The 71,195-nt window shown below is 44.5% G+C and overlaps 2 protein-coding genes across 4 annotated transcripts in view; both read right to left on the bottom strand.

Annotated features, from left to right (window-relative positions):
• The window catches only part of TMEM54 (transmembrane protein 54), a 6,452-nt gene extending 538 nt beyond the window's left edge, over positions 1 to 5,914 (bottom strand). Inside the window, exons 1-6 of one of the 2 annotated variants that reach the window (XM_066269746.1) lie at positions 5,665 to 5,914; positions 3,295 to 3,488; positions 1,129 to 1,188; positions 800 to 889; positions 536 to 670; positions 1 to 126 (exon numbers count right to left, since the gene is read on the bottom strand). The exon at positions 1 to 126 is cut by the window's left edge and continues 538 nt beyond it. In XM_066269746.1, coding sequence (XP_066125843.1) covers positions 52 to 126; positions 536 to 670; positions 800 to 889; positions 1,129 to 1,188; positions 3,295 to 3,488; positions 5,665 to 5,680 — 570 coding nt within the window. In that variant the 5' untranslated portion in view covers positions 5,681 to 5,914 and the 3' untranslated portion in view covers positions 1 to 51. Of the gene's footprint in view, positions 127 to 535; positions 671 to 799; positions 989 to 1,128; positions 1,189 to 3,294; positions 3,489 to 5,664 lie in introns of both variants that reach the window. The other variant, XM_066269747.1, reaches the window with a different exon arrangement.
• A 25,468-nt stretch (positions 5,915 to 31,382) lies between these two features.
• Positions 31,383 to 59,734, bottom strand: RNF19B (ring finger protein 19B). Of its 2 annotated transcripts, XM_066269741.1 has the most exons (10): positions 58,934 to 59,734; positions 44,788 to 44,993; positions 43,499 to 43,643; positions 41,280 to 41,442; positions 40,712 to 40,826; positions 39,510 to 39,650; positions 38,012 to 38,219; positions 35,285 to 35,416; positions 34,055 to 34,550; positions 31,383 to 32,784 (listed from the first exon to the last, which is right to left on the bottom strand). In XM_066269741.1, exons 1-9 carry the CDS (start codon positions 59,587 to 59,589, stop codon positions 34,091 to 34,093), a joined length of 2,226 nt encoding a protein of 741 aa, XP_066125838.1. In that variant the 5' UTR covers positions 59,590 to 59,734; the 3' UTR covers positions 31,383 to 32,784; positions 34,055 to 34,090. The 2 variants fall into 2 exon arrangements, with proteins under 2 accessions (XP_066125838.1, XP_066125839.1); XM_066269742.1 differs by lacking the exon at positions 31,383 to 32,784 and having other exon boundaries at positions 33,747 to 34,550; positions 43,499 to 43,640.
• Between the last annotated feature and the right edge of the window lie 11,461 nt (positions 59,735 to 71,195).

The raw sequence follows: 71,195 nt of genomic DNA, 5'->3' as shown, positions 1-71,195 counted from the left end.
TCCTGGCCTGGTCACAGTGCAGACTCATGGGTCTCGGTGAGGCAACAGCTGTCAGAGGGTCAGCCGCCCAGAGCTTGGGCAGCTCATCAGGTCATGGCCCTCCATCGGCTCTGGGCTCTCCTGCATCTGTGGGGACACAAGAGGCTGCCAGGATGTGGGGTCTGGGTCTGGGTTTCCTCCTCCAGGACACCCAGGGAAATGGGAGGAGGGGAGAAAGGCTGGGAAGATCTCTGAGGCAATGCAGCATCACTGCATCCTACCCACCAGAAAAGAGCCAGGCCACACCCTTGGAGTGCCCCCAGTTTGAGCCCAGATACCCTCCCTCCTCCCTCAAATCCTGGGCCTTAGGTGAACCAGGTGTCAGCTGTGTGACTTAGCTGGGAGGCCTGACCTCTCCGAGCCTCCAAGCCTCTCCCTATGGTCCTTGGGAGAAACCAATTGCTCCATTTCTCAAGTGGGGGCACCATGTAGGTGAATGGGGGCTTCCCAACAAGGCTCCCAGAGTCAAGGCTGTGGAAGGGGTGGCAGATCTTACCATGTGGTGGCTGCTTTTCCCCCACCAGGGCCTCAGTTCCAGCAGCTGGTGTGCAAGCTGGGCACATCGCACAGCAAACACACTCTCTGCCATGCAGAACACAAGTGAGATGGCCCAGAGGCACAGGCTGGAGCTCTGCAGGGGCACAGGGGGCAGAGATGGCCGCAGGGGTTGGAGGGGGAGGGCGGGACTCCGAGAACCCTTCCCACCTCTGATGAGCACCCCCCGAATGACCCCCATCCCATCCCTGGCCTAAGCACTCACATAAATGCGCGTAGGGTCGAAGGGACAGTCGGTTGCCAGCGCCAGTAGTTTAGGGCTCCCAAAAGTGCAGGCGGCCAGCAGTGCCCGGCCCTGGGTGGCAAAGGTCACGACGATCGAGGCCAAGAGGCCAAGAGCACAAGTCAAAGAGAGAAGGGCACAGGCCACGCTTGAGCTAAACACTACCCAGCGCTAAATAAGAGAGGCCACTGGTCAATGGACGTCAGGCTCAACCCTCATGGGCAGCTCTGGCCCATGGGGTTAGCTCACCCCCATCCAAGCAGGCCAGGCCCTTCCTACCCTTAAGCCCGATCCCAGGAGGTGCCACATACCAGGGGGATGCTGGGGAGGTAGCGTGACAACACGATGGCTGCAATGCCCGAGGTGATGACCTGTGGGGAGGCTCAAGTCAGCCCTGACTCCCCTGCTGTAGGAGAGTGGACAGGGTGGGGGTCAGGGCCACTCTCGGATACAGATTCCACCAATGCCAGCTGGAGCCCCCCAGACCACGTCCTTCTCCCCTGTTGGCCTTAGCCTCATTACCTTGATCTGCAAGGAGGCACTGGTTCCTCATGGTCCAGTCCTGAAGAGATGTTTCTAAAACAGAGCCACTTCCTGCCTACAACCTCTGTGATGCACCACTGCCTATAGCTGTGTATCTCAAACAGGGACCTGTGTAGCCCAGGGCCACGGGGGCATGTACCAATTTATATATGGCTTGCCTCCCTGGAGTGGAAGAGATTTTAGAAGCTAAGTAACTCAGCTGGCAAGGAACTAAAATCAAAGTAAACAAGTCAAGACACTTGATGGAGTTGAATTCAAAATCTTAGGAGTAAACTGTGTCAGGCTCTGGCCTCAGTCCCATCAGCTTCTTACCCCACCCTGGCCAGCCTCTTCCCTCATTGCCCTGGATCTGGACACCCACACTCAGCCTGCTCACGATGCTGCCCACACAGTGCCCTCTCGGTAACACCCCCGCTTCACCTGTCTTGGTTCTTCCTCCTGCAGGCACCCCTAACCACCCTCAGCCCCAACAGACAGGTGTGTAACCCACCAGCAGCCCTTAAATCTTTCGGCCTCCGTTCAGCCTGGCCTCCTCCCTGAGCTCCCTCACTGTATCGGGCGTGGGTTGCACCCACAGGAGGCAGGTGATGTGAGAGGAGCTCAGCAACATCTTTAATTCACTGTGCAGCCACAAGTAGGTGCCTCAACCTCTTTGGGCTAAGTCCTGCTCAAGATGAGCTTATGGAAAAGCCACTGGCTTTGGTGTCAGACACAATCATTTCAAATCAAACTTGGCTTCTCTGTATCAGCAGGAGGCTGAGTGAGTCCCTGAGTCTCCATCTCCCCCTGTAAAGTAGTGATAATAATGACCCCGTGTTGCTGCAGTGAGAATGAGGAAATGAGGGGAGAGCGGAAGCGGTTCAGCCTGGAGCCCGTCCCAGTGGACCTTCTAACCCTGAGCTCTGTCCAGGTTGGTGAGAGGAACAAACAGTAACAGTAACTCCAAGGGACACCACACACATCTGCGTAGCCCTCCCCTGTCCCACTGGCTGAGGCATCCCCTACTTGCTGGGGCCTGTGATCCTTCTTCACCGAAGTGTGGGGCCCAGCAGGCTGCCAAGCTTTGAGCTTCATAATGGAAGGGAGGGAACGGGCTTAGAGAGAGAAATAAGTCTCTTAGCCAGGAGGCGGCAAGGAAGGAACTCAGACACGGATGTGCAGATGTTGCCCAAAGGCTGTGGCCACCTCTGCTACTAGTTGGGAAAGAACTTTATGAACTTGAGAATTCTGAGCCCCTTCAGTTACACACTCATCAAACAAGTACTGACATCCAGCCATAACCATGGCTACCATTTATTCAGTATTTACTGTAGACCAGGCCTAAGGCTAAGCTCCTGATAAATTGTTTTTTTCAGTGTCTCCAGAACAGATGTTAGCCATTCCTACCTGCACACCTCTGCATCTGCCATTCTCTGTATGTGGAATGTTACCCCAGCTTCCTCTACTACCTGTTGGCCCTAGCATGCCACATACCTGGGTTATGCTAATAGAGCTGGTCTTTGAATTCCTACTCATCCATCAATACCCAGCTCAGGGGCCTCTGCCTCTGTGAACCCTCCTGAACTCTCCCAAGCCGAGCTGATGCTCCTTCCTCTGTCGAACGGTGCCTTGCCTACTTCCCTAGTATTATGATAATACTAGTTCACAGTAGTGAGCGCTAAACATGGGCCAGACATGGTACCAAGCACTGCATGTGGATGATTCATTCAATACTCATCAGGACCCTCTGAGGTGGACACTGTTCTGATCCCCACTGTACAGATGAGGAAGCCAAGGCAAAGAGAGGCTGAGTGGCTCGTGCAGTTGGTAAGTGGCAGAGCAGGGGTTAGTGCTCGGGCTCTCTACGGGCCCATCCCAAGCTCTGGGTGGAGACTCATCTAAGACCTTTCAAGCCCCCTCCAGTCCTCACCATCCCCCTGACAGCCTGGTCATACCACAATGGCAGAAGTGACAGAGAAGATGTTGACCACGCAGTACTGCAGAGCCACAGCGTCGTGGGGGGCAGCCACGTAGCGCAGCACGGTGCCATGCAGTAAAGCAGCTGCGATGAAGCTCACGTGGCCCAGTACCACCAGCACCAGCCCTGTCTTCATCAGCACCTTCCGGAAGGCATCCACACTCAGGCCACCTGTGGGGGACAGCTGTGTCAGGGCCATGGGTGGGGCTCATTAACTTATCTTCTCTGAGTCTCAATTTCTTCATCCAGAAAAGTTCACAATGCCTTCCTGAGAGCCCTTGGAATTCTACAGTTGGAAAAGCATACAGCTGGTACATAATAAAGGGTGGTAGCCCTTGTCAGTGCTCAAGGTCGTGAGTGGCAGGACTAGGATTTGAAATAAGGTCTCTAGCTCTAGACCCACAATCTTCCCACTCACTACTTGCTACTGTGAACTAGTGAGCTACTGTGAACTCAGCTCCCATTCATTGGTTTATTTATTCATGTGTTCATTACACATATGCCACTGAGTGCTTGCCCTGTGCAAGGCCCTAAGGTACCACAGTGAGCTTGGCAGTTATTGTCCAGGACTCAAGGAGCCCCTAGGCCATCAGGCAGGGATTAGGTCCAGCTCAGGATTCAGTCTGGCAGATAAGGGCCTGGCACACAGTAGATAGTTAGCTCACAACTGCTGAACTGAACTGCCTAGAACTGAACTGGTTGACTTGAGGCAAGAAGCTCAAGCCTCTGAGTCTCCATTTCCCCATCTGCAAAATGGAAAGAAAAAAACCTTGTTTCCCAGTGGGAAAGGAGGGGCATGCCCTGGGGGGGTGGATAGGGAAGTGGGGGTGGATACCCTGGGAGTGCTGGGAAAAACAAGCTGGTGGTGCAAGGGTACTGGTTAGGGACCCGGCAGGTGGGGTGGGGAGGTGTCAAAAGAACACTAGGAACTCTAGCAAATTCCCAGTGGCCAGGTGCTCCAGCCCCTATCAGCACTCCCCCAGGAGCATGGAATCCTCCCCCATGTGTCCTGGCTCTACCCTCAGACACACACAGCATGCTGGTCCCCTGGCCTTGCTGGCCCTTTTACACCAACCAGCCAGCTCTGTTACACTAGAAAGCCAGGTCCCCAGAACTAAACAGCCCCTTCTTCCTTAGCTGCACCTGGTGGGACGTGACTGAGTCCTAGACCTCAGTCTCCCCATCTGTGGATTATATTTCATGTATGGGAATTCTATAGCTAAAAAAAAAAAAAAAAAAAAATCACTAGATTGAATATTCTTGGGGACCCTGTGCCAAGAGGCAGTTCCTAGGAATCATGGAGAGGTGGGGCCATCCTGTCAGATACTCTGTGTGACCTTATACCAACCAGCCCCTTTCCTTTCTGAGGCCCAGATTCCTCCTCTGTAAAATGGGGCAGGTTTGGTCTGGCGGTTCTGAGAACCTGGAGCCTGCAGGATTCTCTGGGGCTGGAGCTGGACCAGATGTAGGAGAACCCGAGGGCAGACGATAGGCTGGGCAGGCATGTGGAACTGGAATGGCATCGTGAAGACTAACTGCCAGCCAAACAGGATGGGGCATGGCAGCTTCCTCCCAGGGGCCTGACCACCTTATCGCATCCACCCACATACCCACCCACCTCACACTCCAAGCGCCCTGGGCTGGCTCATGAACAACAGCAACATCCTAGATTCCAAACTTTGGTCAAACTGGAGGTATAGTGCCAACTTGGGGCTGTCCCTGGAGCACTGGACACAGAATCTGAGGGCAGGCTCTGGCTTCTCTGTTTCTAAGTCACCATTCTTGGAGCAGTTAGCTGTATGGTTGGCACCATAGTCTAAGTTTATCTTCACTGTATCCCAAGTGTGTGTGTGTGTGGGGGGGGAGCTACCATCCCCATTTTACAGACAAGGAAACTGAGGTTCACGAGGTCTCTTAGTAGAGAGTGGGGACTCCCCAGGTCTGTCCTGTCTGCCAGTGGTCCTCGCTTCCCCTCCCGGTTGGGAGAGTGGAGGATATGGAAATGGGAACCCTTTGCAAGGCCGAGGAAGCTAAGGCAGGCAGCCTCTGGCTCAGAACTCCCTGGGCCCCGGACCCCCTCCCCTGCTCTTTCTTCTGGGAGAAGTGGGGGCTGCTCTCGCCAGTGATTTCCCCAGCCTTGGGGGTCCCACCTCCGCAAGAAAGGAAAGTGGCATGCAGAAGATACCAGCAGCCCACCTCCTTTCAGATTACTGCCGAGGAAACTGAGGCTCAAAGTGGAAAATGACCGGCAGATAAGGCGACCGGGACGGGCTCCCATCACAGTGCTCCGCCCCGCCGGCCGAGTTGGGTGGGCTCCCGCCTCCCGGAGCGAACCCCCGCGGCTCACCCAGGCGCAGACACATCTCGGCTCCCGCGCGGGGTATCCGCGGCCAGCTCAGCAGGGCTCCAGAGGCTGCGGGCGGCCTGGGGGTCCCGCTCCCATCCTGCTGCGGCCGCTGAGCGCCCCGCAGCCGCGCCGCGCCCACTTCCCGCCCGGAGCCCGGGCTCGCCAGCAGCCGGCCGGCCTCCCTTCCCGTCACCCCCCGGGCGGCCCTGCCCCGGGAGGGCCCTGGCAGCTGGCTTGCATCTGGGGCCGGTCAGACCGGCTGGGCAGCCCTTCCTGACCCGCCCGGCTGAGTCACAGGGCTGGCCCCACCCCCGCGCCCGCCTCGGATCCCGGCTGGGACCCGGCCGCCCCTTGCACTCCTAGCCCACACCTCTACTTCAGTGATGCCCATTTTACAGATGGAAACAGCTCAGAGCCGATCGTCCAGGCTAGGAAGTGTGTGTATGTGAGTGGGGAGTGGGGGGTCGTATGCATATTAGCAGTGGTTATTGTGACCTGGAGGGCATCTGGACGGAAATCCCCAGAGTGAAGATTGAGAATCCAAATCGTTCTCAAGGATGGGGAGAGGCAGCAATTGGTAGTGAAAGCACTGGCTGGGGACCAGGGTCTGTCCCTAACTTGCTGTGTGACCTCAGGCAAATTGCTTTCTCCCCTGTTCCTGGCTGGAGCTTTACCTGTCTTGGAGGTCTCTGTTCCCTCATTAGAAAATCAGGAATAATAATTTCTGCCTCGTGAGATCGCTGTGAGATAAAATGAGACAAGAAAATGCTTTGAAAACTCTCTAGAGTATTTTAACGAAGTATAGACCTGGCAGGAGCACATATGTATGCCAGTAGTCGCCGCCGTCGTGGCCATGCAAGTGCAGGTTCCCACTGGTTTTGAGCAGACAGTAAAGAAACAGTGGAGCCAAAGAATGGTGGGCCATCCTTTATTAAAGTCTCGCACCGGCCAGCCAGCCAGCCGACGAGCACCACACAGGGAAACACTTCCCCTCCTGTTCTACAACCAGGAGAATCTTCTCCAGTTCCTTCCAGAATCAAGGCCCCACCAGTCTCAGCGGAGCTCTCAAGAGCCCCTCACCTCTGGTTCCCCATCTGCACACCTTCTCTTTCTCTGCACAAACTCTGCATTCTCTTACTCTGCAAACATGGCATCTCCCTCTTTTTAAAACTTTTTGGCGCAAAAACCTCTCCTCCAGTGAACATTAGCAAGACAGTGGTCCCTCCCAAGCAGGAATGCAATCCGCAATTTCACAGACCACATACCTGGCACTTACCAGCACCATTTTTTAATACTAAAAGTGAGCAAACTCAAAAAATACAAATTTTACAAACTCATTTGCTCAACAACATAGTAAGAGCTTTACTAATCCTGGCTCTTGGTTACCCCTTTCCTGTGCCAGGGCGGATCCGTGCCCCCTCTGTGTTAGATCCTTGGCATCCAGAAGTGGACTTGCCCGAGTGCCCAGCTGGAAGGGGGGGGAGATTCCCACCCAGGTCTAGTGCCTCTGTTCTTCAACGTGTGCCCCTTCACCTCACTGGTCAGTGCCCTGGAGGACAGGGAATGGTTTGATGGTATCTGGGTGCTCAGCCAGAGCCTGGGACACCGGATGTCCATTGAATGTGTGCCTTTCTGTACAACTGCACCCGTGCCTACCATGTGTCTTGTGTGTTGGGCACCTGGGTCAGCACCCACAGAGCCTCTGGAGTGTTAATGGAGCACATTAACACCAAAGGAAGGGGTGGAGCCCTCTGGAAGAGGTCTGGAAACCCCTGTGAAGCAGCAAACCTCCACAGTTAGGCAGATGTGCTTGCCTGTCCTATACTGTCTGAAGGGGGACAGTGCATGACAGGTGCAGGGGTGGGAAGAGAAGCTTGTAAGGTAAAGGGCAAAGGGGGAACAGTTCCTCAAGCCATCCGGCTGGCCTTTGAGTGTTGGTGTCCATGTGGTAGCCTTTTAGTGGGGCAATCGGGCAGGGCTCGTCCATATTGTAAATGGTCACACTTGTATTTGTGACTCAGCAATTCCACATCTAGGTCTTTACCCTGCACACCAAAGAATGCAAAGATACACATGCTTTTAACAATGTTTGTAGAGGAGCTGTGCCTAATAGCAGTAATAGCTTCAAAATGACAACCGAGAGAGGTGTGGGCTGGAGGGGAGCAAGAGGAAGGGTTTTGTTTTTTGTTTTACACATGGCTATATTGTTGAAGTCTTAAAGTGAGCACTTATTTATGTCTTGCTTTTGAAAGAAAGAGAGAGAGAGAGAGAGGAAGGAAGGAAGGAAGGGGAAGGAGGGAAGGAAGGAAGAAAGGGAGAGAGGGAAAGTGGAAGGGAAAGGGAAGGAGGGAGGGAAAGGGAAGGAAGGAAGGGGGGAAGGAGGGAAAAAAAAGATAGGAAAGGCCCCTTTATCACCACTACTGTGCCCCCCTCCACCACCAACTTTATGATGACAAAGGCCACCTACCAGGAGCTGCCCTGGAGAGCACATGTGTTCACTGCAAAGCTGATTTCCAATCTCATGTGTGTATATGCAAGTGGCTTCTCAATCAGCCAGTGTCAGGCAGTCCTCTTGACACTGAGCCCTTCTGGGGCCTTCTAGAATCAGGTTGAGGATCAGACCTTATATTTATTTTTATTTTTAGTTTTTTTTGTTGCTTTTTGAGAGAGAGAGAAAAGAAAAACAGAAAGGGAGAGAGAAGCCTCAGCTTGTTTCTTCACTTTAGTCGTGCATTGATTGCTTCTTATAAGTGCCTTGACGGGGGATTAGACTGGTGACCTCAGACTCCAGTCAAGCCAGTGACCCTTTACTCAAACAAGCGATCTTGGGCTCAAGCCAGGAACGTTGGGCTCAAACTGGTGACTTTGGGATTGTATCGATGATGCTCAAGCTGGCGACCTCAGGTTTTCAGGCAACCTCAGAGTTCCATGTTGACACTCTATCCACTGTGCCACCACCCCTCAGGTGAGGACCAGACCTTTTAAATATTGCTTTAAGATGCATAGATAAGGATTTTTCTCTTTTTATCCTTGGAATAATACTAAGAGTGAAAGATTATCATCTCGTTTTACAGATGAGGAGATTGAGGCAGAAGGTAAAGGGCTCTTCAGAGGCCCCACAGCGAGTATCAGTGGTAGTGCGGAGACTTGAATCAGGCCTGCCTAACTGAGAAGGCTGCCCTTGACTTCTGAGTGTGGTTGGGGACAGTGGGGAGTCATAGCTCCCAGGGAGTGGGCCTGTTTTCTGAAGCCTCTGAGGAGGAAGGTTGTTTCTCCCCAACAGCTTCCTGGCCAGGGCCCAGCCTGAGAATCCTGAAATTATTACTGTTCTCTTCCTTATTGCCAATCGGCCAAAGTCCATTAGTCCAAGCCACCCAGTGTCCCTTGCCTCTGCCCCACCCCTCTGCACACTGGCCTTAGGTTTCAGGAAGAACCTCAGGCCAGAGCTCTAGTCATTTGTCCTCCGCCAACTCACTGTGACACCCTGGCAGCTCACTGTCTTTCCTGGGCCTCAGTTTCCTCACCTGTCAAATAGGGATAATGATTGCTTTCCCTGCTTCCTAGATTTCTGAGGCATAAGTGACTTGAGGGATATGAGAGCGGGTTGAAACCTAGCCAGAGAAATACAAGTAGTAATTCTCTCTCTTCCTGGAACATTTAACAGCCAGGTGTGGCACTGAACTGGAAAGGCTGGGTCTTCCCAGGGCTGCACAGCTGGGGATGGGGCCTCAGGCTGCTGTCCCTATGCAGCCCTCATCACCTAAAAAAGGCTCCCCCCCACAGATTACAAGAATAGTTCCTCCATGTAAATAAAACAATCACATGCAAACCCTATATATTCTAATTTAGGTAGATGTATACACGTACATCTACCTAAATAAGACTAAGGCCAACTGATTATGCTTGTCTGAGGAGGCAGAGGGGACTTTTGTGTGCTTATTTACAATTACAAATTCTAGATCAGGGGTCTCAAACTCGCGGCCCGCGGGCCGCATGCGGCCCGCCGAACAATTTTGTGCGGCCCACAGACTAATCCACGAAGTTCAAAATATTTTGGATAAAATTAAGTAAGCCTAGGGGCCTACTTGTATTTTTCATTTCTCTAGCATCCTAGCTAGATATTAGCTTAGTTAACAGCAGTTGTGATGTGAATTACAGTTTCTGGTCGTTTTGTGACACTGAGTAAACTGCATGTACGATTGTGCTTGTTGTACTGATTTTTTTTTGTTTTCAACTGCAGTGAGAAAAGTGTTGCGTAACAGTTGCCTTTTGTAGACCTAGTGCGGCCCGCGGAACGGCTGTGATCTTGCTCTGCGGCCCACATGCTGAGTTGAGTTTGAGACCCCTGTTCTAGATGGTATGAATGAGGCATTTGCTTTTCTGTCACTTGGCTCTACTCTGCTATCCCATCTCATCACCTCATCTGTCTCCCACCCTGACACCTACCTCCATCCATTAAAGACTGGGGCCAGATGTTCATCAGGCAGTCTGTGCTAAGGTCCTGTTGATCCATGTGAACGACCCTCCCATACTCCTCCTTGTTCTCCTTGGTGACCTTCGTCATGACCCCAGCCATTCTCTGGGGCCATATCTTGAACAACGCCCTCTGACATCCTAACCTCAAACATCCATGAAGGACTCTCCTATAGCATGTCCATCTCCTAACACCCTCTGCCTCATCCTCTGTCTTCACAGAGGCCACTGGCCTCTGTTTTCTCTTGTTCAGTTAGCCCCTGCTGGCCTCTTCACCACCAAACCTACACCACAAAGCTGAGCATCTAAAAGGCCAGTTCAGTTGTTTAGGTGCGAGATAAGTGTAGGGGACTTGGACTTGGACCAAGATAGCAGCTATGGAGCCGGAGAGCAGAGGGGAGATTTGAGATGTGATTTGAATGCACACTAGAATTTGAAAAACACCATTCTACACCCACTCACCTCCTTACTTCTTCTCCTACTTGCTCCTCCAGCCCCACAGGGACACGACTCCACCCCACATCCTCCCCTTTTCTGCTAAGTTCTTCCCCTCAGCCTGCCAGCATGCCCAAGTCTCTTCACCTTACAAAAACACACCCTCCCCTCAACTCCCTTTACATTTTTGTTACCCTCTTTCACCGCCTTTCCATTCCCCTCCCAACTTCCATACTGCCTCCATCTTCCCAACTCCCCCCTGCTCCCCAGTCCACAGCAATGTGGTCCAGCCCTCTGCTGGAAGAGCCCTCATCTAGGTCAACAGTGACGTCTAACTCCTCTGAATCCAACGGAAGCACCTCTTCCCTGGTTTTCTTCCTCCCTCTCTGGTTGCTCCATCTCAGTCTCCTGTATGAGATTTTTGTCATCACTCGACCTTTAAACACTGGCATTCCTCTGCATTCTTTCTGCTTCCTTCATTGTTCCCACTGGTTGGTGCATGCATTGTCACGGTTTCCCTTGTACATAATGACTCTCCAATCACTGTTCCCAGACTGTATACAACTCCCCTAGCATCAGGCTCAAATATCCCATTATCATACCTCTCCACCTGTGTGTCCCACAGTCACCTCAGCTCAACAGGTACCAATTGGTGGCTTTGTCTTTCCTCCCCAAATGCTTCTCATGTATTTTCTGCCTCAGTTGAAGGCATCATGATGTACTCAAGCCAGACTTTGGGACCATTCTTCACTCTTCCCTCTCTTTCTATATAAAGTCAATTATCAAGTCCTACTGATTTACATCATAAGTATTTCTATAACAAGTGTCTTCCTCTTTATCCTTGCTATTTCTGCCCTCTTCTGTGAAGCATCTCTTGCCCCCCAGTCATTTTTCTATGCTATTAACTAATCTTCTTAAAGTATAAATTAGATTGCATTACTTTTCTGCTTAATATCAAAAGTAACACAAAAGAAATTAAAGAAGACAAACAAATAAAAAGGTATCCTGGGTTAATGAGTTGTAAAGCTTAATATTGTTAGGATGAGACCCTGGCCAGTTTGTTCAGTTGGTGAGAGTGTCGTCCCAAAACACCAAGGCTGTAGGTTCAATGCCTGGTCAGGACACATACCAGAATCAACCAATGAATGCATAAATAAGAAAAACAAATCAATGTATTTCCTCTTTCTCTCTCTTTCCTCTTTCCTCCCCCAATCAATAAATTAAAATATTAAAATGATTTAAAAAATATTGTTAGGATGACAATTCTCTCCAAATTCATCTACAAATTCAATGCAAACCCTATCAAATTCCAAGGTGCTTTTTTTTCTGCAGAAACTGACAAACTGATTCTAAAATTCATATGTAAATGTGAAAGATCCAGAATACCCAAAACAACCTTAAAAAGAAACAATCACACATCCCAATTTCAAAATTTACTACAAAGCTACAGTAATCAAGGCAATGTGGTACTGGCATAGGACAGACATACAGATCAATAGAACAGAATGGAGAGTCCAAAAATAAAGAACAGAAATAAAAATACACACATGGTCAATTGATTTTTGACAAGGGTGTCATGATGAGTCAAGGGAGAAAAAGATTCTTTCCCACAAATGTAGCCAGGACAACTGCATATCTGCAAAAGAATGAAATTGGACTCCTACCTTGTATCATACACAAAAATTAACTCAAAATGGATCAAAGACCTAAATGTAAGAATTAAAACATAAGCCCTGGCCAGATAGCTTGGTTGGTTAGAGCATCATCTCAATACACAAAGGTCATAGGTTTGATCCCAAGCAGGGCACATACAGAAACAGATCAATGTTTCTTTCTCTCTAAGATCAATCAGTCCATCCATCCATCCATCCATCAATCAATCAATCAATCAAAAAAGAGCTAAAACTATAGAATTCTTAGAAGAAAACAGGCATAAATCCTTGTGACCTTGGATTAAACAATTGTTTTTAGGTATGACACCAAAAGCAGAAGCAACCACAGATAAATTTGACTTCATCAAAATTAAAAACTCTTTGCCTGACCTGTTGTGGAGCAGTGGATAAAGCGTTGACCTGGAACACTGAGGTTACCAGTTCAAAACCCTGGGCTTGCCTGGTCAAGGCATATATGGGAGTTGATGCTTCCTGCCCCCCCCCATTCTAACTCTCTCTCTTCTCTAAAATGAATAAATAAAAATTAAAAAAAAAACTTTTGTGCTTCAAAGGACAAAACAAAAACATTAAGAGCAGAGGCTTTAAGTGTCTCTCACATATAGTTCACCACTCAATACTCAGCACCTAGGACATTCACATGGTAGGTGTTAATGGATGAAGCAAGCATTAAATTAATGGTTCTCAAAGTGTGGTCTGGGAACCCCTGAGAGTCCTCAACATCTTTTCAGAGGGTCTGTGAAATGAAGACTATTTTCATAATCATATTTAGATGTTATTTTGCCTTTTTGCTGGTGATAAGGCAATGGTGGGTAAAACAGCTAGCCCCTTAGCACAAAAGTAAGGCAGTGGCTCTAGGCTATACTTGTAGTCATTGTATTGCCACCACCATGTGCACACAGAAAGAGAAATAAATATGCCAGTTTCACTTAAGAATGACATGATGGCATGGATGGTGGTGGTACAGTGGATAGAGCATTGAACCGGGACACTGAGGACCCAGGTTCAAAACCCCAAGGTCACCCGCTTGAGCACAGGCTCCTCAGCTTGAGCACGGGGTTGAGGGCTTGAGATGAACATGATCCGATGGTTGGTGGCTTGAGCCTAAAGATTGCTGGCTTGAAGCCCAAGGGTACTGGCTTGAGCCCAAGGTTGCTGTTATGAGCAAGGGGTCACTGGCTCAGCTGGATCCTCCCCCCACTCCCCGGTCACAGCACATATGTGAAAGCAATCAATGAACAACTAAGATACCACAACTACGAGTTGATGCTTCTCATCTCTCCCTTCCTGTGTGTGTCTCTCTTGCTAAAAAATAAAAAAGGAGTGACTTGATGAAACAGTAAAATTATTAACTACTAAGTTACTACCCTTGAGTATACTTCTTTTAAATATTTTAACAGAATGGGAAGCATTCTGCTGGATGCCTAAGTACCATGATTATCTTCAGGAAAAGCACCATAATCACTGCTTGAGTTGCAAGCTGAACTAGCTGTTTCTTTCATTTTTTTTTTTTTTTGAGAGAGACAGGAAGGGAAAGAGATGAGAAGCATCAACTCAGAGTTGCAGCACTTTTTGTTATTCATTGATTGCTTCTCATATGTACTTTGATGGGGGGGTGGGAGTGGGGGCTCAGGCCAAGCCAGTGACTCCTTTCTCAAGCCAGAGACCTTTGGGCTTGATCAAGTGAGCAACCATGGGATCTTGTCCATGATCTCACACTAAAGCTGGCCACCCTGTGGTCAAGCTGGCAAGCCTGCCCTCAAGCCAGATGAGCTGTGCTCAAGCAAGCAACCTCGGGGTTTTGAACCTAGGTTCTCAGCATCCCAGGTTGACATTCCATCCACTGCGCCACCACTGGTCAGGCATAGCTGCTTCTTCTCATGAACACCATTTCCACTGATTGAAAGATGCACTACGGTAATGCAAGTGTGGGTTTTTGCTGACATTTTCTCTAAAATGAAGGAAGTTAGTCTGTCAATTGAAGGGAAAAGATTGCAAATATTTGCTACTAATGATAGAATTTAAGCTTTTGAGTAAAATAGATTTTCGGAAAATTTGACATTTGGAAGATCTCTACAACTCAGTGAAGTTTTGAACCAATATTTTCCAAGCAATCAATAAATGATGTTACAAAATCATGAATGAATAATGGATGCTTTCAAAGTGCAAGATAGACCAATGTGTTTTAATTTAATGAAAAGTTGATTGATATGGTTGCAATTTCCACACTGAAACTAAATTTCACAAAACTATCAACTGTCAAATGTTGGTATAGTATCAAAGAGGAATATTCACAATTATCTGCAAAGGCTTTTAAAATACTCCTCCTTTTCCCAATTATATATTTGTGTGAGGCTGAATTTTCTTCAAATACTTTAGCTAAAAGAACTTATTTCAACATATTAAATAAAGAAGCAGATGAGAATCTAGATGACTTTTATAAAGCCAGACATTAAAGAGATTTGCAAAAATTTCAAACGTCATTCTTCTCACCACTTTGATTTGGAAAATGTAGTTATTTTTCATTGAAAAAGGTTTATTTGTGTTAACATTATTGGGTTTATTAATTTAATTTAGTTTAAAAAAATTATTGATTGATTTTAGAACGAGAGAAAGGGAGAGAGAGAGAGACAGAGAGAGACAGAAACATTGATCTGTTCCTATATGTGCCCTGACTGGGGGTTGAACCAGTGACTTTTGTGTATGGGAACAATGCTCTAACCAACCAAGCCATCCAGAGATGGCAGATTTATTCATTTTAAATACATTAAAAAAAATTTTTTTTTTGTGACAGAGTCAGAGAGAGGGACAGATAGGGACAGACAGGATGGGAGAGAGATGAGAAGCATCAATTCTTCGTTGCAGCACCTTAGTTGTTCATTGATTGCTTTCTCATATGTGCCTTGACTGGGGGACTACAGCAGACTTTGTGACCCTTTGCTTGAGCTAGTGACCTTGGGCTCAAGATAGCGAGCCTTGCTCAAACCAGATGAGCCCACGCTCAAACTGGCAACTTCAGGGTCTTGATTCTGGGTCCTTCGTGTCCTAGTCCAACACTCTATCCACTGCGCCACTGCCTGGTCAGGCCATTTTTTAATTCTTAATTTTAGTTTCTAACATTACAAGTATAATGTAACTTGCATAAAGATAAGGTGTCTCAGGTCTTCAACTTTTCAGAGTGTAAAGATCTCAGGACCAAAAAGGTTAGGAAACACTGCTATAGATCAATAATAAAATTAATCAACCCTGTATATTTTAGTGCATTGGTAGAGGGGAAAACAAGATAATTATAAATAAGCAGCCCCATCTGGAAAAGGAGAGGAGCTGAAATGAAGCCCAGTGGTCTGTAGTGCGGATTGCCACCGAGGGTCAGGAACAGCAGAGTTCCCGCTCTGGTCGAGTAAGGCCAGCCTGGCTGCTCTGCCATGTTGGGGGTCTCCCCTATCCACTCTAGCTTTGGGATCTCAGAAGGATTTTGAGGATTGTCAGTTGGTGTTGTTTGGAGCCAAGACATTTTCTCTTTTGGTCAATGGCAGGCTTCCCTGTGCCAGGACTGGGGTTTCTCTGGCAAAACCACTCCCCTCCCAGATGTGTAAGTTTTCTGACTCTTCACATTTGTATAACTCTCTGAGCTAATAATCAAGTCAGAAGAACCATAAATTATGGTCCTTGACTCTAGACATTTATCCTGGTGTGCCAGGGAAGGAGAAGGAGTCTGTTTCAGCAACAGGACCTCCCTGTCCTTGGCTGAGGGCCTCCATCTTCCCCCCTGCCTTGGAACAACTGTGAGCGCCAGCATGGGAAGGCGCAGCTGGCCCCCTGTCTATACACAGGGAAACCTTCCCCTAATAGTGGGGACAGTTTGGAAGAGCTTTGTTTTTGTTTTTGTATTTTTCTGAAGCTGGAAACAGGGAGAGACAGACAGACTCCCGCATGCGCCCGACTGGGATCCACCCGGCACACCCACCAGGGGGCGACGCTCTGCCCACCAGGGGGCGATGCTCTGCCCCTCGGGGGCGCTGCTGTGTTGCGACCAGAGCCACTCCAGCGCCCGGGGCAGAGGCCAAGGAGCCATCCCCAGCGCCCGGGCCATCTCTGCTCCAATGGAGCCTCACTGCGGGAGGGGAAGAGAGAGACAGAGAGGAAGGAGAGGGGGAGGGGTGGAGAAGCAAATGGGCGCTTCTCCTGTGTGCCCTGGCCGGGAATCAAACCCGGGACTTCCGACGCTCTACCACTGAGCCAACCGGCCAGGGCCTGGAAGAGCTTTGGAAGGGCTATTTCTGCCTCCCGCCTTTGTTCATAGGAGATGCTGCCACACATGTCTTGACCATCAGATTTGGCATTAACTTGGATTGCAGGCTATAAGCAGTTTCTCTTAGCCAAGTTGTCAGGGCCAGGCCACTTGATTCAAGTCACAGCTCTACCCATCTCGCTTCGTGACCTTGGGCAAATTATCCTGCACTCAGTTCCTCAAATATAAACTGGAATTTAACAACAGCACCCACTCCTTTGTGTTACTGTGAATATTAAATGAATTAATATGTGTAAAGTACTTAGAGTCTGGCACACGGTGAGTACCTCAGAAATGTTAGCTTTTATTATTTGTTATTCTCTCTGCAAAATTTGTCTCATTGACTCTGAAGGCTTGGGGAAATAGCCAACACAATCTCCTGACGTACTTCTACCAAAGCCCTGAGTTGCCACCTATGTTAGGTACACAGTCTGAGCCTCCGGAGACACTGGCTGTGCAGTTGCATCATGAGGAATGCTGGCCTCCTGGCCTGGAGTACCCCCCACAACTCAGCCAACTGCACGTGTTAGAAACATCACTCGCAACGCCCCTCATTAGTCAGAATTTCTTCAGTTATAAGTGACACAATTCTAACAGATTTAGGCTTTGGGCAGTGGGAGAAGAATCTGTTGGATTAAGGGAAATTTCAGGTGCTAGAGGCACGATGAGCTCCCCACACGAAAACCGTGTCACCTGGTGTCAGGTGTCTGTCCCTTTCCCTCTCTCCACTTCTCAGCTCTATCTTGGGCTCACTGCCAGGCAGTCTCTGTCCACATGGTGTAAGATCCATGCTTACCCATTCCCCATGTGGGAACCTCCAGAGGAAGTGGCCTCTACTCCCCTGGCATTCCAGAAAAGCTCAGGGTTGCCTTTGGCTGTATTCTTTAACCTTGTGACACCCCAGAGTGACATCACATGTGGCCTCAGAGGACTGAAACTGCACAGCCAGGGTGGGGAGGGAAGGAGTGATATTTACCAACCATCTGTTCTGTAGTAGGTATTTTATATCTTCTCATGGTGAAGATTATCCCCTTCTGGGAAGGACACTAAATCTTCCTGTGGTGTTTACCTCCCTCCAAGCTGAGAGTGGGAGGAGAGGCCCCTTCTTGTGTCCATTGCCATCCCCTCTGGGGTGCCCTTGAGCCCATTCCTTTGTCTTCTTAAAGAAAAAGCACCATTAAGTCCCTTCCTCTCTTTTATATTGTCACTCTCCCCTTCTCTACTCTATTTTCTTCTGAGCCTCCAAATAGGCCTCTTTCTCTTCTACTAAAAATCAAATGTCCTGACTTGTGGTGGCGCAGTGGATAAAGCGTCAACCTGGAAACACTGAGGTTGCCGGTTCAAAACCCTGGGCTTGCCTGGTCAAGGCACATATGGGAGTTGATGCTTCCTGCTCCTGCCCCCTTCTCTCTCTCTCTCTCTCTCTCTCTCTCTCTCTCCCCTCTCTATAATGAATAAAAAATCTTATAAAAAATAAATAAAAATCAAATGTCTTCTCCTCTTTAGGAGAGGGCTATCATCTCAAACTCCACACCATTCACTCTCACCTTAACTGAGTGAACTCTGTTTTCTACTGCTGCCATCTGTTTTCTGTTGCTGAAGTGGCTCTCTCCAAACTTACCAGTTACTTCCCACATGACAAATCCAGCCCTCGGCCACCTTGACCCATCCCACATGCCAACTGATCATGCTTTCCTTTCCGAGTTCTCACCCCACATGGCTTCCAGTGTTTTGTTTATTCCTGGTTCTCCTGCTTCCTTTTCTGGTTGCTCCTCTCTGCATTCATCTGGGAAAGGTTTATGAGAAGAGAAAGTCAATTCTCCTTTCATTTGCATCTACGATTTCAAATGCCATTTTTCCATTGGTAAGTCCTCCTCTCCACAGCCTGGGTCTGTCTCTGGGATTCTCTGGGGCACAGGGCTTGAAGAGGGCAGCCGTGTATACATAGTGAGCAATGGATGGACTTCCTCAAAGGCACCAGGTGCCTAAGGAACAGCAGAGCAGTATCCAGATCTGTAACTATATCCCAAGACACTCACAAAGGCAGACCACAAAGGTCAAGTTAAGCCGCATCTCCAATGCAAGTCAAGAGGAGGGACAGTTACCCTGCTCTTGCTGGACCTTTCTGATGACAACTCAGGCCTCAGAATTCAACCACACGGTACCAGCCATCTTCTCTCCGTGTCACCCTCCATGCATGAAGCCCTCTTTCTCATAGGTGCATGTGAGACAGCGATGTCAGAGTGGAAGGAGCATGAGATCTGGAGTTCCAGATCTGGTGTGTGGCTTGCTTCTCTTTTGATCTGGCTATGATCTCCAGGAAATCAGTGGCTTCTTACGTGTGCAAGGAAGAGCCATGTTCAGGTGACTTTTGGTAATGGGGGCTACGGTAGAGACACAGAGGAAGTGAGGTTATCAGGGGAAGCCATCTCAACAGCCCCAAGCAGGTCCCTGGAGAACAGGAACAAGGATCTGGCGATGTTCTGGTGATGCGCTCTGGGTGTGCTCCCAGCATTCCTGTCTCCCATGCAGACAGTCTCACACAAGCGGTTGGCCTCTATCACATCTAGGTTGTTCACAGCAGTATTTGGCTTGGGCCCAAATTCTGTGTCCAATAGCTGCAGGAAGGTTGGCGGGGCTGGCCTCACTGGATTTACATGACCTAGATCACAGTGATTTCATGAAGATCAGTTCAGGTACGCAGGCCTTGGGAGAAAGCTGAGAGACTTGCAGGCATGTGACTTCACGGTATGTTTTTTGTCTTCCTAGTTATCTCAATTTTCTTCCTTCATTTCACAAATGAAAGAGTTGGACCAGTTGGTCTCCAAAGGTGCTTCCAAATCTGACTTTCCAGGAATTTATTATTATTATTATATTTAGCTGCACACCAGCTCTAGCAAAATGACATGTTATATTCCCAGCTTATAGGTTGCAAGTTGTACTATTTCTAAGTCAGAGATCAGTAGTGGGGAACAGATCACTCTATTATTGTTATTTTTTAATCAAGTGAGAGGCAGGGAGGCAGAGAGATAGACTCCTGCATGAGCCCTGACTGGGATCCACCCAGCAACCGCTGTCCGGGGCTGATGTCCTGCCCATCTGGGGCTGCTGCTCCGTTGCTTAGCAATTGAGCTATATTAATGCACCTGAGGTGAGGCCATGGAGCCAGTCACAGGTCCTGGGGCTGACCTGCTCATTTATGCCATGGCAGCAGGAGGGAAAGAGAAAGGGTGGCAGTGGAGAAGCAGATAGTAGCTTCTCCTGTGTGCCCGGATTGGGAATCAAACCAATGACTTCCATATGCAGGGCTGATGCTCTACCACTGAGCCAACCGGTCTGGGCCATATCACTCTACTTTTAAGGACAAGGAATTAGGTGTTTAAAAAAGTCACTGGAAGGGCTGGAAGAATGAGCTCTAGGATGAGCTTCCAAGAATGACTCGCAGAACAAGACCACAGTATAGCTGCTAACTCTGATCCCATCATGAGTCAGGAGGCCACTGCTAGAATTCTGGCATTGAAGAACACACCAGGTGAAGAGACAACTTACAGAATAGGAGAACAATTTGCAAATCATATGTCTGTTAAGGGACTTATAATCAGAATATATAAAGAAGTCTTATAATTCAACAATAAAAAAGACAAATAACCTAATGTAAAAATGAGCAAAGGATTTGAATAGATATTTCTTCAAAGAAGATATACAAATAATCAAGGAGTACATGAAAAGATGCTCAACATTATTAATCATTAGGAAAATGCAAATCAAAATCACAATGAAATATCCATTTCATGCCCACCAGGGGCTATAGTGATAAAGATAGACAATAACAAGTGTTGGCAAGGATGTGGAGAAGGTGGAACCCTTGTGTATGGCTGGTGGGTAAAAGGATATAACCTCTGTGGAAACACAATGTTGATTCCTCAAAAAATTAAACAAAGAATTTCCATGTGATCTAGCAATTCTATTTCAGGGTATATACCCAAAAGAATTGAAAGCAGGGATTTGAACAGATATTTGTATACCAATATTCATAGCAGCATTATTTACAATAGCCAAAAAGTGGTAATAACCTAAATGTTCATTAATTAATGAATGGCTAAACAACATGTGGTATAGCCATACAATATACAATGGAATATTATTCAGCCATAAATGGAATGAAGTATTGTTGCATGCTCCTATAAGATGAAACTTGAAAACCTTATGCTAAGTGAAGGAAATCAGACACAAAAGTCTACATAGTATATGATTTCATTTATATAAAATGTCCAAATAGGCAAATTCATAGGGTCAGAAATTAGATTAATGGTTGCCAGGGCTAGGGGGAGGGAATTGGGACTGCTTGCTAATATGTTTCTTTGAAGGTGATGGAAATGTTGTGGAATTAGATAGCAGTGATAGTTGCACAACTTCGTGAATATCTTTAAAATCTATGAGTTTGTTCAGTTTAAAATGAATTTTATGTTATGTGAGTTATATCTCAATAAAAAAATACAATGGTTAAAAAAATACACACTGCATTGTAGCTGCAATCTCAGAATCAGAAAGCCACTTCTTCCACTGTTACCACTGCTTTTCAACTGTAGGAAGCTGGTGATTGGACGTTGGAATGCTGCTGGGAAATGGCCTTGGTATCACTCTTTCCTCCCAACTCTTAAATAAACAGATGCAATTTACAGAAACTGATTTGCATGCAGACTATTAACTGCAAAGGGGTTCTGGGAAATATAACTTTGCAGCCTTGGCTGTATAAGGAAGAGATTAGAATAGATACTGACAGCCCATTCACCATCTCTACCCTGGCTCATCCTTCGGCTTTTTTAGGGATCTAAACCCCCTCCCTAAAAGGAGAGATTAAAAATCCTATTAGTCATGTATCCATTGAAGGGTGATGTCCATTCTAGATCAGTCACAATTTTACCTCAACAACCCATCACCTAAAGACTACATTATCAAGTATTGTAAGGCAGTGGTCCCCAACCTTTTTTGAGCCACGGACCGGTTTAATGTCAGAAAATATTTTCACAGACCGGCCTTTAGGGTGGGACGGATAAATGTATCACGTGACCAAGACAAGCATCAAGAGTGAGTCTTAGACGGATGTAACAGAGGGAATCTGGTCATTTTTTAAAAATAAAACATTGTTCCGACTTAAATATAAATAAAACGGAAATAATGTAAGTTATTTATTCTTTCTCTGAGGACCGGTACCAAATGGCCCACAGACCAGTATTGGTCCGCGGCCCGGGGATTGGGGACCACTGTTGTAAGGTACCTTACAATACTAGGGAGAATGTGGGAGGTGGGGAAGAAACGGGTTGATAGCTATAAAGCATATACCTAGTACAGCAAGGAAATAATGAAACACTAATGTAGTCCTCATTTCTCAATTCTCATGAGTTATTTATATTCATCACTTTATTTCTCTATGACCTATTCTAAGTTCCTTTGCTCCCAGCCAGTACCTCAGCTGGATGAAGTTCTTTACCAGGTGTGCTGACCCAAATCTTTTTTTCCTTAAAGGAACTGAGTCCTTAGAGGTCTAGCCTTTTAGAACTTCTACTCCTAAATATGGTAGGACTAGAAGTAGCCTCAGAGGGTCCCTCAGGTTCCTGGAGTACCTCTTCCCATCCCCCATTGAGCAATAGCAAACCTATTTCCCTCAGTGATCAGGATTAATCACTCCACTTAACACAATTGCCTCCTTTTAGGCTATTGGTTCAGTAGATGAGGAGTCCACATTGTCCAGGAAACTTCTAGCCAACGTCCTGGTGGAAGTATTTCGCTTTTTGGTGTTTGACTAGTCTGTAGGGCCAGCTGCTTTGGAATGATTCTGTGGGTCTAGTCCAGGGGTCCCTAAACTTTTTACACAGGGGGCCAGTTCACTGTCCCTCAGACCGTTGGAGGGCCGGACTATAAAAAAAACTATGAACAAATCCCTATGCACACTGCACATATCTTATTTTAAAGTAAAAAAACAAAGCAGGAACAAAAACAATATTTAAAATAAAAAACAAGTAAATTTAAATCAAGAAACTGACCAGTATTTCAATGGGAACTATGGGCCTGCTTTTGGCTAATGAGATGGTCAATGTGCTCCTTTCATTGACCACCAATGAAAGAGGTGCCCCTTCCGGAAGTGCAGCGGGGGGCAGATAAATGGCCTCAGGGGGCCGTAGTTTGGAGATCCCTGGTCTAGTCCATTGCCTCTCTCGATGAGAGGCAGTGTTGTGTGGAGTACCACAGGATGAATAAGGCATTCAGTAAGTTTATGGATAATCATGATGATGATGATGATGATGATGATAAATGAAAATGATACTAGTTAATACATAAATCACTTACTACAGGCCAGGGCACTATTATATGTATTCATTTAATCCTCACAGTCCCAAATGAAGAAACTGACATAGAGAGGTTAGATTGGTGTTTCCCAACGTGGGGCCCACGCCCCACAGGGGGGCAATTCGATAGTTAAAGGGGGCAATTTGAAAATGGACTCGACATGACTTTAACTCTTTCACCCCGGGCTATTTAAATGCAATGCTAGATATCTGTGCCAAATTTAACAAAAAATGCAATTCTTAAATAATTGCGGTAAATAATTATTAAGTATAATTTTGTTTGACAAGACCAAAACATCAACTGGGTGATTGGCGTTGTCAAGTAAACTTCGTCCTGGGTTCACCGCGGAGCATGCCGCCTGCCACGGGGAACCCCGGACGTTTTAAAAACTTGCTAAACAACGCAGTTATTCTCACCTAATTGGCCCATCGCAACTTCTGTAGTGTTTCACATCATTCAGTTGGTGTTAATTTGAAATAAGTGTCAAAACTGTTGTAAAAGCTCGTTGATTTAATAAATATACATATATATATTGTACAGGTATAATTGGTAAGTATTTGATTTTATTTTATCAATATTAAACTCTTTATTAAGTACTTCTTGCATCGGGGCTAGAAAGCAATAATATTTTATAAATATTATTGGGGCTATAATAGTGCATGCACGACAATTTTAATTTTAGAAGCATAACTTTCCAGAAAATTTTGTCAAGTGGAAAAAATATAGATACCTTTTGATTTGCGGTGGTAGTGTAGTAAATGTGTTAGATACATTTAAATAAATATGAATTTTTAGTATATGTTTACTCTATGTCACATTGAATATATTTTAACACATATTTTAATATTAGTTTTTAATTGATCTTATTTTTATTATAGCCCATAGTAAAATGAGTGGTGCAAGCAAGAAAAAAACTCGTCAATATTCGGAGGAATATTTAAAATTTGGGTTCATACCCGCTGTTCACGATGAGCGGATTCCTTTTTGTCTTTTATGCCAGCAATGCTTGACCAACGAATCAATGAAATGAGGTCATCTTGAGGCGCATTTGAAGGCGAAACATAGTGCTCATATTAATTCAGATTTGAGTTATTTTAAAACTTTAAAGAAAAATTTTGAAAAAAGAACAACATTAAAGTCTCTATTTACTGCTCATACTTCAACTAATAATCGTGTTCTTTTTTTTTTTTTTTTTTTATTCATTTTTAGAGAGGAGAGAGAGAGAGGGAGAGAGAGACAGGAGAGAGAGACAGAGAGAGAGAAGGGGGGAGGAGCTGGAAGCATCAACTCCCATATGTGCCTTGACCGGGCAAGCCCAGGGTTTCGAACTGGCGACCTCAGCATTTCCAGGTCAATGCTTTATCCACTGCGCCACCACAGGTCAGGCAATAATCGTGTTCTTGAGGCTAGTTATCAAATTTCTTTATTCATCGCTAAAACTGGAGAAAAATCACACTATAGGAGAGAATTTAATATAACCGTCAATATCAGCATTTCTTAAAACGGTTCTTGAAAAAGATGACAAAGATGTAAAAGCTATGCCACTCAGTAACAATTCTGTTAGCAGAAGAATAGACAAAATGAGTGAGGATATTGAAAAACAACTTATTGAAAAGCTGAAAACAAGAAAATTCTCCTTGCAAATGGATGAATCAACTTTGAGAGACAGTGAGGCAGTATTGATAACTTACGTAAGATATATTGATAAAGGACATTTTGCTGAAGAAGTGTTGTTCTGTAAAAGATTAGAAAGCATCACTACCTCCAAAGATATATATAATAAGCTAAAACACTACTTAGATGTCAATGATATACCAATGAAAAATATAACATCTTGTGCTGCAGATGGTGCTCCCAATATGATGGGCAAGAAAAATGGCTGCTTAAAATTGATGAAAGATGCGAATCCAGAAATGATTCTTGTGCATTGTGTTATTCATAGGGAAAACTTGGTAGCTAAAAACATCTCGCCTGTTCTGAATGAAGTATTACATACAGTAATAAAGTGTGTTAATGCTGTTAAAGCTAGTGCCAAATGTGAGCGTCTTTTCAAGCTATTTTGTGAAGAACAAAATGAAGACCATGTAAGACTTTTACTTCATACTGAAGTAAGATGGCTATCTAAAGGAAACTATTTGAAAAGATTTATGGAACTGTTTGATACTCTTAGTGATTTTTTTAAGTGACAACCTGAAATGAAGTATCTGTTAACAATAGATGGTAAAGCATTTGTGAGTTATTTAGCCCATATCTTTGAAAAACTAAATATATTAAATAAGCAACTTCAAGGAACAAATAAAACTCTTGTCGATGCAAAAGCAAAGATACTTGGTTTCATTACCAATATTGAGTTATGTCAGAAACATATTAACAACAAAAACTTTAAACAGTTTCATTGGCTCCAAAAATGTGAAGTAACTGGTACCGCTTTACTTGTTATTGTCAATCATTTGAATATTCTATCAGCTGATTTAAAAGAAAGATTTTCTGATTTAAAACAAATTGATTTCCCAACATGGATGATGCAGCCAATGTTAGTGGATTTGTCTGATATATCAAATATGCAGTATCAAGAAGAACTCGCAGAATTGCAAAATGATGAGCCAGTTAAAGCTTTATTTAATATCAAAGGAGCGATGGCATGGCTTTTTGTGAGGAAACAGAAATCAAATACCCAAATTCAACCAAATGTGCAAGAAAACTATTGCTACCATTTCCATCTTCATTTTTAGCTGAATGTGGATTTAGTGCTGTAAATGATTTACTGGTAAAAAAAAGAAATCGTCTGGATATAACACAACGTGGAGACTTGAGACTAAAGCTAACCAAATTAGAACCTAATATAAAATCTCTGTGCAGCAAGCATCAAGCGCAAGGATCACACTAAATTAAAAAAATAAATTAATATAGAAAAATCTGTATTAAAATTATTTGGAATTTAAATTTCTGTTTTTCAGTATATGTTTTGAAATTTTACTTACTGTGTTTTGTTAACAATTTCATAGTGATTTCTTCCTAGAACCTATCATTTATGTTTATTAAGTGAACAAATCAATTTTTTAATGTTAAAAATTATGTATGTTACATAGGGGGGGACATAAAAATTTTAGAAAGGTTAAGGTGGGGCATGGCACAAAAAAGGTTGGGAAACACTGGGTCTGCCCAAGGTCATAAGATACTTAAATGGTGGAGTTAGAATTTCTATCCAGGCATTCTGGCTCTGGAGTTAATCCTCTCAGCCACTACGCTTCTCAATGTGAACATATAATCACATTTAGAATAATAGAGGATAGAAGAAATGTCTGGTTTTTATAATAATTGGGATTTTTCTCGGTTTAAAATTTCTTTGTGACTATTTTAGGCTTGGTACACATGGAGACAATCCTTATCTTGAATGAATATCTCTTCCAGTGAGGATAAATCGCTGCTTTCTCTCTGATGGAAGGAATCTGATGCAATCTAACTGCTCTTAAGTGCCCAGCTGGTCCTCTCCAGAGCATGGAGCAGGGCTCAGTAGTAAGAGAATCACCACTGCCTAAAATAGCATGGCTTCACTCCAAAATTCTAAGGCCCTGTGCTCTGATTCTCTTGTGGAAGTTTGCCACAGTGTGTATTTTGTATCCCCATTTGCCAAGGGACTTTGCACACCACTGGATCTGCTGGGTCATAAATCCAAACTACTTACATTGCAGCCTGTACCCACTGCTGTACCATTTTTTTGGGGGGTACCCATCAAAGCTAGTAGCCTTATGGGTTATTCAGTACACAGGTCAGTGTAGCATAACCAAATGTGTATGTTACCTCTAAAATTAATGCCTGGCTAGGCAGTGGTGCAGTGGATAGAGTGTCTGCCTGGGGGACCCAGGTTCAAGATGCCAAGGTTGCCAGCTTGAGCACAAACTCACCCAGCTTGAGTGAGGGCTGACCAGCTTGAGCACAGGGTCACTGGGTTGAACATAGTATCATAGATATGATTCCATGGTCGATGGCTTGAGCCCAAAGATCGCTGGCTTGAGTGCAAGGTCGTTGGCTTGAGCCAGGGGTCACTGGCTCAGCTGGAGCCCCATGGTCAAGGCACACATGAGAAAACAATCAATGAACAACTAAACTGCCGTAACAAAGAATTGATGCTTCTCATCTCTCTCTCTTCCTGTCTATCCCCTCCCCCCACCACATGCATGCTAAAACAAACAAACAAAATAAACAGGCCCTGGCTGGTTGGCTCAGTGGTAGAGCGTCGGCCTGGCATGCAGGAGTCCTGGGTTCGATTCCCGGCCAGGGCACACAGGAGAAGCGCCCATTTGCTTCTCCACCCCTCCCCCTCTCCTTCCTCTCTGTCTCTCTCTTCCCCTCCCGCAGACAAGGCTCCATTGGAGCAAAGTTGGCCCGGGCACTGAGGATGGCTCCATGGCCTCTGCCTCAGGCGCTAGAATGGCTCTGGTTGCAACAGAACAACGCCCCAGATTGGCAGAGCATCGCCCCCTGGTGGGCATGCCAGGTGGATCCCGGTCAGGTGCATGTGGTAGTCTGACTGTCTTTCCGTTTCCAACTTCAGAAAAATAAATAAATAAGTAAACAAACAAACAAACAACATAATTGACTGTCTAAAAGATGTGGAGATGTTTGCCCAAAATCTATGTATGTACTCTTGTTGACCAATGTCACTCTGTTAAATTTAATTTTCTAAATGAAATAAAATAAATAAAAATAAAATCGACAGTGATCCATTAAATGCTCAGAATTTTTCTTAGAGGGGGGGGGCAGTACAACAGCTCACCTTTTACTTTAGATTACGTGCCACGCTCCAGACCACTCCTCTGGATCCCTGAAAACTTCGTGGAGGTGAAAGTGCCCTTAATTTCCACAGGGTTCTTGCCACTTCTTGCTTATTAGGTCCAAAAACATGATGTCGTCACAAGTCAAGTGATATTCTGCTGGGAGATGGGAGATGATTCAAGTGCCTGCAGACTGGATTTCAACAGAGCTGGAGAGCTGATATAACCCAGACAGACGTGGAACAACAAGATGTACTGTTGACCCTGACAGGTGAAGGTAATCTGCTTTTCATGTTCTCTGCACTTTGGGCTAGAGGGGGCGGGAAAAGCATATTCCAGGTCAACAGTTACACAGCTGCAGGTGCCAGGGGCAAGTGTTGACTTGCTTTATAGAGATATCTGAAATAACAGCTACAAGCCAACTCCTATACAGGGCAAGTGATTTCATGTGAATAGATAGGGGTCACCACTCCTAAATTCCTGTCTTTGATGGTGGTGGTAGTATCTACCATTCCCTCAGGGATGCACTGAGGCTTTTGGCTTATGATTCTGGTGGGGAAGAACACTTCCAGGGACTTCTTACAAAGCTTTCACGCTATGGCAATGTGAAGATTCTGCCAGTGGCCAAGTGTGTCTATTACAACTGTAACTATAGGAACTGAGAAATAGACCACAGGATGGGAAATGTGGGATAGACCCAGGCCAAAATTGCTTTTAAATTCCTTGACCCCATGCATTATTAGTTTGCTGAATATGCCATAACAAAGCACCACAAATTGAGTGGCTTAAGCACTGCTTTATTGTCTCACAGTTCTGAAGGTTAGAAGTCCGAGATTAAGGTGTGAGCAGCATTGGTTACTTCTGAGAGCTGTTCAGGAGAATCTGTTCCATGCCCCTCTCCTAGCTTCTGGGGGTTTAGCTGGAAATCTTTGGCATGCCTTGGCTCCTTCTATACCATCCTGATCTCTGCCTTCATCTTCACATGGTGTTCTCCCTCTGAGTGTTTGAGTCAAAATGTCCCCTTTTATTGATATATGGCACCAACCATATTGGAATAGGGGCCCACCCTACTCCAGTATGACTTCATATTAATTACATCTGCTGCAACCCTATTTCCAAATAAGGTCACATTCAGAGGTATTAGTGGTTAGGGATCTAATATAGGAATTCTGGGGGCAAGATTCAACCCATAACACCCATAAGCCTCTATTCTAACTAGTAGACCACAGAGACCTTTTAGATCCCTTGGGGTTAGTGCTGTCTTAGGGGCCAGTTTCCAAATATTCCCTAAAGGCCTGGGTATTTCCATTTCTCCAAGCACAGGAACATAGTTTAATGGCTTGAGATTCCTTTGGGGAAGACTAGAAAAATTACAATTCAGTTATGATATGCTGGGTGCTTCCTCCAGGGTACCCAGCTTCCCTTTATTCAAGGGCTTTGGGTCTCAGAATTGAGTGTCCATAACTCTTCATTTTGGTGACTCAAAACAGGCTTCTCTGCCAGACCTGGAATTCTGCTTTGTGCTATGCAGACCAAGTACAGGTCTGTTGCCCTGGGACTGCCCCTGAGCCTATCACTCCAGGATCCCATCATCCCTACTGGTATCAGGGATTCCATTTCAATGATAGCCACTCTTAGCTTCATTCTCAGCCTATAGAGAGTAGACACTACAGTACTTTTCAAGAGAAGGTGTCCCTGCCCTGGCCAGGTAGCTCAGTTGGTTAGTGTCATCCTTATACTCTATGGTGTGGGTTCAATCCCTGGTCAGGGCACATACAAGAATCAACCAATGAGTGCATAAATAAGTGGAACAACAAATTGATCTCTCTCTCTCTCTCTCTCTCTCTCTCTCTCTACCCCCCTCTCTAAAATCAATTAATAAAAAAAAATTAAGAAAAAGATAAGGTATTCCCCTTACCTATCTAGGTACTTTCCAATCATTTAGTGAAAGGAATATCCTGAGCAGTTTTGAAGGGCAAAATTAGAAGATTAGGAGGTCACACATGCTAAATCTACATCAATGTTTCTATCTGCATGTGTTTGGCTTTGTCTTCCGGTGCTATACTGAGAGTGTTTGGCAGTTCAGTTGTGAGTGCAGACCACTGTTAAGTTCAGGTTTCATCCAACCTAGCTGCTATTGAATAAATTCAGAATCTCTACAATGTATAGATTAATAAATTCAACCCAAATGAAAATAACATTATATTCTTTTCTTCCTGGTCTAATACCTTTAGAATCCAGTTTGCAAGCATTTCTCAGGTTTCTGTGGATTCAAATTAACAAAAATCTTACAATTCTTCTGTAAGCCTCTTAGATTGAACTGCGTTTGCCTTCCAGATGCACATTGGGATCTGAGTGTAGTTACAGATCTGGTGGTAATAGGGGTGGAACATGAGAAGTACTAGCATTCCCTTCCAAGGCAACTACCACCAGAGGGTCTCCAAGTAAGACTGAGAGGAAAAAGTTAAGTGGAGTCTGTGCATTCAAAACAATAGGATTTACCCAAATCCATTCAAATGTCCACATAGCTTATTTCAGAGTCCCACCCTTTCCTAAGGAATGCTCTACTTTTATATAAGAGACCTGGTAAAACTATGATTTCAACTTATGTTGCAATTCAATAACCCAGAAATCTCCACCTGATTTTCATGTACATCAGTCTGTGGCTACAGGAGACAAAATTCTTTTGGGGCTCTCCCATACTTCCCTTGAGCTGAGAATGTAAAACTATTAAACTTTTTATTTTCTTGAACCTCTCTGGCATAGCCACTACCATCTATGTCTGCCAAAGTCTTTCTTCTAAGATTTCTTTTTTTTTAAAGCAAAAGAGAGGAGAGGGAGAGAGATGAGAAGTATAAACTCATAATTGTGGCACTTTAGTTGTTCATTGATTGCTTCTCATGTACCTTGACTAGGGAGCTCCAGTCGAGAAAGTGACCCCGTGTGCAAGCCAGCAACCTTGGGCTCAAGCTGATAAGCTTGTGCTCAAGCCAGTGACCTCGGAGTTCTGAACTTGGGATCCTCAGTGTCCCAGGTCAGTGCTCTATCTACTGCACCACCACCCAGGCAGCTTCTAAGACATTTCATTTCAGGTGATCACAGATGTTAAGTAATCTTTGCCTACTAGTTCACCATTTTCCAGTGGCAACTAGAATCTTGTTTCCTTCAAATCCAACTCAGTCATCTTTGAGGACCTATTGCCTGTAACCACTTTTGGAACCAAGTACAGGGTTCAGTAGTTGCAGGAAGCAAATCCCTTCTTCCTATTTTAAGTAGAACAGGATTCAATACAGGTAAATTAGGTGCTTACAAGAGTTGGAAAGCCTAGCTGAGTGGTCTCTAGGCTGGGCGTCTAGGAAAGACCCCCACATTGATCTACCATGGAGCTGCTACCTCTGCCAGCATCAGGATGATGAGGACTCAGGGCACCACAGGCTGACTGCAAGAACAAATACATATCACTGTTATTTATGGATCAGGAAGCCCTTCAACACCCATAAAACTCTTGGTGGCTACTGGAATACCACTAATGAGAAACCTAAGCTCTCTATACCCTTGCAGGAGCAACACAGTAGCTAAAGATGACCCCTGAATCACTTTTTCCTTCTACATCTTATTTGTACATCTAATTAGAAAAACTTAAATTATACTCAGAACTTGGTTTCAAGGAAGTTTAAGATAGGTACCAAGTACCATTTTTTTTTTTTATCTTTCTAGCCTGTGGAGTACAAAAAAGTACATTAGAAAGAAGTTGGAATGAGTAAGTACCTATTTACCATATCTAATACTTTCTTTCCTTTGGCCCAAGGACTTGTGACCAGACACACCCTTTCATTCTTAGCCCCTTTGAAAATTGACCGCAAGCACCCATCTGTCTGGTTTTGAAGATGATCTCTTCCTGGCCTGAGAGGAACCTAAAATTTCCTTGTCTTCAAACTTGTTTTGCTAATCTACACAATCTTGTTCCCAGTCACCTCTTCAACCTAATTTACTACTCTCCTCCTTGGTCCACTTTGCTCCAGCCATATACAGATAGGATTGTATGTTTTGTGTGTGTGTGTTTAAACAGACTAAGGATTCTCTACCCAAGGGCCTTTGTATTTTAGTCTCATACCTGGTATCACATGGTTCTCCACTCAGGATTCTACTAAAATATTACCTTGTCAGAGACCTGTACTACCCATCTAAAGTAGCACCATCTGCAACTCTCTTCACTTCCTCTGCTTTGTTTTCTTTAGTGCACTTACCCTACTCCAGATCTTGTGGCTGATTACCTTTCCCCACTACAATGTTAGTTCCATGGGGAACTTTTGTTTTCCTCATTAATGCATCCTATATCTGAAACATAGTAGGTATTTCAGAATGCATGAAAGCTCTACCAAGAAGAAATCAAACATTCCCCATATTCTAAACTGACCAACTTTTTGGATGCATTACTCATGGTCTGCAGGTGGTGGTGAAGGGTTTGTCATCTGCCAAGGTCTAGAGATAAAACAGTATGTTGCAAAAGGTTGGAATAAATTTACTTTTTTATGGCCTCTGGTCTAGAGTTCTAGGCTTTTCTTAGATGATACCCATAATCTCCCTTTCCTTACTTCTTATTCCTGCAGGAGGAAAAAACATAGGCCTTTACCAAAAACATTTTCAGTACACCATCTCAATCCTTACAATCCCATAATTAGTATTAATATACCCATTTTGACTAAATGGAAACAGACCCAGAGAAAAGTTGCCAAGTCTCAAAGCAGAAGTGGAGCCTAAGTAAAAATACACGTTTGGCTGCAGACTCCTGCTCCTCCAACAGACTTGCTTGATTTAATCCATGTTAACCACTCTCTTGTGGCTCTAAGAGAATTACAAGTCTAGAGTTGATAGTTTGCATTTCAGAGACTTCCAGACTGTCCCTTTTCCCAAAAGGCTCCCTTTTTCACATGTAGACACCCTCTCTGGTGCCTTTTTCCAGAGACTCAAAGTCCACTAACAGCATTTCCTTTCCCAGGTGCAGGAAAGCATGCTAAAGTCTGGCTGCAGTACCCAAGAGATAAGAATCTTCCAAGTTGGTTGTTGTCCAGACTCATCATCCTCATTGTAGAAAAGTACAGGCCAGGAAGACAAAGAGCAGGTGCATCTGTGAAAGGAAACAGAAAGTCATCTGGTCCTCAGGGAAAGGATGTTTTTAATTTTTCCTCTGGGCCCAGAGCTAAGGTGATAGAGAAGTTTGGCACTGGAAGCTTCTTAAATACTGAGTTGGAGAAATTAGGGGCAGGAGAGTAATTAAATCACAAAGTCACAAAGTAAGTTACTGCCAGATTTGGAATCTTGTATCACATCTCACGAATCTTTAAATTTTTCTGCTATGTGTATGAGCGTTCATTTCTTAGACCCTTATTCTAGACACAGCCAAAACCCCAAGCAGTACACTAAGCTCAATTCTGATAAATTTATAAGATCAGTTAAAATTAAGTATGCTGAGATTTTTATCACATTTCTCCTCTTGCCTTTCATTACAAATTTTAGTCAGATTTCTTAGTCCCTCTTAAACTAAAATGGCAAAACTGAGGCGGCTTTTTGGAACAGGCAGTGTGTACCTGAGAGCATGACAAACGCCCAGGTTATTGCTTAGTGATTAGATTATGCAGAATCAGTACATTTCTTCCTGCAGTCACTCACTGGGATCGCTCTAAAGAGCCACTGAATTGCCATCCCTTCCTCCCCTCCTCTGGGAACACATTCCTAGTAGTGACTACAATACAGAAAAGGGCAAGTAAAGCTTTAACAGGAAAACTGCACCACTGCCTCTAGAGGGCGAACGAGGTCCATTTGAATCTACAGCTTCTTCATTCGGCTGACTCAGCTTATTCTTCAGACTGACTATGCAGTCTTAAAACAAGCCTGGCTTTGCTTCCTGTTAGGCTAGGAAGGAATCCTTGGTGTATAGATGACTCCATTGCCGTCTGATTAGAATGCTATCCTTCTTCCTTGGGATTAGGAATACTTAGATCTAGAGACTGTTAAAGACAGTGGACTGTTTCAAACCCTTGGCTCTGTAGGGACTACCCAAGCCAAGGAAAATGAGAGGAGTTGAATTACAACAGAAATCTTTATTAAAATGTGTCCTTCGGTAACGTTAGCATACATACAATATACACACATACAGCTGTACACTCTTTGACACACCTCACAGATTGCCACCATCAGTTTAACCAATAAATTAAAACTTAAAAAAGGGGGGAGGAGGAGGGAGTATGGGACTAAGGGCAAAATTTCCCACATTTTATCTGTAAGAAATTGTGTATTTCCCTGGGGAAAATCTGTGGCCAGAGAATCTTTAGAATAAAATACATAAATCTCCACCCTTAACCACCCCCCCAAAAAAAGATTCCAAAAGATGCAGTTACAAGTGTGCTTCTTGGAACAGGAGCATTCATTCCACTTCATACTCTGGCTTCTGCACCTTCTGGCTTCAAGACAGTCTTCCCCTCAGCTGGGGCAGAGAGGTTCATATGGGCACTTGGGCTCGGCGCACCTTGGGCTCTGGGAGTCGAGGGGCTGGCTGCAGTGTGGGAGCGCGGGGAGCCACACTCATCTGAAGTGATGTCTGGCACATCATCTGACTGCGTATCTGAGCTCTCCAGGTCACTGCGGATGCTCTCGGGCTGGGCCAGGCTGATGTCCCAAGGTTTGCTGGCCAGGCAGTCTTTCTGTTCACAGCTTTGGTGTTTGCAGGGGAGTTCCTCTTCATTGCTGCCACTGCTGCCACCACCACCTTCTTCTTCATTCTCTGCCATCTGAGCATGAACATGGAGTGAGTCCTCTGTGCTGCTTCCACTCACCAGCTGATAGTGGCTTGGTTTGGCTTCAATGTCCACTTGGATTTCCATATTGTTGCATTCTCTGTGGAAACAAAATCCAGAATGCTGAGTCATACATGGGTCATGCTGCACCTGTTGGTAAAGGCAGTTTGTGGGTTCAGGATAGGAAGTCCGAAAACAGAGGTTTTCATTTTTAGCAAAAGTAAAAATTTAACCTAACACTAAAATAAGACAATTAGATCTTTTCTGTTGATTTAAGACACATAGGCACACACACCTCTACCACTTTAAAACTTAAAAAGAGCTTCCAAAATTCATCTAAGTGCCAGAGCCTCACACTATCTTACCCCAATATGAAAGTGAAAGAAGACCCACAGCTTTTTACTACTGTGTCACAATTAGAAGAAACCGGAACTCTGTAGAAGGGAGTGCTGCAATCACACCATACCACACACAACAGCTTCTCATATATCAGGAGAAATAGGCTAGAGGAGCCACATCAAGCAAAGAGCAACATGAGAGCAGAAGCCATAGACCCACAGACATCAGTGAATCAACCTAGACCTTTAAGTTACATGTGAATAATTACACTGTCGCAAAGCCAAGAAAAGGAAAAAGAAAAAAATCCCTCTAAAAATCAAGTGCTAACAAAAAGAATCAATCAAGAGCTACCAAGAACTTGCTCAAGGAAGTCACAGGGTACACACACTGTGTATCCCACTAAATGGTACACAGAGCTCTTAACATAAGGCATTAAGCTTCTGAAGGCCTGACCAAAAAATGCAACCTCTCCTGGGCATCTGACTGGTCACATACCTGTCCTGTGGGTTGTAGGAACTGATTATGGAACCGGCCATAGCACGAGTACTTGCGTTGTCACTAATTGCACCAAGACTGGCTGTGTCTTTGGGGAAAATTTCCTTTTGGACATCGGCTTGGACTTCTAACCTGTGTAAAGAGGGGGCGTTGAAGTTAATATGAGACCTGGGTAGTCTGAGACAGTCTGCTTCCTGGCACACATCTCTTCCATTATTCTCTTACAAACTGAGTTAGTTGATCTGATCATCTCCAACTGTCAAGTAACTCAACTAGATGCCCACACATTTTCTCTCTTATCTATTGAAATCATTCCCTTCTTTCTGTCCCCACTGCTACTGCTTAACTTCAGGCCCTCAATATCTCCTGCCTGGATAACTGTAATTGGGCTCTCTTTGCAGTAGCCCTTAGTCCAACTTAAGGTACTTCCACATCAGCCCTGCCCAGTCGGCTCAGTGGATAAAGTGTTGTCCCAGTGCACTGAGGTCACAGGTTCAATCCCCAGTCAGGGCACATACAAGAAGCAACCAATGGATGCACAACTAAATGGAACAACAAGTTGATGCTTTCTCTCTCTCTTCCTCTTCCCCCCTCAAATCAATGGGGAAAAAAATAGTAGTTCAAGGTCAGTAGTCCAATGTGGACAAAGATCTGATCACTCTAACAAGTCTTCTCTTGGCTCCCTATTGCCAACAGGCATCTAAGGTCTTCCTTATCTGCCTCTGAGCTCTCTCTAGTTCCTCTCACCATAAGTCCTAAGACATAATCACTCTGAATATTTACTTTCCTTACACACCTATACACAATTTATACCTCCATGACTTTGCACATGCTATTCCCACTCTCTGATGTTTCCTTCTAGATGACAAACTCATACTCAGTCCTTAACAAAGAATGTATCATCTCCTCTCACTTTCCCAGCAATCAGTCACTTCCTGCTAAGTGCTCCTACAGCACCTACCTTTTTATTATCAATTTATACATCTTTTCTACTCATCTGTGAGCTCCAAAAAAGGAAGACCACATCTTACTCACTCTCCCCTCCATGTCTTGCACATACCAGAAACTCAAACATTTAGCAATCAAATTATGAGACTGAAGGACATAGAAGAGCCAACCTCTTACAAGAATAAACTTTTCCAATGGTGTCTCAGAGCTAAGAACCCATTACTATTTTCTGTTTTGGCTCCAACACCATTTAGTTGTACACGTTAAGTATTACCTCATAATGGGTTTCACAGTCAAACCTATCTGACTCATTCACTTCCTATAGAAGGCTTTCACAGAACTGGAACAGCTGGACTGGCTAAGCTGCAGTTTTAGCAAGTCAGTCTCCAATTATGTCTGCCTGCTTATTTATAGGGGTGTTGATTTTAAGAAAGCACAGTAGTGAATTCTCCCATATGTGGGGGTGGGATCCCCAACAAAGAGACGACCAGAGTCATGAGACGCAGACAGCTCACCAACAGCCCGCAGCTGCACATTCAACCTCCAGCCTGACGCCTGTGCCATCGGAGTACTGCTCCAGCCTCAGATGCCCTTCATGAATGTGCCACAACCCAGGAATGAGGCCGTGCGATGGAAAAGTACATCAAGTCAGAGACCTGGGTTCTAGTGTCAGCTCTACCAGACTCACTCTCAGAACTGGAAGAGGCCATTCACAAAGACAATCTACTTAGGTGGTTTCCAGATGCTTGTTCGTGCAAAGACTATTATAGAATCATTTGAGTAACCTTTTCAAAATGCAGATTCCTAAATCCCACTCCAGGGGATTCTAATTTACTATTACTGGGATAGGGCCATGAAACCTATTTTCAAGAGACTCCCAGGTGACTGACAATTACTCGGGTGTGGAATCCAGCCCATCTGCCATCTGTTGCTTGACTCCCTAATAGACAAATGGCCATCTGGTCTCATTTTAAACACTTTCAAGGATAGGTAGCTGAATATTTACTAAAGGTAATCCATTCCTTCCTTGGATTTTAATAGATTTCCCCTATATTCTCTATAATGAAACAACATTAGTTTCCCTCTAACTTCTGCCAAGTCATCTTAATCTATCTCTTGGCATGAGTCAGAAGTTATATTCTTTTTTCCAGTTCAAAGCTCTTCAGACATCTGAAGGCAACTGATCTCTCCCACCTCCCTAACTCGTCTGCCCCACCTCCACCCTCCCAGGCTTGCCAGACCTGTGTGCAGTGCATTCAACTAACTGCTTCTCCAGCAACAGCTGTCACAACCTTTTTAGTCATAAAGCTTTACAGAGTCTCAACTCAAGTTCACAGAATTGATTTTCTTTACCTACCAAATGGGAATAAGAAGGTAATGAAAATGACAGCACCTATAAGCCAACAAGATACAACATCAGTGCTGTTCAACTGAAGGCCTGTGACAAGCCCAATGGTGAGCACAGCCTTGGAAATTCTAAAAAAAAAAAAAATGTGTGCTTTCCCTCTCTGACGCAGGCAGCCTAATATAGTAGAGGGAGGATCTAAACATTATTCTTTATATGGAACAGTGGAAAGAACACTGAATGTTGTGTAAGTCACTTAACCTTTCTGAGCCCATTTTCTAATTGTAAAAGTAAAAACAAAACAAACAAAACCACTGATGATTTAATCGGAATAAGAGGACACAAGGGAACATGCCTGGCAGAGAAATGGCTCACACAGATATGCTGTGTGTTACAGTACCACTGGTGCTGTCAGAAACGATCTATTTGCTTACCTGCTGTATTTTCCCTTGCCGCTGGAAAGAATGCCACCACTCAGTGTGCCCCCTGAGAGGGCTGCAAAGCTGGCAGTTTCACTGTATGGGCCCTGCATAACACTAAGTCCATCTGTAGGGCTTCCACTGGTGCTCAAGACACTGGTCAGACCTTCAATGCTACTTTCTCCAATGCTGGGATTCTTAAGGGCTCTCCAGGCATCTGCCACTGGGAATGGAAACAAATATCTCAATTCAAAATAGCACAGCATCAAAAACAGTCTGGCATTTTCCTGCAATAACTCTTCAGAATGGAAAATATTCATGTAGAAAAATGCTTATCTATTCAGTTAGTTAACAGCTACTATTTGCAGCCACCACACATCAGAGATTTTACCATATATTCATATATAATCTTTCCAATAATTAGGTACAAATAGCTCCAATTTTAGGAGAGGAAACAAAAGCTTAGAACTAAAGGACATGTCCAAGTAATAGTCACACAAAACAAAGATCTGATCCCAAGCCCACTATTTTTTTTAATATACCACAGATGCTATCTATTCCAGGGGTCTCCAAACTTTTTACACAGGGGGCCAGTTCACTGTCCCTCAGACCATTGGAGGGCTGCCAAATACAGTGGTCCTCTCACTGACCACCAGTGAAAGAGGTGCCCCTTCCAGAAGTGCAGTGGGGGCTGGATAAATGGCCTCAGGGGGCTGCATTGCGGCCCGCGGGCCGTAGTTTGGGGATGCCTGATCTAATCAAACTTGAAGATTTTAGCCCTGGCCAGATAGGCAGAGTTGGATAGTGAATCGTCCTAGAGCACAGAGGTTGCTGGTTTGATCCTCAGTCAGGTCACATACAGGAACAGATGTTCCTGTATCTCTGCTGCTCTCTCCCTCCCTCTCTCTAAAATCAATAAAATAAAATACAATACATATAAACAAACAAACAAAAATGAAGATTTTAAATACAATTTAGGTCATGTGCTGATTTTAGTAGGAAGCTTGAAAACCCCTTGGAGAGCTGTGCCCCAAATGACTTAATATGATAAAGTAGAAACAACATCAAAGTAGAAGTCAGAGGACTTTTTCCAGTCCCAGCTCTGCATCAACTCTTTAATCCTAAAGAAGTTCCCATCAAATGGGAATAATAATAGTCCCCACCCTTCCTCTTCAGAGAGCTGTCGTAAGAAACCAAGTGAGATAATAACTGTGTAAAGTCCTCTGAAAATTATAAAGTACCGTACAGATTGAAGACTTTATTATAATCACTACTATTACCAGTGTACTTGGAATCCTACGAGTTTCTACCTGCCACACAGAGGCAAGTACCAGAGGAATTAACCTAATAACTCTGAAACAAAAAAAAAAAAGAAAAGCTAAAAATACTTTACCCCTACAAAGCTCATTATCTGAAGTAATCCAATGGCAATCTCTCTGTATAATGTGCTAAATTTTACTGATTTTTATCTTATGTTTGATAAATTTAAAAGAAAATAAAAATCTTCTTTTACCTGTGATTGGGCCATCATCTTCATCAAACTCAATCTTCACTCCCTTTCCATTGGCTGTGCTAACTCCACAACCACCTCCACGACAGAGAGAAATAGGCACAACCCCATAGACATAAGCCAGCATAATGGGGACACCAATACCTGGGGAAGAGAAGGTAACATGTCAGTAGGCCATTAAGATACAACTGTCCTGAATTCTCCTTCCCAGCCTGAGCACAGACTAACCACATTATAAAGGCTAAGGGGAGGCAGAAATGGCTATCCCAAAGAGATAGATGGGTCCTAACAGAATGACAACTGGCCTTACAATCAGAAAGGCTTGGATTAGAATCTTGCTCCAACTTACTAACCATATAACCTTGGACATACTTTCCCAGGCTTTTCAATGATCAAAAGAGAACGTATATACAGTGTCCAGCACAGTAAGTGCATGTTGCTTTAATATGCCCCTTTCTATTCACGGCTGAAGTGCTAATTCGAAAACCAATCAATAACCAAACATTAAATAAGTGACTCCTTGGGTTACGTTCCCCCCGGAGTGTTAATTCCAAAATTTTACTGCTATGTGAGGCAGAATGGCTTAGGTTTTTTTCATTTAAAATAAAGAATTGGCTTAGTTTTTAAGAGCACAGGCTCTGAAGTCAGACAGCTTTGATTCATGTCCCAGGCTTAAGTGACCTTGGGCAAATTACTGCATCTTTCTGTTACAGCTGTGCTGCTGTGAGGAATAAATGAATTAATACATACAAAACACTCAGAACTGCTCCTGGCACATGGAGAGCCTCAATACATCTTAGTTATATTACTATTATTTTGAAACAAATCTTCCTACTTCCCCAAAATAGTGTGAGACATTAAACAAATCAAAAGTAATTCTGTTTTGTGGGTTCCTTTGCAAGTGGAGAAAAAAGAAGATAAAAGGTGAAAAACTAGGATATAAGTAATATTCTTTAATTCAACCTTCTCTGAAAGATTCCCTAACTATGCTAATTTAGTGTGGTTGATAATCATAATAATAGTACCTAACATAATTAACTCTCAAGGTATAAAATGTAGGGGCCTCCAGGATGAGACATCTGGCCAGCTAGCTAAACTGCCAAGCTGATGGTGGGGGGTGTGAAAAGGGGAGGGGAAAGGGCAGGAGAGAAGGAAGAAAGGGGAGAGTGGGAGGAGTGGAGACGTGGTCCTGGCCAGCTTCTTACCAACACTAACTGCAGCAATAACTGGGGATGCAATGACCGACAAAGTCACTCCTCCTGTGATAGCCAAATTCCTCTTATGTTTGGAGGTTTTCCTTCCCTCATACCTGCTATGAATCTAAGAATAAAAAAAAAAAAAAAATCCAGGTCAACAGGTTAGGACATCAATCTTTTTGCCAAGGGAGTAAAAGGACAAGTAATTTTCTCATATAAGTTATCTATATTAAAACATATCCTCCACTTCAAAGAAGCATCTTTCTCAAAATTTAACCTAATCAGACAAAGATGATATAAACTAAAACAGAAAAAGTTAAACCAGGAAGAGACAAAATAACATAGGAGGGTAATGTAAGCATTTCACCTTTAAGTCACTAAGACAAACCAGGCTCAGGATGTTAACAAGAACTTTCAGATCTCTTGGGGGTTTTTGAAAACCCATTTAAGAAATTAAAGTTATTTTTATCCAAGAATCAGCTGATTTTTAGGCAGCTCTAAAATAAGCTCCTTTCCATTTCCTTCAAACTTTTACCAACAAACTTTAAAATGAAACATGCACAGAACTCTGTCTTACCTTCCTGCCAACATAAACAGGAATGCCGATGACCATGGCAGGAATAGCAATGCCAGCAATGAGGGAAATCCCCACCGGAGCACCAATCAATGTGCCCAGCTGCCAAAGAATTTTCTTCTTACGGCTCCACGGCTTCTTGCCCCAGAATGTGCAGCCAGAGGGGCTGCAGAGGAAACATACTAAAGTTAATGTTGATATTATAAATAAATGCAGCTGCTGTCACCAGAGGGCTTGATAAGAGTAAGATCAGATCCTTCTTTTCAATAGGAGTGGTTAACAGTTACAAGAAATTAGAGGAAATGAATATATTACATGAGGGGAGCAAAGGACAAGGCCAGACGATTGAAGCTCTGGGCTCTTTACATTTTTTTAAAAGTAGGCCTCCAGACTTGAAACCTCTTTTCTATTCTTTTCTGCTTAACTCTGTCCTCCCTAAGCCTCCACTACTGATCCAGCTTCCGTGACTGATACTACGTGGGAACTTGCATAGCCCGCACACTTGACATCTCATCCAAACTGCGCTGTGCCTTGCAGCTAATGGATACTCCAATTTGCAAAGTTTTCTTGGCATATGTCCTATCACATCTAATAGATACTGCAAACCATGTTCCCAGGAAAGGATATGAAAAGACTTCCTCATAGCTGTTAAGTCAGTTTCATACTCTGAGTTTGGCTACTTTTATCCTCTTTTTTTTTTTTTTTTTTTTTAATTTATTTTAATTTTATTTTTTTTACAGCGACAGAGAGAGAGTCAGAGAGAGGGATAGACAGACAGGAACGGAGAGAGATGAGAAGCATCAATCATCAGTTTTTCGTTGGGACTCCTTAGTCGTTCATTGATTGCTTTCTCACATGTGCCTTGACCGCGGGCCTTCAGCAGACTGAGTAACCCCTTGCTCAAGTCAGTGACCTTGGGTCCAAGCTGGTGAGCTTTTTTTTTTTTTTTGGCACAAGCCAGATGAGCCCGCGCTCAGGCTGGTGACCTTGGGGTCTCGAACCTGGGTCCTTCTGCATCCCAGTCCGACGCTCTATTCACTGCGCCACCGCCTGGTCAGGCTGAGTTTGGCTACTTTTAAATCAGCTCTTGAGTCCATTTTTGCTCACTCCCATTGTCCTGTCCTTCTCTACCAAAGGCGATAAGCAATTTTGAAAATAGAGATTATGTCTTATGTACCTGACCCCATTAATTAGTAGACTCTAATACTCAAGTGTTTGCTAAATTGCAAATTCAAGTATTTCATCCACACAAGGAATAATAAATTTGTAAATATTAACTCCTCAGGACAATATTTTAATATTCACTCAATAAATTATTTGGAAGCTCACTACATACAAAAAACTGGAAAAAGGTAATTCTAGCCTTAATCTAATATAGTTTCGCAAAATTAAACATGTACATGAAGTAAAAGCAATGATGACACTTATAAAGGAACATTTCACAAGTGTCCTGAAAATGTATGAAGCAGAGAGGGCTGGGAAAGGCATCACAGATGAACCAGCACGTAAGTGGCCCTTGAAAAGTGGATAAGAACGAAACAGGGTGAGATAAAATAGGGTTGCTGGGAGAGTGAAGTGATTACAAAGAGTTCCAGGCAAAGTAAAGAACTTGTGAACAGTATAGAGGGGTAAGATAACAGAGAAGAGACACAGGAAACACCAAGCCTTGATTATGTATCTGGAATATAGCATGTATGAAAGCGAAATGGAAAAAGCCAGAAAAGTAGATTAAGGCCAGACTGTAGGAAGCTTTAAAAGCCAAGCTAGGCAAATTGACCTCTATCGGGAAGGTAGTAGAAACAGTCCCTGGAAGTTGCTGAGCTGGAAAAAAAAACATGATCAGAGGGGTGCTTCAGAGGAACTTTTTGTTTTTGTTTTTTTTTTTAATTTCATTTATTCATTTTTTAGAGAAAGGAGAGGGGGAGGAAGAAAGGGAGAAGAGAGAGAGAGAGAGAGAGAGAGAGAGAGAGAGAAGGGGGGAGGAGCAGGAAGCAGCAACTCCCATATGTGCCTTGATTAGGCAAGAACAGGGTTTTGAAACAGCGACCTCAGTATTCCAGGTCAACGCCTTATCCACTGTGCCACCACAGGTCAGGCTTCAGAGGAACTTTATTATAGTTTCCTTATGCTACAGGTGACAGGACAGACAACTATGTCTCTTTGATCCTTTTCCCTGAAAGAGAACAAGACTATAAAAGCAATGGACACATTTTCCAACTCACCTGAGGTAATGCAAGTCTGAGATCTCTTTCATGCAAAGCCAACAGAACTCACAGCCACATACTGCACAGGTCATATGATTACAGCTTCCATCATTCATCTTGATAATGTAAGCACTGCACCGTGGGCATGGCTTGATGTCATCTGCTAAGGGGAGAAGGAAGAATATGCAAAAAAATAACTCCAGTTAAACCTAGTTAGATTTTATTATTTCTAGGAGTATATAAATAAAAATGAAGAGGCAGTAAAGAACTCCTGACTGAGAATTCTAAATTGTGCAACCCTTCACTGGAAGGATAGCTATGCCTAGACCTCAGGAAATATCACAAAATGGATCCTGTCTTGTATCAAGCTGCCTATCCCCAAAACTGGCATCTTACACACTTCTTGAGCCACACTCTGTATAAGACTTCTCCCTGGAGAAAGATGGTTCCAAGAAAAAGGGACTTTTACCAGCCAATAGGCTGGGAGACTTAAAAGTAGAGTCCAGCAGAAAGAATGGCCTGCTGATTGGAGTTGACTTTAAATTTCAAAAAATTCACTTCTTAGGCTCACAAAGTATCATTGTGATTTGCTCTTACTGCAACCCAACAGCTGCTTCCCAAGATGCTTTCAAATTCAAAACCTAAAAACCACTGGGTATGCTGTCACACCTGGTAATCTTCACAGCAAGCTAGAAACTGTCCTATTAAAAACAACAATTTTAGAACATTAGTTGTGATGGTAAAATCTTTCCTTCTAGCCTCTCCTAAATGACATCAGTGAATTAAGTACATTAGTAAAAGGCAATAAACCCAATGGCATTTTAAAATGTTTTCTTTGATTTATAAAGGTTAGAACTGAATGTTTGCTAGTCCTACTTATAAGGTTAATCATTAACTCATATTAATATTCCCTTTCCTTAAATCTGTACCCAACTTCCAAAAATAGTGATATACCGAATGCTAGTAGGAAAACAGTGCAGGTTAAAAACAAATATCTTTCTGCTCACAATCCAAGTGTTGAAAAAGCCCCTACCAAAAGGTCCTAATTGCTCTCCAACCTGAGACATATTACTAAGAAGGCAGAACCTAGAGAATTCAATTTTGTTGTATTCCAATTTTACCCAAGTTAGATAACCCATAATGGTCAGAGAGGGAAGCTACATATCAATTATAATACTGAAAGTATTGCCAAATTATATTCTGATCTCTGAAATACTTGGTTATATAGTAATGTGATTTTTACCAGCTTTGGGCTCACATTATGAAGTATAAAATAAAGAGACAAATGAGACAATACCAATTTATACCTGGTCCAGATTCTTGCCCATAACTGAGACCTGAAGTATGCTTGGTCCGCACTCTCAATGTCTGCGCCCTCTGCTGACGGGCCATATCGCATGTCTGATTTGGATGCCATATTTGCTTGCAGTGGTAGCAGAATTCAGTCTGGCAACCTTCCCTCTCACAGGTCAGCTTTGGGCAGCTGGCACAGCCATAGGCAATAACAGCATAACTGGGTAAAGAAATAGAGATATCAGTAAGGTAAGAATGATCTAACCAAAATGGACAGACATTCATCAGTTCCAGTGGGGTAACACTGTTTGGCACTCCCCACCACTACATACGATGTAGAGGAAAAAACACACATAACACATGTGCACACGTATGCCTAACAAACTAAAATATATTCAGTGTGAGAATATATATATTTTAAAAACACAAATCATTTATTTCCTAAGAAAATAGGGGGAAATATCATATTTAGTCTGAATTTCATGACTGAATACATGCATAGGTTAAGCTGCTTTAGAGCAGTTTACTACAGCAACTTTCATAAATAACTTACAAAACAACGTCTTTTCAATGGTTTGCTATATTTAGAGATTAGAATTTGTTTAAAATATTTGTAAAATAAAGAGCAATAGCAAAAACTAAAGCAAGTATACTTTTCCATTGAAAAGTGAAGCTGGTCTGACCACAGCTTCAGAGACAAGTCATAGATGGATTCAGGATGAACTTCTATTGAAAGCTCATATTTTCTTTCTGCACTTATTTTCTCCTTTCCTTTCTCTCCTTCTCTCTTCACTCTCCCCCCCCCCTTTTTTTTTTTAAACAGAGGCAGAGATAGACAGGGACAGACAGACAGGAATGGAGAGAGATGAGAAGCATCAATCATTGATTTTTCGTTGCGCGTTGCGACTTCTTAGTTGTCCATTGATTGCTTCCTCATATGTGCCTTGACCGCGGGCCTTCAGCAGACCGAGTAACCCCTTGCTGGAGCCAGCGACCTTGGGTCCAAGCTGGTGAGCTTTTTGCTCAAGCCAGATGAGCCCGCGCTCAAGCTGGCGACCTTGGGGTCTCGAACCTGGGTCCTTCCGCATCCCAGTCCAACGCTCTATCCACTGCGCCACCACCTGGTCAGGCTACTCTCCCTCTTTCTCTCACTCTCCTCTCCCTTTTTCTTAATTCTTTACCTTGAAATATCTCCTTTCTTGAAACGCTCCAGAATCCAAGAATACCACTTATCTTCCTCATTAATTAATACAGAATTAGGCCGTATCTCCTTCTTTCTCTTCTGAAACACATTCTCAGCAAAGACAGGCAATTCAGAATCTATCAGCACCAGTAATAGATTAGTTTTTTTAATGTTTATTTTATTGATATTAGAGGGAGAGAGCTAAAGAGACAGGAACATTGACCTACTTCTGGCATGTGCCCTGACTAGGGATTAAACTGGCAACCCCTGCACTTCAGGGCAATGTTCTTCTAATCAACTGAACTATGTGGCCAGGGCTCGAACTATCAATAGTTCTTATAATTCATGTTTAGTTACCAAGAATTACTCTCCTACAAACAATCCAATGTATTTATAACTATTAGCCTTTCTGCCTAATTCTAAATATATAAACTAAGTGCTCAGATTACACTAAAAAGTGGACACTTGTTTAAAATTTATAAAAATATTTTAAAGTAATTTAAAGAAACAATTGAAAAATGGAAGACCACCCTTGCTGGGTAGCTCATTTGGCTGGAGTGTCGTCCCAATGTGCCGGGGTTGCAGGTTTGATCCTGGTAAGGGCATATACAAGAATCACAACAAATGCATGGATGAGTAGAGCAACAAATCGATGTTTCTCTCCTCCCTCACTTTCTCTAAATCAGTAAATAAAAATTTTTGAGAAAAAAAACAACCCAGGAAGATAGCAGTTATGGAGTTTCACACAATTTTCAGACAGATCAATGATTGCAGGATTAGGTGTTACCATCTGGGTTTTGTTGTGCCCTTCCCATGCATTTCTCCAATAGCTAAAAAACTCAAACACTTACACAAAAGGCTAGTCTTGTTTTTTGGATTTATCCTATGATTTGTTTATTTGAATGTACATTAGATGTTGATAAGAATGCAACCATATATTTTGAAAGTTGATTTGAGAACAACACTGAAAATATCAAAAACAGGTATCGTCTATGTTATATAATACATGCTCTATTAAAACTCTTCTCAGAAAGAGCAAAGTTAGAGCAGGTCAATGTATGAATGCAAATGATTCATATTCTGTAGGAGTTCTGAGCAAATCTAGCTGCAAAATAACTAAAGATAAACAATGTTTCTCCTGAACAAAGTCACTTGCTTGCTGCTCTGTGTTAAATGGGAAAGGTACTGGATGATCTCAAAAATATTGTTGCCTGACCAGGCGGTGGCGCAGTGAATAGAGCGTTGGACTGGGATGCGGAGGACCCAGGTTCGAGACCCTGAGGTCACCAACTTGAGCGCAGGCTCATCTGGTTTAAGCAAAAGCTCACCAGCTTGGACCCAAGGTCACTGGCTTGAACAAGGGGTTACTCAGTCTGCTGTAGCCCCATGGTCAAGGCACATATGAGAAAGCAATCAATGAACAACTAAGGTGCCACAATGAGAAACTAATGATTGCTTCTCATCTCTCTCTGTTCCTGTCTGTCTGTCCCTATCTATTCCTCTCTCTGACTCTCTATCTCAGTAAAAGAAAAAAAAAAAAGAAAAAAAAATATATATAGTCAACGTCTAATGATACAAATTAGACAGCCAGTCAGGAAGCCTTGAATATTTCATGATCCAGTCTTACCCTACATAGTGAAAGTAAGTACTTATTAACAGATCTCTTTTTTTAAAATTATTTATTTATTCATTTTTTAGAGAGGAGAGGGAGAGACAGAGGGAGAGAGAGAGAGAGAAGAGACAGAGAGAGAGAAGGGGGGAGGGGCTGGAAGCATCAACTCCCATATGTGCCTTGACCAGGCAAGCCTAGGGTTTTGACCGGCAACCTCAGCATTTCCAGGTCGACGCTTTATCCACTGTGCCACCACAGGTCAGGCCCTTATTAACAGACTTCAAACCACCTTTTTAAAAAATAAGAACATTTGATAGGATTGACAATATCAATTTTGGGTACAGAATTGGGTGCCAAGGAAGTAAAATAAACCCAAATACTCATGAACCCAGAGCAATCTATTACCATAACAGAATTACATAGGGTATGAGATTTGGCATTTCTGTTTTTGGGTGCCTGGCCTTGCTCCTTACCCTTGACCCATATTGCATGCCTCTGTGCTAATTAAAATATTCAAACCTTAGCCTCCCATACCCAAAATGGGAGGTATAGATGCTTGCCACCTTTAAGTGTTACTAAACATGTTCTGAAACTGCACTTGAAATCTTGCCCTGACAGGTACGGTATAAATCATAGCGCTTTTTATTTTTTTGGTCCTAGTTCCTTGCCTTTGCATATTCTCTTCCTTCTGCCTAGTAATGTTCTTTTGTTACTTCGTGTATGTGTGACAGTGACAGAGAGAGGGACAGATAGAGACAGACAGACAGGAAGGGAGATGAGAAATATCAATCATTAGTTTTTCACTGTGGTACCTCAGTTGTTCATTGATTGCTTTCTCATATGTGCCTTGATTGGGGGGCTACAGCAGACTGAGTGATGCCTTGCTCAAGCCAGCAACCTTGGGCTCAAGCTTGTGAGCCTTGCTCAAACAAGATGAGCCAGCGCTCAAGCCGGCGACCTAAGGGTTTCGAACCTGGGTCCTCCACATCCCAGTCTGACTCTCTATCCACTGCGCCACTGCCTGGTTAGGCTTGTTGCTTCTTGCATGGGGAAATACTTATCCATGTAAGAACCAGCTCAAATGTCACCACCTCTATAAAATCTACAGTACTTAATCTCCCCAGGCAGCTGGTGGCCTGCTTCACGCTTGTGAACAATTACTTTACAATACTTATCACATTATATTGTAATTATCTGTTTATATGCATACTTGCACAGCTAGACTACACTCAAGGAAAAGTATCCATTAAAAAAAAAAATTCCGCCCCCCTCCCCGGCCAGTTGGCTCAGTAGTAGAGCATCAACCTGGCGTGTGGAAGTCCTAGGTTCGATTCCCAGCCAGGGCACACAGGAGAAGTGTCCATCTGCTTCTCTAACCTTCCCCCTGTCCTTCCTCTCTCTCTCTCTCTCTTCCCCTGCCATAGCCAAGGCTCCAATGGAACAAAGCTGGCCCGGGTGCTGAGGATGGCTGCATGGCCTCCTCCTCAGGCAGTAGAATGGCTCCAGTTGCAGTAGAGCAACACCCCAGATGGGCCAACCACTGCTCCCCAGTGGGCATGCCGGGTGGATCCTGGGTCAGGCGCATGTGAGAGTCTGTCTGCCTTCCCCCTCCCCACTTCTCATTTTGGAAATATATAAAAATAAATAAAAATAAAAATAATTTCTCCCCCACTTTTGAGAGAAAGAGGAAGGTAGAGGAGTAGGGAAGGGGAAGAGAGAAAGAAAGAAGCATCAATTCCTTCTACTTAGTTGTTCTATTTAGTTGTGCACTCATTGGTTGCTTCTCATATGTGCCCTGACTGGGGACTGAACTCATGACCCTGGCATAGGGGACAATGCTCTATCCATTGAACCACCTGGCAAAAAATATCCATTTATTAATTTCCAAGGTCTAGCACACTAGTTTATATTTAAAAGCCTATACTGAATGAATGCTAGAGATCTTCTCCTGCTTAGAGTTTTTTCACTTTCCCCAGGATATTCTAGCTCTTCTCCTGGGCCATTACTCTGCCCTAAAGCAATCTTTTAAACTTATCCATGTAACTATTGGCTTACTATATGTCAGGTACTATAATTTAATCCTAAAATTTTGTATAGACCACTTTAGGCCCTGGCTGGATAGCTCCCTCCATTGGTTAGAGCGTCGCCCTGAAGCGCAAAGGTTGTTGGTTTGCATTCCTGGTCAGGGCACATACAGGAACAGATCAATGTTCCTATCTCTCTTTTCCCTTCCTCTCTCTCTAAAATCAATCAATCAATAAAGATCACTTTAGGAGTAAACCTCTAAGTTCTAAAGAGGGCCATCTTGCCTGACCAGGTGGTGGCGCAGTGGATAGAGCATCGGACTGGGATATGGAGGACCCAGGTTCGAGACCCCCGAGGTTGCTGGCTTGAGCGCGGGCTCATCTGGTTGGAGCAAAAGGCTCACCAGCTTGGACCCAAGGTCACTGGCTCGAGTAAGGGGTTACTCGGTCTGCTGAAGGCCCATGGTCAAGGCACATATGAGAACGCAATCAATGAACAACTAAAGTGTCGCAACGAAAAACTGATGATTGATGCTTCTCATCTCTCCGTTCCTGTCTGTCCCTGTCTGTCCCTGTCTATCCCTCTCTCTGTCTCTGTAAAAAAACAAAACAAAAAAAAAGAAGGCCATCTTTTCCCCAGGTAGTTGGGAAAAACCATATCCTTGAGAGACCAAATCTGCCTTGACAATCTTGTTCTTCTCTCCTCACTGTATCCTGCTCTCACACTGGATCCTCTCCTGTATCCTGCTCTCTTAGCTTAGATGAGATTTCAGGATTTCTTAGTTAGAAGCTGAACAGAAGATGCAGGAAATTACACATTGCTAAGAATACAGATGCAGGCCCTGGCCGGTTGGCTCAGTGGTAGAGCGTTGGCCTGGCGTGTGGAAGTCCCGGGTTCGATTCCCGGCCAGGGCACACAGGAGAAGCGCCCATCTGCTTCTCCACCCCTCCCCCTCTCCTTCCTCTCTGTCTCTCTCTTCCCCTCCAGCAGCCAAGGCTCCACTGGAGCAAAAGATGGCCCCGGGCGCTGGGGATGGCTCCTTGGCCTCTGCCCCAGGCGCTAGAGTGGCTCTGGTCACGACAGAGCAACGCCTCAGATGGGCAGAGCATTGCCCCCTGGTGGGCGTGCCAGGTGGATCCTGGCCGGGCGCATGCGGGAGTCTGTCTGACTGCCTCCCTGTTTTCAGCTTCGGAGAAATACAAAAAAAGAAAAAAAAAAAAGAATACAGATGCAGCCTGACTAGGTGGTGACGCAGTGGATCGAGCATCGGACTGGGATACGGAGGACCCAGGTTCGAGACCCCGAGGTCGCCAGCTTGAGTGCGGGCTCATCTGGTTTGAGCAAAGCTCACCAGCTTGGACCCAAGGTCACTGGCTCAAGCAAGGGGTTACTCGGTCTGCTGTAGCCCCACGGTCAAGGCACATATGAGAAAGCAATCAATGAACAACTAAGGTGTTGCAATGAAAAACTGATGATGGATACTTCTCATCTCTCTCCGTTCCTGTCTGTCTGTCTCTATCTATCCCTCTCTCTGACTCTGTCTCTGTTAAAAATAAAAAAAGAATACAGATGCAGCCCTGGTCAGATAGCTCAGCTGATTGGAGCACCGGCTCTATATGCAAAGGTTACTGGTTCAATCCCCAGTCAGGGAACATACAGAAACAGATAGATCGGTGTTTCTGTCTGTCTGTCTCTCTCCCCTTCTAAAATCAATTAAAAAAAAAAAGATACATCCTCTTTTCCCCTTAAGTTCATAAGACTTTTACTAATTTTGTTATTTTCCTAAGTCTTTAGAAACATCATAATGTGTGACAAGCTAGACCACAGCATTTCCTAATTTCAGCCCTGGGGGGTGAAATTCCATTAGTATGAATCTGATTCTGTTTCAACAGACCCTGGTAGTTCAAGAAATGTGTTTCTATATTATCTCTATTTTTCTCAGCTCCAGGCCATGTAACTTCATTTACAAATCAACCCAGAGCTTCTGTAAGGGTGGTAGACATGGGCCAAGTCACAATGGTATAACCCTACTATCTTTCTTTTTCCTGCCCTAGTTAAACCCATGTCACCTCTTAGCCAGACAACTGCCATGAGACTATCTTATCTGGTCTCCTTATTCCCCACTAAAAACTCTAATTCTAAAAGATTATCTATCATGTTACTTTTGCTCAAAATGCTTAAAAAAAAGAAAGAAAAGAAAAAAAGTCTTTCACACCTAAAAATCTTGGCATGGCATAAGACAACCTGAATCCAGTCTGCTTTTCCAGACTGCTCTGTAGTCAGTCACTCCCCAGATCAATGCTTCCCATATTGCGCATTCAAAAGCTAACCAGACTAGACTGAAGACTTAGGTTTGTATTTTTATACCTCCATGCATTTGTTCATAACACTCTAATTTAAGGTTTTTTTCTCTACCCACTTATTTATTTGCCTTATATGAATTCCTACTCATATTTTTTTCAAGGCCTAGATCAAGTATTACCTCCCCTCTGAAGTCTTTCTTAACACCATCATGCAAAATCTTTCACCTAGCCTCTAAGCATTTTTCTTTAGTATTTGTTACATTGCATTTATCATCTATCTATCTATCTATCTATCTATCTATCTATCTATCTATCTATCTTCTCTACCAAATCAAATGCCCTGTAAAGAGGATCATGTTTAAGTCCTTTCTGTAATACCCAGTACTCACCTAAGGTTCAAATACGATACATATAGTTTTCCAAAGTGTCTGTTGAAAGATTATCTGTCTGTCCCGCTTGCTGTTATCTGTTTCTCCTCCAAAAACTGTGCTGTTTGTATTCTTTATTTTATTAAAATTCAACTATTTATTCAATTGTTCTAGGAGTTAAAGTGTCGGCCTGGAATGCTGAGGTTGCCGGTTTGAAATCCTGGGCTTGCCTGGTGAAGGCACATATGGGAACTGATGTTTCCTGCTCCTCCCTCCTTCTCTCTCTAAAAATGAATAAAATCTAAAAAAAAAAATTAAAAAAGGAAAGATTCTATTCACAGTATTGTAGAAAAAGTTGGAATATAGATATCCTCCTCTAGAGGAGCTCTCTATCTACTTAGAGATCAAGGCTCATTGTTAAATAAGGACATAGAAGGCAGGCCAGAATAACTGTTAAGGGAGTTCAAAGGGAAAGTTTCCGTTATTCCTTAAAGATGCCATAGAACAAATAAAAACATGTTTCCTGGTGATCTAAGTTTGGGAAAATTATACCAGATTGAAGAGTTACATTGCATTATTAGCATTAATAAGATTTATACTGGCCCTGGCTGGTTAGCTCAGTTGTCCCAAAACACCAAGGTTGCAGGCTCCATGCCAGTCAGGGCACATATGGAAAGCAACCAATGAATGCACATCTAATAACAAATGAATGGTTCTCTGCCTCTCTGTCTAAAATTACTGTACTGCCCCCATGTAATAAGATGAATCTTTATTCAAAAAATCTGGGGTCTAAAAACTGGATTCGTCTTATCCAGTGGTTGTAGATTTTTTTTATTTGTATTTCCCGCTTTTTTGTGCTTGTTTTTGTGCTCATTGTTAAAGACAGTGATTGGTCATCAGACACAGATGAGGACAAGCTAATAGATGGAAGTTTTGACAGTAATGAGGAGTTGTATAAATTTTATGATGAATAAAACTTGAGATCAATAACTTTATGTAATACTTTTTTTTCCCTTCAAATTTAGGGCCCCAAAATTAATGTGTATCTTATACATGGGGAAATATAGTAATCAATTAAGGTTGTGGGTTTGACCCCTGGTAAGGGCACATACAGGAACAGATAGATGTTTCTCTCTCTCAAATAAATAAATAAATTTAAACTCTAAAATTAATCAATTTTTAAAAACCCACAAGGTTTACACTGTGTATTAGCATGTTTTTTAAAAAAATTCATTTTAGCCTGACCTGTGGTGGCGCAGTGGATAAAGCGTCGACCTGGAAATGCTGAGGTCGCCGGTTTGAAACCCTGGGCTTGCCTGGTCAAGGCACATATGGGAGTTGATGCTTCCAGCTCCTCCCCCCCCCCTCTCTGTCTCTCCCTCTCCTCTCTAAAATGAATAAATAAAAAATTAAAAAAAATTTTATTTTAGAGAGGAGAGAGAGAGAGAAAGGGGGGAGGAGCAGGAAGCTTCAACTCCCATATGTGCCTTCACCAGACAAGTGCAGGGCCTCGAACCAGTGACCTTGTGTTTCAGGTCAAATGCTCTATCCACTGCGCCACCACAGGCCAGGCTTAGCATGTTTAAAGGGTCTTAGAAGCTCAAAAGGCTCAGAAATAAATTAGCTTTATTTTGTTCAATCCAGTATTTACCAAGCTTATCTGATCACAAAATATTTCTCTTTCCAGTAATGCCTATAAATACACCTTGGGAAATATTGACCTATGTGAAAAATAGAAAATAAGACCAAAGGATAGTTGGATACTGCAAAAGGGCTTAAATTATTAGGATAGATCATAGACATAATAAGTTATTAAAAACATAAGAAGTTGCCCTGGTCAGTTGGCTCAGTGGACAGAGTGTTGGCCTGGCTTGTGGAGGTCCTGGGTTCTATCTCAGGTCAGTGCACACATGAAAAGCGACCATCTGCTTCTCTTCCCCTCCCTCTCCCCCTCTTACAGCCAGTATCAACTGGTTCAAGTGCAGCTCTAGGAGCTGAGGATAGCTCAGTTGATTTGAATATCAGCCCCAGACAGGGGTTGCCAGGTGGATTCTGGTCAGGTCACGTGGGTCAGGTCCCTTGTGGGAGTCTATCTCCCCTCTTCTCACTTAAAAAACAAACAAACAAACAAAAGAAGTCCCCGTGGCCAGACAGCTTGGTTGCTTAGAGCAGTGGTCCCCAACCCCTGGGCCACGGACCGGTACCAGGCTGTGGGCCATTTGGTACCGGTCCGCAGAGAAAGAATAAATAACTTACCTTATTTCCGTTATATTTAAGTCTGAACGATGTTTTATTTTTTAAAAATGACCAGATTCCCTCTGTTACATCCGTCTAAGACTCTTGACGCTTGTCTCGGTCACGTGATACATTTATCCGTCTCACCCTAAAGGCCAGTCCGTGAAAATATTTTCTGACATTAAACCGGTCCGTGGCCCAAAAAAGGTTGGGGACCACTGGCTTAGAGCATTGTCCTCAAGTGTAGAGGTTGCTAGTTCAACCCCTGGTCAGAGCACATACAGGAATGGATCAATATTCCTGTCTATCTGTCTGTCGGTCTCTCCCCCTCCACCTTCCTCTCTTGCTAAAAATCAATAAAAAAATTAAAAAAAATAAGTCATCTTATAGGTCAGGAATGAACAGTTTTAAGCAGGTGTTATAAAATGTTCTACTTTAGAATGAGTACTTTGACAAATATGAGAAAGATTATTGGGCTGCAAGATGATGTAGATGGTGGGGAAGAAGGGGAAGATAGAACAAAAAGTTGTGATATAGAAGGTACAGAACAAATTAAGAGAAGAGGTCCAGAAAGGCTTCAGAGAGGAAAATGCTTCCTTCACTGACTGAGAAAAGCCTTGTCCAGGTAGCTTGCTCTTCCCTCATAAACATGCTAGAGACAAACAGAAACTTCCTGTTTATGGGATGGTCCAGTCCAGTTGTCCAGGAAGGCCAATAGCTGATACTATCTGCTATTGTCAGTTGGGAGGGGAGACACTGCAAGGAGACTATGCAATGAGAGGCTGGAGTAGTGGACCTGCACGAAGAATTTAGGTCAAGACAGCTTTATTGCCTATTCATTTGTAGAGAATCTCTGCCCTGTTGCCTCCTTTGTTCACCCCTCAGTCTTCTAGAGATTCTAAAAGGGTTTAAAGATTGACAACAGGGCACTTGAAAGGAAAACATTAATCATTTACACGATTTATAGGTTTCTGAAAACATCTCATATTGATCAACTGCACCATTTATTAGCTGTGAGACACTGGGTCCCATACAAACTTTTCTGCACTGGTTTCTCCCTTATGAGTTTACCACCATCTACCTGTATGAAATTTTTTCTGAATGAGGTTAGAGTTTGACGATTCTAAAAAACTATAAAAGTCAGTTATTTGTACTTTGAGTTAATTTTATCTCATTGAAAAGGGTGTTTTAAAGATTACACCTTATGGTATTGTTCTTTTTATTTATTCACTTATTTTTATTTTATTTATTCATATTTAGAGAGAGGAGATGGAGAGAGAAAGAGAAAGAGAGAGAGAAGGGGTGAGGAGCAGGAAGCATCAACTCCCATATGTGCCTTGACCAGGCAAGCCTGGGGTTTCAAACTGTCGACCTCAATGTCCCACTGGAATTGGTACCTATATATTCCAAATAAAATTGTTTCAAGTATGGGAAAAGAAAACCTCAAAACTCTTTTACTCTATTCTCCAAATGTTCTGTAAACAAATAATGAATATTTTAATATATACTGTTCTCATTATCATGAGTAATTATAGTGAAACCAGTGATCAGAACTCTAGAATGTTCCCCTCATCCTGCCAAATAAATACAAATAGACACACAAAGAGCAAAGAATGGACTTGATAAATTTGGCTGGTAAGAACTTGATCTGTGGACAGTAAAAATGTCAGGTATAAGAAGAAAAAATAACTGGAACTTAGGCTTCTGTTCTAGGGCTCATCCATGACTTTTACCAGACTCAGAAGAGTAGACCAATTTGATTAAAACAAAACAAAACAAGCTATTTTTTTCCTGGCACAAAATGAGGCAAAAGCATTGGTCACATCCCCAGGGAACCCAGACACCTGTTTGAAAAGTGACAGAATTTTTAACTTACACCTGATCTATCAAACACCTTTAACTGAAGATCTCAAAAACACTTTGTAAACATTAAAATTAAACCTCTCAAGCTAGGAAAGGGTTAGGCCTACTTCAGATAAGAAAAATAAAGTAGGTAAGAGGCTATAAAGAAAAAGAATCAGAAAAGAAAACAGATTCTAGCACTCTTCTCTCTCTCAATGTTGTTCTAAGGCAACATTTGATGAAATGACCCAAACAGTAGCATCCCCAATAATGCTAAAAAGCCCATGCTTTTTAAAACAGAGGCTGAGCCCTGGCCGGATAGCTCAATTGGTTAGAGCGTTGTTCCAATTGGTTAAGGTTTCAGGTTCAACCAATCCCTGGTCAGGGCACACACAGATGGATGTTTCTGTCTCTCCCTTCATCTCTAAAACCAATCAATAAATTAAAAACAAAAACAAAAACACCATGAAAGAGGTTGAAAGAATATTGAACTTAGTTGGAGTTAAGACCAGTGTTTCTACTAGTTACATGACCCTGAACAAGTCACTCAATTTATTTAAACTTCGGTTTCCTCACCTGTAAAACCAGACCAAATTTATCTTACTATGTTGTAAGGGTCAAATTAAATTATGTATGCCTGGCACATAAATACTCAGATGCCAGCTTTCTCTCTTTCCCCAGACATTACTGTCTTTAAACCCACAGATAAGATATTTTTTAAAAACTACATATAAAATTGTTGTAATTTTTTAACTAATTAAAAAATAAATTCTGGATGATAACTGATGCAATACTTGGCTAAAATAGAAAATGGCCTAATTCTTTAATGGTTTGGAGTTGTTACCAAGATTGTAAATTAATTCCTGTCCATATTTATTAATGTGAGCAAAGTCAGGATTGATTTCAGAGGAATAAAAAACAAAAAGGGAGCTTTCTGTATAAAGATAATAAGTGATGCCACATTTCTCAGTTAAAATTCAAGGAAACTCACATCTCAAAATAGGAGTTAATTAATATACTATTCAAAGATGAACAGTTCACTTAAATTCCTTTGGTTCAGAAAATACATCAATAGTGTCTGTAAAATGTGAATATTGTATAAATTAAACTCTTAAGGCCAGCTGGATCACGTGATATAAGCAAAAACTTCAAGAGCCTACCTATTTGGTTCTTTCTGATACTTATTAACTGAAAGTGAAAGTGATCTACCACAGATAAACAGGGTACATTTGACAACAACACTTCAAAGTAATTTAGAAACTACTCTCAGTGAGGTTAAATAACACACCCATCTCTAAACAAGTTTGGCAGAATAAATAGAAACTAACTCTTCTTACTTCCTTAGTCTATGTCGGCTTCTTTGAAGGAGACAAACAGCAGCATCATGAAAATCTTACAACAGCCTTGATATATAGGATACAATTAAAAGTCCTTCTTAACTCCTTTGAAGAACAGAACAGGAAGCTTTTACTAGCATTACACTACCGTCTGCAAGGAGTTCCTAGCATCTTTTTGTCCCCAAAATATAACACACAGAATAAAATTACTTGCCCAAGGTCAAAGAGCAGGTAAATAGCACAGTCTGACTCCCAAACACTTAGATTAGCCCCTCTTTGCTGCATGCAAGCATTCATAGGATGCACTGACTGGAACACACCATCAAGTTTTTAAAAACGGGAGGAGGAGGGTCTGTATCCACTGAATGCTCCCGATAGCTAAATCTGGTGGTCTTCTATCTCTACAGTTATGGCATATTTTTCTTACTGACCTTAAAAATTCAACATATATGATGCACTAAAGACTGTCACAATCACTCAAGATCAGAAGGGCTAGGAGGCAGATTTCCTCCTACCATACCAATCTTTTGGCATCCTTCTTCTGAGTGCCCCATTGCTTTCTGAACAAAGAAAGGGTCCACTCTTCACCCTGCCCAAAGCAGCAGCGTGAGAAGCACGGGGTGGGGGCCTCCCAAGAGCTTGGCAGAGAAGACACACATCGGCCGGGGTGCCCCCAGAGCTCTGCCCGTGAGTCGGCCTTTCCCCGTAGTGCCATTCTAGTCACCTCTATCCCAACTTTCAGCAGGGGTGGTCAGAAAGAGCACACCTTCTCCTGCAATGCTGCCAAGTCTGCCCCCAGCCAGACGGACACGCCCCTCCGAAGCGTGTCTTCTCCTGCAGTCGTCCGCCACACAACCCCTCACTGAGACAGCCTTACCTCTGGACAGAGGGAAATTTCCCCGACAAAAACCTGCCCTGCCTCCTGACTTGATGGATAGCTCCCTCCCCTCACCGACAGTCAGTTCAGGCTCTCGAGCAGGGGTGGGGTGCTGGGTGCCTCCAACGTACTCGCCTGGGCTTTCGGGGGATGACCAGTCACCAAACCACCGCAACTGCCACCTCCCTCTCCCTTCCGTGGATCATCCCTCAGCTCTTCCCCCACGTTTGGACACACAGACGGACGGACACACACACACACACGCTGCGCCGACGGCCGCCTCTAGGGGCGGGCCACACGCAGGTCCAGTCCCCAGGCACCGGCCCGGGTCTCCCCGGCCGGAGCCCGCCACCCCGGCGGCCACGCCCCCGCGCTCACCCGCAGTCCGGGGCTGGGCACCAGCGGCAGTCGGGGTCCGAGGCCAGGTAGCGGCGCAGCATGAACTCCTCGTACTTGTGCATGAGCGGCGGGTCGGCGAGCAGCAGGCGGATGTCGTGCGGGTTGAGTCGCTCGCTGCACTCGGGGCAGCTGATGGGGACCCGGCTCTCGCTGATCTCCAGGCGCAGGTAGTGGCGGAGGCAGTCCCGGCAGGAGCGGTGCGGACAGCTGAGCAGGCGCGGGGCCCGCTCGGGCGGCAGGCGCACCAGGCACAGCGGGCACTCCACCTCCTCCGGGCCCAGGCCGCCGCCCTCCGCCGCCTCCTCATCGTCGAACCCGGGCCCCGCCGCCGCCTCAGCCTCCTCCTCGGTCTCGGCGGCCGGCTCGGCGGGCAGCGCCTCAGGAAGCGGGGCCTGGGCCGGGGGCGCAGCCGGGGCCGGGGCCGGGGCCGGGGCCGGAGCGGGCGGCGGCGGCGCGGCCGGGGGCGGCGGCTCGGCCTGCGGTTTGGCCCGGGCGCGGCGGCCGCGGGCCGAGGAGGAGAAGACGCTGTGAAAGGTGAGGCGCCGGCGCCGGCCGCCGCTGCGGCACTTGGGGTCCGGCGCAGCCGCGTGTATGGATGTAGAACGCGGCGACTCGGAGTCCTTCTCGGAGCCCATGGCCCCCAGAGGCCGAGGAGCGAGCGGCGCCCAGCGCCGCCACAGCTCCTGCCTCAGCGCCCCCTCAACCGGCGCTGCTGCCGCCGCCGCCGCCGCCGACACCGCCCTCCCCGTGATAGAAACTGTGCAGCGTCAACGAAGTGGCTATAAAGCCTCCGCCCCTCACGCCGCTGCCCACTGCGCAGGCGCTTTGCTGAAACACCTCACAACCCGCACCGGTCGGGCGGAGGGGCGCGGAGCGGGGCCGAGCGGGGCGGGGCCTGGCGTGCTGGGGCGGAGCTTCACCTCTAACAGGACGGCCATCTTGAAGACATACTAACCCAATGGCTTTTGTTGGCTTCCTGCCCCCAATTCTGTCACCGCGTACCCCTATTGTTCCCAAGATGGAGTTTTCGGTTTGCCTTTCCTCATGGATAGTCCGAACGCTAGGAACTGAGGCTTCAGTTACTTCAGCTGTAAAGCAGACAAGGATAGATCAAATGGTGATTCCCAACTGGTCCACTTTCCAACATTTCTTTTCTTGTTGCTTATTAAGCAAACACCATTACTTAGAGAGAACATATCATTCACTAAGCATCCACAAAAAGGAGGCATTACTAGATAAGATAGATAGGGTCCCCCTATATCCACAAGGGACTTATAAAGTACAAAGTTCTTAATCTAGCATTCAGTGCACTCAACTTTATTCCTAGGTCATCACCCACTCTATCGTCCTAGTAGCTTGGTTACTTACAATTTTTGGAAGGGAGCCCATCTTTTTTTTTTTTTGGCCTGGAAGTGCATTTCTTCTGTTGGTTCCCCACTCCCCTGACTGGGGGAGGATCTGGACTCCGGCTTCCAATTGGGGGGCAAGCAAGCAACTTCAACAGCAATGAGAATGTATCAGGAATAGATTCAGTTGCAAAATAAAGAAAAGGCTTACAATAGAAGTTTCTATCACTCTTCATGAAAAAATTAGTCCAAAAGCAACAGGCAGTTCTGGGCTGCTCCACCATCCTCAGCACTTGGTTTCCAATCGTAGCGTTATCTCATATAGTTCACAGTGCAGACACTGAGGAAGAAAAAGGAAAGAAAGGTCCAGTTTTTTCCTTTTAAGAAGGCTGCCTTGGAAGTCCTATACATTTTGGCTTCCTTCACATTGGCCAAAACATGGTCACATGGCCATACTGGGAAATGTAGTCTTTTAAGTGGGCGCAGTGTGCCCCTAAAAGTAGGGGTTTTGTTATTAATAAAGAATGGTAAAATGAATACTGGAAGATAACCAGCATTCTTTTTTATGGATGGAATTTAAAACCATGAAAAAGGTCCCTAAGAATAAGCCCCGAAAAATTTTAAGCTATTAAGGCAAAAGAGTGGCAGAGCCTGCAAAAGAAACTAACAAGCAGGGGCTGTGAAATAGGAGAAACACTAAAAATGGTATGATGTCATAGAACATCAAGATAAAATGTTTCCAGGGGGAGAGGGGACAATTATGACCATGCTGTTTTCCATCAGAAAGATAAAAACAAAGAAGTGACCACTGTATTTGACAATACCAAAGAGAATTATAAGGAGAAAGAATTCTTCTCCTCAAGAAGAAAGGAGGTTTGATGCTGGATGGCTAAGACAATGAATTTCTATATATCGGTCAGACTAGCGTAGGGTCTTTTGTGGTAACAAGTAACCTAAATATCTCAATGGCTTAACACAACATACAAATTCTGCTATGAGTCAAGGCACTTTCTAAAGTAGCTCTTCTCCACTCTACTGGGTAACTCAGAGAAACAGACCACTTCCATCCTGGCCTCTAACACACCACCACCTCAACATGAGGCTTTCAGGGTTGCCTTTAGTGGAAAGAGAGCTGGAGAGTTGTGCACTGGCAATTAAACACTTCAATGTAGAAATGACATATGTTACTTCTACTCACAGACTATTGGACAGAACTTGTCATATAGGCCAAAGTTCCCTGTAGCTATTTTTGACTTTTCTCAGTGCCCAATGTCCTGATCAATTGACAGGCTCCCTTTGAGAAGGTGTATGCCTGCACTGGGATGAAAGGTGGGGGAGAGGACTGCCTTATTACTTGGGTCAGATTGTGCCAAAAAAGATGGGGACCTTTGATTCTAGGCCAGGCATCCCCAAACTACAGCCCGTGGGCCGCATGCGGCCCCCTGAGGCCATTTATCTGGCCTCCACCACACTTCCGAAAGGGGCACCTCTTTCATTGGTGGTCAGTGAGAGGAGCACTGTATGTGGCGGCCCTCCAACGGTCTGAGGGACAGTGAACTGGCCCCCTGTGTAAAAAGTTTGGGGACCCCTGTTCTAGGCAGACCCGGATGACTTTTAGATGATTTCCCTTGTGCAGCTGACAGAAACAGCTGTCAGAATCCTGGCTTGCTGAAAAGTTCAACACACTGAATGTTAATTTTGGCTCTGGCTCCCAAACAAACTCTGCTCAACTCAAAGCTGCCACCATCAGTGCTTTGGCAGAGAACTAACCACTCATAAATGCCACTGGACTTTGCAGTGGCCCCATTTTTACTGGGGTTTCTTTTCTCCTGAATCTATCACCCTTGAATCAAGGGACCAAAGTAGTTTCTCCTAGCTTTTCTTCTGAGCCTTCACTTGATAGAATCTGAATAGTGACTCAGGAAGAAAGCATGAAAAAAAGAGAAGGATTCTTACTCATCTATTAGCTCATTTAGTAACCATTTATTACACTTTGTGCTAGGCCCTTTGCCAGGCCCTGGGGTCATGGAGATGAAAAACATAGTTTCAAGGGAGTTACAGACAAGAAAACAGCTCATTGGGATACTAGGTGATGAGGACATGTACAAAAAGTTGTGACAGGCCAGCGGAAGGCCTGGCAAGCCTTGCTCAGGGTGGTCAGGGATGGCTTTTCTGAGGAAGAACCCTTTGAGTTGGGTCTCAAAGGATTAGTAAAAGTTGACAAGTTGTAAGATATTTAAAACGAAGGGAACCTGGCCTGACCAGTGGTGGCGCAGTGCATAAAGTGTCGACCTAGAACACTGAGGTTGCTGGTTCGAAACCCTGGGCTTGCCTGGTTAAGGCACATATGGGAGTTGATGCCTCCTGCTCTTCCCCCTCCCTCTCTCCTTCTCTCTCTCCTCTGTAAAATGAATAAATAATAATAATAATAATAATTTTAAAAAAGAAAAAGAAAAAAAACTGAGGGAGTCTGGAGGGAAGGCATAAGGATACAAACATAGGATCAGTCTGAAGAATTGTGAACAGCCAGGCAAGACAGGAGGACAGGATGTCTGGAAGGATGCACAAGAGAAGAGAGAATGCAGTGTTTCTTTATTATGACTCCATTAGATGCAAGGAAAAGAAGCCTAGACATGGACCAAAGCTTTGTCACCCAGAATATGCCTTTTGGGATATTGATTTTAAGCTGGTTATTAAGAAACAAAAGACTCAGAAAGAACCTTGGACCCTCCCCCTTACATACTTAAAGGAATTCAGATAGAATAACCTGTTCAAAGGAAAGAAGTATTACCTTAGCATTATAATAAAAACTGAATGTGACAGACAAGGAGCAATCTAGTAAAGTGTGTTTCTTTCTATGTCCCCTTGTTTCCGGTGGGCTGCCAAAAATTTATCATATTTGCTCTTTGTCATCTATCTATAACTGCCTGCTTTATCATTGAAATCTCAGACTTCTGCCTCCCTTTCCTTTGTCCAGAATAGCATATAAACTAACCGCCCAGTGACTCCTTGGATCTGATCTTCATGTGGCACCCCTGCATATATATCTGTAATAAATTTTGGAGATTTCTTCCTGTTAATCTGTTTCATATAAATTGGATAATTATCCCAACTACAAGAACTTAGAAGGTGAGAGAAAAGCATTTTTTTTTTTTTTTTTTTTTTTTTTTTACTTCCCCACACTAGCCTAAGACAAAAGAGTGATTTTTGGCTCATGTAAGCCTTGAGACAAGTACTATGGCAACTGGGCCTTTGGTCATGGGGATGGGATGCCATGATTGATAGTCCCCACCTGGACCATATGGTTGGAGCAGAGGCAGGGGCAATTCTTGTGTTTTCACAGGAAAGGAAGGGCCAAACATGAGCAGGTGAAAATATGAAATGTTCAGCAGAGATATGTTGGGATTATGTCACCAGGAGCCTTAGCCTTAAACACCAGGTTGAACTTTTTTTTTTTTTTTACAGAGACAGAGAGAGTCAGAGAAAGGAATAGACAGACAGGAATGGAGAGAGATGAGAAGCATCAATCATTGTTCTTTCGTTGCGACACCTTAGTTGTTCATTGATTGCTTTCTCATATGTGCCTTGACCGCGGGCCTTCAGCAGACCGAGTAATCCCTTGCTCGAGCCAGCGACCTTGGGTCCAAGCTGGTGAGCTTTAGCTCAAACCAGATGAACCCGTGCTCAAGCTGGCGACCTCAGGGTCTCGAACCTAGGACCTCTGCATTCCAGTTCAATGCTCTATCCACTGCGCTACCGCCTGGTCAGACCAGGTTGAACTTCTTGATGTTATCTAAACATGCTCACAATTATCAAGCCTGATTCTTTGCAACTGCTGTTGTCTTTGCTTGCTATGCCCTTCCTATCCTGCTCTACTTGATATTATCCCATGTATACTTCCAGGCTCATTTCCATGGTCACTGTCCACCATTTTACAGTCAGACCACCTCTTTCCCTTTTGTGTTCCCAGTACACCATGAAGATAACTGGACTGTCACACTCATTGCAAGAATGACCACATAATTTACTGTCCAAATTCAGAACATTCTTGAGAATGAAAGGGAATGCTATTATTAATTGTTCTGGTTCAGAAAGTATTAACCAATCTGTTCCAAGCAAACTAGAAGGTATGGTCACTCACCTACATCTAACATCGTCATAACACCTAGCACTTGGTACTTTCTTTTATCTTATTCATATCTTTCAGCCCTTGAAGATAGTATTGTTATTCCCACTTTTAAGATGAAAAGATGGAGCCTGACCTGTGATGGCACAGTAGATAAAGCACTGACCTGGAATGCTGAGGTCACCAGTTTGAAACCCCAGGCTTGCCCAGTCCAGGCAACTACTATGAGTTGATGCTTACTGCTCCTCCCCCATCTTTCTCTCTCTCTCTTCAAAATTAATAAAATCTTTACACCCCCACCCCAAATGATGAGAAGATGGAGCCTCAAAGAGAGAGAAACACACACACACACACACACACACACACACACACACACACACTACGGTCACACAGCCAGAAGGCAGCAAAGCCAGGCTTGGAAGCCAGATCATCAGGTTCCAAATCCTGGACTCAAAAAAAATAAAATTAAAAAAAAAAAAAATCCTGGACTCTTCTGACTCTAGAAGTTGCTTTGTACTACCACACCTGACCATCCATACCACAGAGTCTTTTTGTCTAGGTTAGTCACTTCACTGTGGTCCACCCCGCCCCATGATGGGGAAAGTAGAAATGGAGTCTTACTTATCTTTTTTTTTTAATTTTTTATTTATTTATTCATTTTTAGGGGGGGGGAGGGAAAGGGGAGGAGCAGGAAGCATCAACTCCCATATGTGCCTTGACCAGGCAAGCCAGAGTTTTGAACCAGCAACCTCAGTGTTTCCAGGTTGACGCTTTATCCACTGCGCCACCACAGGTCAGGCGAGTCTTACTTATCTTGTATACTGGCCCCACCCAGGAGAGAAGGCTCAGGGCATGTTTGCTGGATATATGACATCTTGAGGACAGAACTGTGTGTTTCAGCTTAAAATCTACGCCTCACTTCTGCACCTAATAACTAGCACAGAACTTGCTATGCATCTATTTGTTATTCATTAAAATTTATTAAGCACATACTGTGTGCCTGGTGGTGTGCTGGTGGTGATACAGCAATGAATAAAGTAGACAAGGTCTCTGTCCTCAGGGAACTTACAATCCAGGGCAGGAAACCATACAAAAACAATCACAAATTAACATAGTTATAAATGCCAAGGAAAAAAACTGGGTACTGAGGTTTAAGAAATATTTTGGAGGTAAATTTAATGTTTTGATTATAGATTTGATGATGGGCAGTGAGATGGTGATGACTGGGGTTTCTGCTTAAAACAGAGATGGAGACACAAAGAAGGGGCAGTTTGGAAACCAATAAGGTCGGTTTGGATATGTGGAGCTTGAGGCATCTGTGGGATTTCTGCTGTAATCTTTCCACGTCCAGTCAGGTTAATTGATTTGTTCAAACCTGCAAAATTGTGGCATGTAACAGAAACCTGTTTCAGTCAGACCAAACAAAGCTGAAAGCTGGCCTCCTGGTAAGCACAGTACGAAACGGGGCAGGTGAGGGAAGGCAGGGGAGAAGCGGGGAAGATGCGTTCATGGAGACAATCAGACCTCCCAACTGTAGAGAGGACCGTGGAGTGTAGCTGGGGACAGCGGTGCAGACTGCAGGGAGAGCAAGACCCCCGCCCTATCCTGCTCTCCGCTCCAGGCGCCGGAACAAGGAGAAGAGGGCTGCTCTGTGCCTAGAAATTCGCGCAGCCCTGGCTGTCTCAGCTGCATGACTCGCCAATCGGGCTTCGCCTGGTGGCGGCACCACGTGACCAGCCTCCCCTCCTTTCCCCGCCCGGGCCTTCCAGGGAAGACCGGCATCCCCGTCATCCCGCCCCCGCCCCCGCCTCTCGCGTGCCGCAGCCGCCGGAAGGGTTCTCCGCGAGTGGCCGGGATTCCGCCGCAGTCCTCCGCAGCGCGGCGGGAGGGGAGGCAAGGGGAGGCAAAGAAGTTGCAGCTGCAGCGCCTGCAATGTTTTGCGTCAAGGTCAAGCATACCCACTTCCAAGCAAGGCTGCCTCCGAATCCCTTCCTTACCGTCCTCCCAGCCATTCCCACTGTTGATGCCACGCCTCTGACTGCAGCATCCCTAGCCCTCCTGGACTGGACCCCTGCCCTAGCCTCTCTGTGGGCTTCCTGCGGGGACTGCAGGGACAGCCGGGACCGGAGGATTCCAATCTATCCTGCCCCAAGAGCTTCCCACCTATTTTTATGCACAGCTCGCGCTGTGTTGCCGTGTTTTAAACCCCACTCTGGCTCCCAGTGCCCTATAAGAGAGCATAAATGTGTTTTATAACCAAGCCCCAGCTTAACCTCTACCAGCCTCACGGTCCCCTTGCACCAGAGATCCAGCCCTTCCGGACCCCTTCACCTTTCCGACAACAGCCATCCCTTGCCTACTTAAATGGCTCCTCTTCTTGTACCTTCTGCCTAGGGTGCCCTTTGTGAATTTAGCAAATTCATTGGCTCAACTCTATTATAATAATGCAGTGGAGGGTGGAAACTGGCACTGAAATGCCTCTTAGCAAAGGTCACAAAGTTAAAAGCATAAAGGGGCCAAGCAGGAGAAATAGAAAAGGCCGGTGGGCAGGGGCATAAAAGACAGGGACCCTACTCTGCATTCAGGCCAACATGCTCCCTGGGGGGAATGTGGGTCCTATGATGCCAGATATTTGAGTTTACAAGAAAAGCCACAAATCCAGATTTCTATATGTAATCTCTCAATTTTTAAATGTTGATTGGATTTTAAAAACACGCCTGTGGCCCAAATGCAGGTCAGAGATCCTCCGTGTGTGACCTCTCTTAGAGAAGAGGATGACTTTCATTGAGATCATGACGCTGAAAAACTGTTTAAGGTGAATGTGCGTCTTGAAGCTCTGAGAGGCAGCTATTGTGGAGAGGAGGAAGAGGACTGGATTTGTATGTTTTAAGCTACAAGGACTGGAGAATCTACTAGAAACTGGAGGACTGGGTTTGGGAAATGGGCAGGAAAGAATGGAGGACAGCGCGGGGGTGGGGGTGGGGTTCAGGAGACCAGCTGGTGTTGCCCACCCATCTGCAACCTGCATCAGCTACCATAAATGACAGTAAACATTTCCTTCCTCCTGTGGGGGCTTCATTAAAGCCTGAGAGGGGACCGCCTGACCTGTGGTGGCACAGTGGATAAAGCGTCGACCTGGAAATGCTGAGGTTGCCGGTTCGAAACCCTGGGCTTGCCTGGTCAAGGCACATATGGGAGTTGATGCTTCCAGCTCCTCCCCCCTTCTCTCTCTCTGTCTCTCTCTCTCTGCCTCTCTCTCTCCTCTCTAAAAATGAATAAATAAATAAATAATTAAAAAAAAAAAAAAAAAGCCTGAGAGGGGACCTGTAGTGCTTTGTCTTGCTAGGGTGGGGGTGGGGGTGGGGGCAGGGGCGAGGAGGGGAGGTTGGGGAAGAGGCGGAGATAGGAAGGGAAGCCAACACCAAAATAGGAGAACGCCTGGAGTGGACATTGGAGAGTGCCTTAGAATGAGGCTGTGGAGACAATAGCCAAGCAAAGGCAGATAGACGTCTGTTACCAGGAAACTGGAGCTGGCCTAAGGTTTAGGGACTGGGAACAGAGAAACAGAAGAGCCAGCTGAGGCTGAATTGGGAACCAGAGTATTTTTAGTTTGCCTGAGGTTTTTTGTAGCTATAATGATATCTCCTTCTGTCTCCTATTCCTGGAAATCTTAAAAAACAAACAAACAAACAAAAAAAACTCCTATACGCACTGAGGCTGCCCTGTCTGGGGTGCTTGTGAAAATGGCTTGTTAACATAAGAAATATCCAAACCTGTAAGCCCTGGCCGGTTGGCTCAGTGGTAGAGCGTCGGCCTAGCGTGCGGAGGACCCGGGTTCGATTCCCGGCCAGGGCACACAGGAGAAGCGCCCATTTGCTTCTCCACCCCTCCGCCGTGCTTTCCTCTCTGTCTCTCTCTTCCCCTCCCGCAGCCAAGGCTCCATTGGAGCAAAGATGGCCCGGGCGCTGGGGATGGCTCTGTGGCCTCTGCCTCAGGCGCTAGAGTGGCTCTGGTCGCAACATGGCGACGCCCAGGGTGGGCAGAGCATCGTCCCCTGGTGGGCAGAGCATCGCCCCATGGTGGGCGTGCCGGGTGGATCCCGGTCGGGCGCATGCGGGAGTCTGTCTGACTGTCTCTCCCTGTTTCCAGCTTCAGAAAAAAAAAAAAAAAAAAAAAAAGAATATTTATGAGTTATTGAGCCAAACTGTTGATAATTTACAGGAAGTAAAATCTCAACAGATTGAGAAAATGCTCTGGAATATGGCAGGTTCTCCCCTTTTTTTATCCATCAGAATCAAAGGGGAAGACATAAGGGGGTTATATGAAATCCACTGGTGATAGATTAGGGACGTGGGAGAAAGCAAAGTGGGGAAATCTCTGGGATTGGATAAAAAGTAAAATGTAGAAACACGTGTTTCTTTTACATTGCTGGTTATAGGACAGTTAACAGTAAGATAATAATAACAATGAGGGGTTCTGTGGTCTCCTGCTCTGGTAAGAGATTGTGCCCTGAAAAGATTAGTCTCAATTTCAAAGGCTTTTTTTTTTTTTAACTTTTTTATTTATTCATTTTAGAGAGGAGAGAGAGAGAGAGAGAGAGAGAGAAGGGGGGAGGAGCAGGAAGCATCAACTCCCATATGTGCCTTGACCAGGCAAGCCCAGGGTTTCGAACCAGCAACCTCAGTGTTCCAGGTTGACACTCCATCCACTGCGCCACCACAGGTCAGGCTATTTCAAAGGCTTTTTATCATAAGTTTTAAAGGTATGTTATTATAAATAAAAAAGACAACAGGCTTGACTTGTAGTGGCACAGTGGATAAAGCATCGACTTGGAACACTGAGGTTGCCGGTTCGAAACCTTGGGCTTGCCTGGTCAAGGCACATATGGGAGTTGATGCTTCCTGCTCCTCCCCCCTTCTCTCTCTCTCTCTATCTCTCTCTCTCTCTCTCATTTCTCTCTCTCTCTCCTCTCTAAAATGAATAAATAAAATCTAAAAAAAAAAAAAAAAGACAACAGACAGACTCAATTAAGGTAAGCACTGACCCTTGTTAGAGAAAAATACTGCCTTAGGACATGACTACCCGTGGGGGAACTGCTTTTAGTTAGAAAGCTTTATTTCTTCAGGCCATTGAGTGTGGTTACTTTCGGCCTCTAAATTTGTAAGGACACCAGCAGGCCTCACCTGAGCTAGTCAAGTTTAGTATGTAGCCCTCACTGAAGAGGCCAAATTTTACATTTGTGTTGATGTGATACTGACCAAAGATAGTCTAGGCTGAAGCAGGAGCTGGAGCAGGAATAAAACCTCCCAAGAAGCCCTGGTCACGTGGCTCAGGGGATAGAAAGTCATCCTGAACCACCTAGGCCACTGGTTCAATTTCCGATCAGGGCACATAGGAGAAGCAATCAATGAGTGCACAGTTAAGTGGAACAATGAGTTGATGCTTCTCTCTCCATCTCTCTTTCCTGTTTTCTCTCACACCAATCAAACAAACAAAAATTCCCAGGAATGTGCAGTGTAATGTGCGGCCACCATCACAGCCGCCTGGCCCATGCAGGTTCGCATTTGATTCAGACAGACGGTAATGAAACAATGGAGCCAAGAACTGGTGGGCCATTAGCTTTAATTCTAGCTTGCACCCAGCAGGCAAGAAATACACACAGTGGCCCTGGCTGGTTGGCTCAGCGGTAGAGCGTCAGCCTAGCGTGCGGAGGACCCGGGTTCGATTCCCGGCCAGGGCACATAGGAGAAGCGCCCATTTGCTTCTCCACCCCTCCGCCGCGCTTTCCTCTCTGTCTCTCTCTTCCCCTCCCGCAGCCAAGGCTCCATTGGAGCAAGGATGGCCCGGGCGCTGGGCATGGCTCTGTGGCCTCTGCCTCAGGCGCTAGAGTGGCTCTGGTCGCAATATGGCGACGCCCAGGATGGGCAGAGCATCGCCCCCTGGGGGGCAGAGCACCGCCCCTGGTGGGCGTGCCGGGTGGATCCCGGTCGGGCGCATGCGGGAGTCTGTCTGACTGTCTCTCCCTGTTTCCAGCTTCAGAAAAATGAGAAAAAAAAAAAAAAATGAAAAAAAAAAAAAAAGAAATACACACAGTGGGAAAACACTTCCCTTTCCATTCAGGGCTCCCAAAGCCACTGACTTATCCGAGTTTCTTAGAATCAAAATTTCTACCTCACCAGCCTTGTTCACCTCTGTTCCTCATCTCCTTCTCTCTGCACAAACTGCACAAACTGGCTTCTTCAGCGCTCCGCCATCTTGGCTGCTTCTCCTGTTCTCCACATGACCTTACTCTGCTCTCCTCTCTAACGCTAATCTCAAGAACCGAGAGAGAGCAAGCTCCTGGTCTGCCCCATTTTATAGTGTAGAAATCAAAACCTTTAATCCAATATACAAACAAGGAAGTCTCTGATACAAAGTCACTTAGGGTGGGAAAGGCTTAGTCTTAAAACTAAGCCTTAGGGTATAACAACCCTGCCTGCTTACAGCCTTTCCCCCACACACAATGCAAACTATAAGCGAGTAAACCTATATATCGTATTTACAAACATTTGACCAACATGCAGTAATCTTGGAAAGCATTTTGAATTAGGTGCTTGGATTCATCCCATGTTCTAAAGGGGTCAGAGGCTCCTGATTGACATCTAGGTTACAGTAATAATTTACTAAGTGCTTACTTGTGCCAGACACTGTGCTATTTGTATACATTAGCTCTGTTATCCCCACAGTGATTGTATGAGAGGTACTGTTATAACCCCCATTTTACAGATGA

Source organism: Saccopteryx bilineata, chromosome 3 (genome assembly GCF_036850765.1).
Source record: "Saccopteryx bilineata isolate mSacBil1 chromosome 3, mSacBil1_pri_phased_curated, whole genome shotgun sequence".
NCBI classification, from domain to species: domain Eukaryota; kingdom Metazoa; phylum Chordata; class Mammalia; order Chiroptera; family Emballonuridae; genus Saccopteryx; species Saccopteryx bilineata.
Note: the sequence above shows the minus strand (reverse complement) of the source record. Positions and strands in the feature narration are given on the sequence as shown.

Excerpts from the sequence above, each read along its gene's own strand:
- RNF19B (XM_066269741.1), bottom strand. The coding sequence starts at position 59,589 with ATGGGCTCCGAGAAGGACTCCGAGTCGCCGCGTTCTACATCCATACAC. Across the intron at positions 43,644-44,787 it reads TGGGCAAGAATCTGGACCAG|CAGATGACATCAAGCCATGC; the intron begins GTATAAATTGGT and ends TTCTCCCCTTAG. Across the intron at positions 34,551-35,284 it reads TCCTACAACCCACAGGACAG|AGAATGCAACAATATGGAAA; the intron begins GTATGTGACCAG and ends TTGTTTCCACAG.